At 34.8% G+C, this 72,089-nt stretch overlaps 3 protein-coding genes across 5 annotated transcripts; all 3 read right to left on the bottom strand.

The window, feature by feature from the left end:
- Positions 1-33,838: 33,838 nt before the first annotated feature.
- On the bottom strand, positions 33,839-43,173 carry LOC141707843 (LRR receptor-like serine/threonine-protein kinase ER1). Of its 3 annotated transcripts, XM_074511246.1 has the most exons (27): positions 42,808-43,173; positions 42,453-42,591; positions 42,281-42,352; positions 42,095-42,166; positions 41,879-41,950; positions 41,717-41,788; positions 41,557-41,628; positions 41,387-41,458; positions 41,225-41,296; positions 41,061-41,129; positions 40,897-40,968; positions 40,710-40,781; positions 40,357-40,428; positions 39,997-40,068; positions 39,836-39,907; positions 39,686-39,757; positions 39,273-39,344; positions 39,099-39,170; positions 38,897-38,968; positions 38,734-38,805; positions 37,804-37,872; positions 37,648-37,719; positions 37,459-37,532; positions 36,712-36,840; positions 36,273-36,620; positions 35,502-35,872; positions 33,839-34,678 (listed from the first exon to the last, which is right to left on the bottom strand). In XM_074511246.1, exons 1-27 carry the CDS (start codon positions 42,902-42,904, stop codon positions 34,307-34,309), a joined length of 2,964 nt encoding a protein of 987 aa, XP_074367347.1. In that variant the 5' UTR covers positions 42,905-43,173; the 3' UTR covers positions 33,839-34,306. The 3 variants fall into 3 exon arrangements, with proteins under 3 accessions (XP_074367347.1, XP_074367348.1, XP_074367349.1); XM_074511247.1 differs by lacking the exon at positions 38,897-38,968; XM_074511248.1 differs by lacking the exons at positions 38,734-38,805; positions 38,897-38,968.
- Positions 43,174-44,232: 1,059 nt separating this feature from the next.
- On the bottom strand, positions 44,233-44,748 carry LOC141693256 (uncharacterized). Its single transcript, XM_074498285.1, has one exon. The coding sequence runs from the start codon at positions 44,746-44,748 to the stop codon at positions 44,233-44,235; it is 516 nt and encodes a 171-aa protein (XP_074354386.1).
- Positions 44,749-46,917: 2,169 nt separating this feature from the next.
- On the bottom strand, positions 46,918-48,288 carry LOC141693242 (uncharacterized). Its single transcript, XM_074498262.1, has one exon. The coding sequence runs from the start codon at positions 48,286-48,288 to the stop codon at positions 46,918-46,920; it is 1,371 nt and encodes a 456-aa protein (XP_074354363.1).
- Between the last annotated feature and the right edge of the window lie 23,801 nt (positions 48,289-72,089).

Below are 72,089 nucleotides of genomic sequence, written 5' to 3'. Positions count from 1 at the left end.
AGTTCACCAGATACACATGGGTGTATTTCTTGCACACAAAAAGTGAAACTGCATCTATCTTGATTGATCATGTCAGGCAACTGGATAAATTGGTCAAAGATTCTGTGAAGATAATAAGAAGTGATAATGGTACTGAGTTCAAGAATTTGATAATGGAAGAGTTCTGCAAAAACCATGGAATCAAGCAGGAATTTTCTGCTCCTGGAACTCCACAGCAAAATGGAGTTGTTGAAAGAAAGAATAGAACTCTCATTGAAGCTGTATGTACAATGCTTGATGAAGCAAAGCTTCCAACCTATTTCTGGGCTGAAGTTGTGCAGACTGCTTGTTTTACTCAGAATGAAACACTCATTTACAAGCAAGGAAAGACACCATATGAGATGGTGAAGAAAAAGAAGCCAAATCTGAAGTATTTTCATATATTTGGATGCAAATGTTTTGTTCTTAAGACTCACCCTGAACAGCTATCCAAATTTGATCTAAAAGCTGATGAAGGAATCTTTGTTGGATATCCACTTTCCACAAAAGCCTTCAGAGTGTATAACTTGAGAACAAGAGTGGTCATGGAATCTATCAATGTCTCTTTTGATGATAAAATGATTACTGGACTTGAAGATTTCAATGATCAGATCAGCTGAGATTTGAAAATGAAGACTTAAATTTTGATACTGAAAATCCTGACAGTCTAAATCCTGATACTGCAAACTCTGATGGATTAAACTCTGATGTTATTGAAACTGTGGTGACTACGCCAAAGGAAGATGCACCTATGCACGGGGAGCATACTCAAGATACAACCACATCTCAAGAAGCATCAGAACATACAACTGGCTCTTCAAGTTCTGATTCGTCAAGTTCTGATAAGCCAAGTTCTGATAATTCTGAAAACTTAAATTTTGAAGGATCCAACTCAGAGAGCATAGTTTCAGGGGGAGCATCAGAAAATGTTGATGAAGATAGCATGGATCATGGGGGAGCATCTAGTTCTAGAGAAAACCTTCCATCTGCAAGGAAGTGGACTAAATCACATACACCTGACTTAATTATTGGAAATCCTAATGCAGGTGTCAGAACTAGAACAGCTACTTCGAGTGAATGTTTTTACAATTCTTTTATTTCTCAGACTGAACCAAAGAAAGTGGAAGAAGCTCTTCAAGATACTGATTGGGTGCAAGCAATGCAGGAAGAGTTAAATGAATTTGAATGAAACAAAGTCTAGACCCTAGTACCAAGACCAAAGAACAGATCTGTTGTTGGTACAAAGTGGGTATTCAGAAACAAAACTGATAGTGATGGCATAATTACAAGGAATAAGGCAAGGTTGGTTGCAAAAGGATATTCTCAGCAGGAGGGAATTGATTATGATGAAACATTTGCACCAGTTGCTAGATTGGAAGCTATAAGGATATTTTTGGCTTATGCTGCTCACAAAAAGTTTACTGTCTTTCAAATGGATGTGAAAAGTGCTTTTCTCAATGGAGAATTGGGGGAGGAAGTATATGTTGAACAACCTCTAGGCTTTGTAGATCCCAAATATCCTAATATGTCTACAAGCTTGAGAAAGCACTTTATGGCCTTAAGCAAGCTCCGAGAGCATGGTATGAGAATTTAGCTCAGTTTCTTCTGGAAAGTGGACTTAACAGAGGAACTATAGATAAAACATTGTTCTACCTCAACCATGAAAAGGACTTACTTCTGGTTCAGATATATGTTGATGATATCATCTTTGGTTCTACAAATGACAGACTTTGCAAGAAGTTTGCCAAACTGATACAGTCAAGATATCAAATGAGTATGATGGGGGAACTTAGCTATTTTCTGGGCCTTCAAGTCAAGCAGAATGAAGAAGGCACTTTTATTTGTCAAACCAAGTACACCAGAAATTTGCTGAAGAAATTTGGAATGCAAGATTGTTCAAGTGTATCCACTCCCATGGCCACTGCAACAAAACTGGATAAGGATATTGGTAAATCAGTAGATATTACTGATTACAGAGGTATGATTGGCTCTCTACTCTATCTAACTGCTAGTAGACCTGATATCATGTATGCTACCTGTCTTTGTGCAAGATTTCAAGAAGATCCAAGAGAACCTCACTTAACAGCTGTGAAAAGAATTTTCAAGTATCTTAAGGGAACAGCTGATCTGGGATTTTGGTATCCCAGAGAATCAGATTTTAAACTAATAGGTTACTCAGATGCAGATTTTGCAGGTTGCAAAATTGACAGGAAAAGCACAAGTGGAAGCTGCCAATTTCTTGGAGGCAGATTGGTTTCTTGGTTTAGCAAGAAACAAAAGTCAATTTCCACATCAACTGCAGAAGCAGAATACATTGCTGCAGGAAGCTGTTGTGCACAGATTCTTTGGATGAAGAATCAGTTACTGGATTATGGGTTAACATATTTTAAAATCCCTATTTACTGTGATAATCAAAGTGTTATTGCTATGACAGGTAATCCAGTTCAACACTCAATGACAAAGCACATCAGCATTAGGTACCACTTCATAAGGGAACATGTGGATGAAGGTACAGTGGAATTGCACTTTGTTCCAACAGATCAACAACTAGCAAATATCTTCACAAAACCATTGTGTGAAGCTACTTTTACAAGATTGGTAAATGAACTTGAAATGGTTTTAGGTTCTTTCTCTAAATCTGCTTAGCTTTTGTTCTGATGCATCAGACTTTATGATCAGTATTTACAGAAATTACTCTCTTTGTGTATTCTGTGCTTAATTGAAAATTGCTTAAGTACTGATTATTGTTTGATGTGAATTTCTAAACTCTGATAGTGAACTGACTGTTTCTGTGACTATTCAATCCTATGAGGATAACTGTGCTAGATGCTGACCTAGTAGTCTTTAACATACTAGAGATCACATGTTAGAAGTAATTATTTATGTGGAAATCTATTGACACAAGCAAATTCTGATATTGAGCTTAGTCACGTTTACTTTGTCTATCTTATTAATAAGTCAAAAACTAGAATAATGCTTCTCATCTGTTAAGTTCTGATGTCAGTAAATCTGATGGATGTACTAAGTGCTGATAAACCTCACTCATCAAAAGAAAAAGTAAAAGAAAAGGGAATAAAAATCAGGTACTCATTTGAGATCTAGAGTAAAAATGTGGAAGGGACGACCCAAGTGCATTGCTGGTATTTAGTAATATGCATCAGAAACGCAAATAATTATTTTTCTTGGTGACTTTTCACACTCTATGATTACTGGAGAAATACTCTGATAATAGCATAAATTCTGATAAGCATTCGTGACTCACTTACACTGAGAAGCCACTGTAAAATGGAATTTCAAAAGATGCATAAAATAAGCACAAAACAGTTGAGGTGGACTCGTGCATGAACTCATTCAAAAGTAAACTTCAGAATAATGACAGATTTTTAATAAAGTTCTTAGTTATGCCTTATTTCTAAGATGTACTAAAGTGAATCAGACTTTACTCTTTGTCTGATATTTTGCTTAATGCACACACTTACACTCCATATGAATGATGAAAATTACTGTGGAGTTCAATGTTGTTTTAGATGAACAGTTTATGTGTCAGATTGCATAAATTCTGAGGACAAGTTCTGATGGAAGTTCTGATAAATAAGTTCTGAAGAACCGAAATCAGAATTTGTGTGAAGAATCACAGAGATAGGCATTCATTTTTTGAGTTAAGAAATCATGTTCTGATGACTGTTAAGTTCTGATATAAGTCTAAGTGCTGATATTAAATTTTGATCCTCTATTTGACTTATTTGTGGTTAAAATCTGAAACAGTCTTATTTTAAATCAGAATATGTACGGGTGAGATATTAACAGTCAATACAATTAGGGTTAGTGGAACACGTACATGCACAGTAATATTTATTTGTTTCTTGTGCGCATTAAACCCTGTTTTACACTTCCAATGACTGTTTTTCTTCTTCCCAGTCTAGGTAGACGAGGTAGAATTATTTCTACCTGTCAGCATTAAATTTCCTTGCGTCTCCTAGAATTCTATTGCCTATATAAACCAACACCTCAAATCAGCCTACACATCATTTCTTTTCTCACATACTCATTCTCTTTTCCTTCTTACCAACACAATCATGGTCAACTACAATATGTTTTTAAACTATGAGACCTTCAACATGGAGTTGAGCTGTGAGGACTGGCAGCAGGAATGGCACGTAACTGTCATTCCTGATGAGATTTGGGACTCGGTCCCCAGGAGGTTCTCACACACCTCCTGTTCTTTTACATGGACTACCATCGCCATCTGGAGCGATTGGAAGAAGAAAGGCTGGAAGCTCTCTGCCAACAAGAGCGAATCATTCGACTCGCTATTCTTTTTGTAGAGAGTCGGAAGAAGAAATAATTTGTTTCCTTCTTCCTGTTTTTCTTCATTGTCAGCTTTGTCCAGCTTCTTAGCCAAGGACAAAAGCTGTTGATGTTGGAGTTTGTAGCTTAGGACGGTCTTGTAATGTTCTGATGTAAATTTCAATTTCATGAATGTATTCTCTTAATATATTAATGGAATTTTATATTTTTGCAAGATTTTATCTCTGAGATGTTTTAAATTCTGCTGCATTTTTAAATCCTGATATATCCATATTCTGATGACCATTTTAATTACTTATATAAATTAAGTTCTAATTTTAAAATATCAGTACTTGTTTACTTGATTTATTTTTTCAGTCATTCTCACACTTGAATATTTTTACTGAATATTGGTTTTGCAGTGAAAATGATTAAATAAGTGGGAATAGTTTAAATTTTGAATTAAAACTAACTTACCTCAATTAATGGGATTACTTGGTAAGTGGAACGGTTTTTCCTTGAAAAACTACATGTGATAAGTAATGATTACTGTTTTTCCCTGCCCATTAACTATTCATTATTGCTGTATGTCTGACAGGTGTCCAACGGTTATTTTTTTTAACCATATATAAGTAAGAGAGAGAGAAGATTATACAATCTTTTATTTATGTTTACACTTTATCTCTCTTTCTTTACTTTTACTCTCTCTCATCTCCTGACGTTGGTTTTCATACAGACATTTTATCAAATACCTTATAGGCAACCTTAATTCTCAATTTTTTTTCTCATGGCACCTAAGGATTTGATTATAGATGGAGCCAAGTTCATTCCCAACAACTATGCTGCAATCCTAAATCATGATGAAGCTCCATCTGAGTTGCACTTTGTGCAAGATCTTCTGGCACACAGTGAAATTGGGTATGCATTGACCCAGCCTCAAGTCATTTCCAGCCAACAAGTTCTGACGTTTTGGCGGACTGGGCATTTTGATAATGGTGGTGCTACTGGTACTCCCAGCATTGTTTTTGAAGTCAATAATGTTGAACATGTGGTAACTCCTGGAACAGTTCATAAAACTCTACATTTACCAGAAGGCTGCATTTTCTCAACACCGGAGGAACCAGTTCTACAGCAGCTCATGGCCAATTTAGGTATGAGAAGAATTTGGATAAGTTTGGACAGTTGAAACGAGCAAATATCAGAAAGGAATGGAGCTTTTTCTTCGAGTGCATCACTAAAGCCTTCGGGAATAAGTGTTCCAACTTTGATGCCATTCCAATAATGAGTCAGCACATCGGACCTTTACAGATTCCTCATTCTGTAAAACAGATCCTGGTAAATGTTGATCCTCAAACCTATAGATCTGTTTATCCTGATGTACAACCTACCACCACATCCCAAACACCACAACAACCATCAGAACATACCACTCATACATCTATACCCAAATCCTCTATCAGAACACATCTCAAACCTTCACAGATAGCTCAAACCTTCACAGATAGCTCAACCTTCATCATCAGCACATACTGTGAAGCCTTCATCTTCCAAGCCCAAGAGGACAAAGACTGTCCCTCAGACACCACAGAAGAGAAGGAGGATTGTTCTGAGAGATGAGTCTGATAGTGAGGAACAGGTTTCTGCATCAGAACCTGTTGTTAAAGAAGCTGAGAAGGTCCCTTCTCAGAAGGATTCTGGAATTGGGGGATCTAAGCTTCTCAAAAGGCTTAGAAGAATGACTTATGCTGAACCTCCCAAGGAATCCCCACCTTCAAAGAGATACAAGAAATAGAAAGCTAAAAGGCCAGCTTCAAATGATGAGGAAGCAGCAGCTAAGGAAGGAGATCAGGAATCTCTGATCTCAAAAGAACCAGAATTTGCTGAAGCTACTGCATCTCCCTCTCTATTGTCCCCAACTCAGGAAGCTGCTACCGATAAGGCAAACACACCATCTGTGTCTCCTGTACATGAAACTGTATCTCCTCTAGACCCAGGCACAAGTGCTGAAATTGATATTCACAACCTGGTTGTGCCTGAGCTTCTCTACTTAGAAGCTCCAACAGCAATTAATCCATCAACACCACCACTTACTGATGCTAATGAAACTCCGGAATTGTATACAACACCTTCTCTGCATCTAGATTTTGATGATCAGAATATAGATGAGCATCAGGATATGGCTGTTGATCAGAACTTGGAAACAGATCAGCACTTAGAGGATAATGTTGAAGCCTCAATTGCTTCTCATACTGTTGTTTTATCAGAAGATGTTGGTTCTGTCAGTTCTGATGCTTCAAATGCTGATACTACTGGTGATGCTGCTATAAATGAAGATGCTACTGCAGCTGGTCCATCAGGACATGCACCTCAACAAACTATTCACAAAAGTGAGTTAGTCAAGAAGTTTATTCGAAGAGAAGCACCAGTACCTTGGAGTGAAACTCCTAGAGGACAGGAGTGGACTAAGGAATGGAACTTAGTTACCTTTGTTCCATCTAAAAAATTTTTTGCTGAGCACTTGGCAAAAGCTGATGAGATGTTAATTAATGATGATTTGAAGACACAGCTTCGAGTCACTGCATTAAGTACTAGACATCTACAAGGTCTCCATTCAACAACTCATGCAGAGTTACATAAAATTCAGGAAGAATTGCTCAAGCAAGAAACGACTCAGAAAATTGATAAGAAAAAAATTCTTCCAACCTACCTTTGACAGAGTTGCTTACATTGAGAAGACCCAAGAGAAGCAGCAATCTCAGATTGATGATATTTTGAAAAATCAAGCTTCTCAGCAATCTCAACTCGATGAAATCCAAGCCTCAGTGGAATTGCTTGTCTCTCTTCTCTTCCCTGCTGATGCCAAAAAGGGGGAGAAGGTAATTAAGTCCAAATGCAAAACTGTTAAGACACTGAAGGGGAAGGATGATGAAAAAGATGATCAGGGAAACTCTGGAATGGGTGGAGGTCATGGTCAAGGTAGAAGTTTCTCATCAAGAAGAGCTGAAATTACAAGTCACAGGACAAGTTCTGATGCTGGAAAAAGAATTACTTCTGCTACTGGTAAAAGGATAAGTTCTGATGAACTTTTGGATCTTGATGAAGAAATATCAAGACAACTATTTCTGAAAGAAAATCCAGGAATGGACTTTGAGAGTCTGATGGAAGAAGAAGTTAGACTTAAGTCAGAAAAAGTCAAATCTAAATCTGAAGCTTCTGTTGGTAAAAAGAAACTTCCAAAGGCCAAAGGCATTGTGATAAAAGAAAGAACAAATCCTGAAGCAACCAAGGCTAAATCACAATTACAGATATATCCAAGGTCCAAGGGCAAAGAGAAAGTTGGTGAACCTATCAAGGTTTATGTGCCTCCTTTGGATGAAAAAATTACTATTGAAGATGCTGATCTTGCTCTAACTTCAAGAAAAATTTCTAAGACAACCTCTGACATGGCTCAAGTTGTTCAGAGTCAAGATATGGTTAGTTCTGATATCTCAAAGAAGCAAGTAACCTCTGACATAGCTCAAGTTAACTTGATATCAGAAGATAAATCAAAGGAAACTTCTGACATTGCTCATGTTAAATCTTCAAAGTTACTCCTACCAGGATTCACCAAAGCCAAACAGACTCAACCTTTGAAGACTACTGTAAGTGGTTTTGAAGCAAGAGTGGTTACTGGAAAGGAAGCAAGAGATAAATCTGGATTGGGTAGTGCTGATGAAAGAAGAATACAGAACACAACCAATGATCCAACTTCCTTAAGTGAACCAGGTATTGGAGCAACTCCTGAAAGATTGAATCAACTAGAATCTATACAGATGGTTTACCATACCTACTTGAGAAAACACATCTTGTTGTACTTCATGACAGATGGTAGGGTTAATCATATAAGGGAAAATGCCATTCCACTAATGTATTTTGAAGAATTGGAACATGTATTATTCTTACTTCAAGTGAATGACAAAATAAAAGAAATTGCTACAAACTATTTGAAGAGTCAAATTCAGAGACAGAAAAGGCTTTATTCTGTAAAGTCTGACAGCACATATCTTCCAAAGTACAGATATCACAAGGGTGATATTGTTGAGATGAAGCCTAACTCTGCTAAGATTATAACTACCTTTCTGGGTTACAAGGCTGTGGAATTCAATCTTGAGTCTGACAAGGCGTATTTGATCAGGCTGGATCAGGACATAAGGAAAGCTAAAATTAATGATCTCAGGGCTGCAATCTTTCAAACTGGTGAAGATTCTGCAGAACTTAAAGATTCTAAAAGGAGGATGATTGATGAACTCAGATATGCTGAGAGATGTTTATTAAAGAACTATCTCAGAACAACTCCTGACATCAAAGAGATCAGAAAGTGAAGCCAAGTCAAGATCTACAACTGCTCAAATTCTGATATGAATACAGACTGAAGTTGTTATTAGAAGTTAAAGTTGGCAAAGCTTTAAGGACTGTAAGTTGTAGTTATCTAGTCAAATTCTCATGCATTTGTACTTAATGTTTTAGACATCATTAAATATATTTTAACTCGTATATTATGCTAATTTACAAGTTGGGGGAGATTGTTAGATATATTTGATAATGTCATGTCTAATATGATTTATGTTTAGTTTTCAGATATTACTTAAACAGGACAAATCAGTATTTAACTGAAATCAGCACTTATACTGAAGTCAGAACTTAAGTCATATGTACTTAAGGTTCAGGAGATATTTATCAGAAGATAATATCAGGACTTAAAGGAAACGTTCAGATAAGGAAGGCGGTTGATTGAAAGGAAAAGAAGATCAAGACAAACGTAAGAAGAGATATGCATGAAGAAGGAATTCTATGAAGAATAGAATACTTGGAAGAAAAGATATCTGATTGATATATTTTAGGAAGCAGAATTATATTCCATATCAATTAGCGATTATCTTGTAACTGTGTAGTATATAAACACAGACATAGGATTTATAGTATAAGTATTATCATTATTGAGAAGATTATTCATTATAACCCTAGCAGCTCTCGTGATATTTGTTCATCACTGAGAGAGGATAGTTCCATACTGTAACAGAACTTATTGCTTTGAATAAAGTCTGTTTTCTGTTACTTGTGTTATTAGAATTCGATTTGATTGTGCTATACACTGTATTCACCCCCCTCTACAGTGTGTGTGACCTAACAAGTTCATTGAATAGTATTATTTGTGATAGATCCGCATAGTGTAAGACGTTCAAAGCCAAATAGAGATTATAGAAGTAAAGCCTGATTGCGTGTAATAATGAAACGAGCGGATTCAGAATAAAGATAAACCTAAGAGGGTAAATGATAAGAAAGGTCACGTAGCCTGTCAAAGGAAATACAGATGCAACAGGACTGAGTGATATGGCAGGTAGTTAAAGATCAGAGGATTATCAATTGAGGCAAGTATTCCTAACCTTTCTCCTAAAATACTGCAAATATTTATTCGCTCCTATTCTAAGTTCAGAATAGTTAACTGTTTTATATTTCACTACAATTACTCTTATTTATGCAAGTTCCTTTTTGATCTTGTTACTTGATTATCGATTGATCTCTTGAGCAAGTACCCATTCGTTCGGGTTATTTGCGAACCCTGATTTGGGATGTTTTGAAAATAAAATGATTTGATATCAAAATACTCTACGGGCTGGACGGTTATTATGAGGACCAGTGATGAGATGGATCCTATGGGCCGGGGATGGACCGGACTCTTAGGCCATAGTTGCCTGGGTACCCCATATGTTGGTTGGGTCTATGTAGTTGGGTATAGATCCGTACTATCTCCTGACTGATCAACAGGTTATAGTGTATATGTTGGTTTCTAGAGTCCAGTCTAATTTATTATTGATCACCATTAACGGTATTCCTTCCCGGATAGTTCATAATTACAAAATCAAACAAAGATTTGATTCAAAAGGGATGAAATATTGAAACATTCACTGTTCTTTTACAAAAAAATGTGATTTATGATTAAAGGCCAATGAGGGCCGACGTTTTGTTCGCTCAACTGTTTTAAAAATATAAAAATGTTTTGAAATCATTCAACAATCATTTCTAGGAGTTTCTTTTATCTGATACCTGGAAACCATTTATAATACTTGCCGGGCATTTTTGGCTCACTCTTGATTTGTGAACTCTTATTTCTTTCAGTATCAAATGAGGACAAAAGTGCATAGCTTTTAATAGACATCAAAAGTGGTGAGATTCCAGCTGAAGAAATTTGGAGGTGCCAGAGTGATCAATACAAGGAAATTAGTAATAAGGTAATAAAATTGTATTTAGACAGTGTAATTTTAGAAGGTTAGATTCTTATTTCATACCATAACCTGTAAGCGATCCTGAATAATGAGGGGTTGTATGTATATTTATTTTAATATACAGGTTTTTATTATTTAAAGTTGCATAGTAACACCCAATCCTGACCCCGGATTTGGGGGCATTACGTCTCAGATCTTAACTAACAGGAAATATCAGTTCTTACTGGAATCAGGACTTACTGGAAATCAGAACTTAAGGATATCAGAACTTAGATTATCAGAAGATAATATCAGAAGATGGATATCAGAACTTAAGTACTGGAGGACTTACAGTTAAGGAAGGAAGCTGATTTACAGGAAAGAAGATCGAGACTAATACAAAAAGAAGATATGCAAGGAAAGAGTTCGGGGACTTGAAGAATTATAAGATATCTGGTTGATATATTTTAGGAGACAAAATTATATTCCATATCAACTAGAAGTTATCTTGTAACTGTATGTCTATATAAACACAGACAAAGGTTTACTCTATAAGAGTTACGATCATCGAGAAGATCATATAATTGTAACCTAGCAGCTCTCGTGATATTTGTTCATCACTGAGAGAGAACAGTTCCATTGTAACAGAGTTTGTTATATTGAATACATCTGTTTTATGTTACTTGTGCTTTAAATCGATTTTAGTATTCTACACTGTATTTAACCCCCTTCTACAGTGTTGTGTGACCTAACAGGAACACAGTTCAACAATGAGGAATTGAAGAAGTATTGCGAGGAGAATGAGATTGAGTTGTGATTTACCTCTGTGGCTCACCCGCAAGCCAATGGGCAAGCGGAAGTAGCAAATCGAATAATCATGGATGGACTAAAGAAGAGGATCGAGAAGTCGAGGAATAACTGGGTGGATGAAATACTCCCAATACTATGGGCCTATAGAACTACTTGAAGAGTCACGATTGGAGCAACTCCCTTCATGTTAGCATATGGATCAATTGTTCCTATAGAGATATGACATTCGTCTCCCAGGATTGAAGCTTTTAATGCTGAGGAAAATGAGGAGGGGCAAAGATTAGCCCTGGATCTAATTGATGAAGTACGAGATGAGGCACATGCGAAGATAGTGGAATATCAGAAAAAGGCTTCGTTCTACTATAACCTAAGGGTTAAGGAAAGGTTCTTCAAGAAAGGTGACTTGGTTCTGAGGAAGGTGGAAGCTTCAGGTGTTGGGCAGAAAGGAAAACTTGCCCCAAATTGGGAAGGGCCATATAAGGTCAAAAGTGTTCAAGGAAGAGGAACCTGCAAGTTGGAGACTATGGATGGTTTTGAAGTCCCGAGAACTTGGAATGCACAAAACTTGAAGATTTACTATGTGTAAAATGGTTGGGTACGATTCTCACTTGTCAAGATGACAACTAGGTTGAAAAGCACCTTGAAGCATTGTTTGCTTAGGATTTCATGTTTTAGTTTTACTCTTTAAAAGTTTGAGGTTTATTAAGACTTGTGTAAGGGATGAATCCCAAAAGTTTATAAAATTTAAAAAGTTTCCGGAATATGTTTAAAAATCCCTATGTCATGACAAGTAAACTAAGTGCATGAGATAAAAGCATAAAGTTTGATAAATAAGACTGGTTCAAATAAATAATACAAAGTCTGATAAATAAAGTCTCAAAGATAAAGTAAAATAAATAAGCCACGCAGGGCTAGAAAAGCTCTAAGTGGAAGAGGTGCCCTCGGCATCCATGTCATCATCTTCGTCACTCTCGCTGGATGTCTCAGTGGTCCCGGAGGAAGAAGAGCTATGATCATCTGTAGAAGGCCGAGAAGATGACTCGGGAGGAGGAAGAAGTGGGTCTTGAGGGGTACGATCCGAGACGACCACTCGGGTACGAAACCTCTGTAGTAAAGCCTCGTCGTCAGGGCAGATATAGTCCGCTGGGTTAATATCGGGACAAGCCTCGTCACGGTTTCAAAGGTCGTGTCCCATCCAGTCCTAAAAAACCGAGGGAATACCGAGTCATCCCTCATCCTCATAGACTGAGTGAACTCCTCCGAAACCTAATAGTTATCGATCGCCCTGTCCTTCTCAGCCCTCAGCACAACCAGCTCAGCATTAGATTCTCCAAGCTCCTCCTCCTTACGCTTTAACTTCCTCTCTAAAGAAGCGTACTTCCTCTGCTGCTTCCTAAGGGCATTATCAGCCTTGTCTGAGGCCCTCTTCCATGATTCAGCTTGCCTCACAGCAGCTTGAAAATAAGCATTAGACTGAAACGAAATAATAAATAAACATATAAGGCAAGTGAATGCTACAAGTAAAAAGAGAATAAAATTTTAAGAAAGGGTCATACCGAGGCCAATGACTGAGCACCCATGAGCTTCACCTTCTCCAAGTCTGGGGCAGCCACAACATCAGTAAAGTCCTTGGGGGTCACACCAAGGTAGGACCTATCCCACGCATGCTTTGTGGATCCAACCACAGTGTCCCCGTGACGGAATCCCCAAAGAGGCTAGAAGGCACCTGTGGCAACAGGAGTGGGAGCATCAACAGAAACAGGAACATTCGGGGTTTCAGTTCCCCAGATGAAGCCTCCACCATTGGCTCTTTGTGCTTCCTTAAGAAGCTAGGCTCCGTAGCCTTCCCCCCGGGTGTCCAGTCCCGCAAGACGGGCCTTCTTCATCCTCGCGATTTCTTCAACGACAGGCACGTTATCCTCGTTGATTTCCTTGGCAGCTGCAAAAATAAGAGAAAAACAAAAATAAGTGGTGTTAATAATGCATGGAAAAAAATAAAAACAAGAAGGGAAGAAAAATACCCTGAGGAGAAATTGAGGAGAGCCCCACTTGGATAAGGGAAAACTCCTCTAAAAGAGTCCAGCTAGGAGTGGCACCATCATCCCGAATAAGCTCATTATAGATAATAGTCTTCTGGGGGGTTAGGTGAATGGATTTGAGGCTACCATTGCTAACCTTCCTGAAGGATGATCTGAAGAGGGTGCCCCAGTCCCCATTCTCCCACCTTAACCCGACAAAACTACTTCTCCGGTGTTGGTTATTGTCAGGAATGGAAGCACTATTAAATATATTTTTACACTTTGGCCTTTGTTTAATGTAGACCTAACCACAGATACTCTGAGAACTGTTATAACACTGAAATATTTTCCTAAAAAATGCTACTGACAAAGGAAAACCTCCCATAAGATACGAGACCATAAAGCATAAAATTTTTCTCCAAGCATTTGGAGGAAGCTAAAAGGGGTTAATTTGCAAGTCTGCTAGCAAGTGAGGAATGAAATAATGGAATAGGAAACCTAAGCCCAACATCAAGGGCGTCTGTATAATTGAAGAAGAGTGAAGTGTGAAGTGTGAGTGAAATCACACTCCACCTCCACGCTTATATAGCCTCTAGGATGGCAATTGGGCCTGTAAAAAGCCCATTTGGGCCCAAGAATAGAACATTCTGGAAGAATACAGAAAAATAAATAGGATTTAATAAGTTCTGGAAGAATCCAGAAAAATCTTCAGAAATTCCAGAATATTATGGAATTTGGGTTTGAAATAAAGGCCCAGCCCAAATCTTATTGGGCCTGGGAGTATAAAGCCTGGTGTAAGGGCCCAAGTCAGAAAATATATAATAAATATATGAATCTTATTGGGCCTGAGAATATAACAAGCCCATTAGAATTAAACCCATTAGAAGGGCCCAAATCTAGAATTTTCTAAAAAGAAAATAAGGGAAAGGCCCAAAGGAAAGCCCGGGGTTGAGGCCCAATTAGGGCAAAAACAAAAAGGGGAGCCCAATATACTAAAATGCTAAAAATCAGAAGTTAATCCTAACCTAAATTCGGTTAAAATTCTAACTAGGTTCCTGGTCGAAGCCGTGTGATCGAAAATCTCAACGACCAAACTTATCTAGCCTATAATTCGGTCAGAAATTTCTCAGACAAACCTTGAATCTTGACCGAATTCGATCAGAATTCCTGATTGAATACTCTTGGTCGAAAAAGACCACGACCAGGATCAAAAGGAAGGCTGAATTCGGTCAGAAAAACAAAAGAAATCCTGACCGAAAGGGTCAGTGTTAAAGCAGTTTAAATGGAACGGTAATCTTGGTATATTCGCAAAGATATAACCCCGCGAGAATAGAAATAAGGCCACTTCTGGTGAGTACAAATGAACTAAACTGGACACAAGTTCGCATCTATACCCTGCTGATCAGCCAGGATACAGTGCAGATCTATATCCCACTATATAGATCCAGTCGGGCACCTAGGCACTACGGCCCATCTCAAGGATCCGGTTATGTCCCGTTCCTTAGGATTAAGTAAACTTAATCCCTAAAAATATCACTATCCAGTCCATGGAGTAGCAACCGGAACAATCGGTATGCTTTGATATATTTTAATCACCAGAATATATCAATATATGTGAGTAACAATTGGAATATGAATAAGGAATTCAAAGAAAAGGAGATATCAAGAATCGAAATGAATATGAACAAAAGAATAATAAGTGTGTATCAGTGTTTATGAACAAGAATCAAAATAGTGCAAGCGTGATAAAAATCTGAAGAAATGTCACTATCCTGAAATTAGAATAGGGGAAAAACTTGCCTTATGCGCGACTCACTTCAATTATATCATCTTTGTCTATCACCGACTCAACCTGCCTTGCTGGCTTAGCTTCTGTTAGAGAAATAGACTGGTTTAGTCATTTCGTACTTCAATTGCGTCTTGAACCGACTTCACATCGTTCATATTGTCTACCCATACGCTTATGATTGACTCGTATATTATATATTAGCAAGTAAGACTCGATTAACCACATAATATACATAAGCACATAAGTCACATAATCATTTTTATAGTTAAAATAATTTTTAGAATCAAAATCGACTCGCTGATCACTTAACTGATCATTATCTAACTCGTTCCCTATTTTTCGAAATTTATCGGACTCGTCTTGGCATGCAACTCGGCTTATAATCAAATAAATGACAAGGTCAACTAATTTCTAGAAGAAATTAGGTTTTAATATTATTTCAAATGAAATTATTTCATTTTTTAAGTCAAAAGGGCTTTTATTTTGCTCAAATCGGACTAACGGTCTATTTAATATCAATTAAACACGGATAATTCAATTTATTATTCAATATAAATAATTATTACTGATTTTTAAACCCTAAAATAATTTTTAAATAACTATTTAAGAAAAATCAGAACTGAAAATGATTTTTCTATAATTTTTGGAATCAAAATGAAATTATTATGATTTATTAAAAATTATTTGATTAATTACAAAATAATTAATCATTTTAAATAATTAATAAATAATTAAGAAAATAATTAAATCTGATTTTTAGAAAATATTTTAGAATTATTTATAATATAAATCAAATTATTAAATAATTAATTAATCAATTTATAAAATAAATAAAACTGATTTTATAATTAAAATAAAATAAAAGTAAAAATAATTTCTAGAAACAATAGTGAGAAATCAATCCCTGACAATTTCAGATCAAAACCGGGTTCTGGAAACGGGTCAAACGGGTTGGATTTCGGGTCATGAAGAACATAACCGGAATTTTTCCAGAAACCGGCCACCGGAGCAGATTCCGGTGGGCCAATTTCAGGCCAAAAATGACTCGGTTTGGATCGTTTTTCACATGGTTTCAGTCCCACATCAACTGAACAATATAACTACGGCCAAAACGAACCAAAAGCATCACAGAATCTCCATCTCCGATCACAACCGACATCAACTCCGGTCAAGAATCGAAATCACAGAATCGTACATAAAATCAAGCGTTCTATAGTGTAAACTGAAGCTAAGAACACATATAATCGAAGCCCTAACATTTCAATAACCAAATATTCATAGAAATTACGGAGTTGTGATTTGAAAATTGGACATAAACCCTAATAATCGTGAATCACTATCCAGGAATTGTTTATGCAATTAAACACCATAAATCGACTGTAGATCATCTAACAAAGCTATTTCAATCATCAAAATATCATTATAACCCTAGAATCAAAAAGCCCTAATTCGAACATAAATCCTATAAATCAAAAATCAAAAACTACGGATTAAAACATGAAATTGATGCTAGAAACAGAAAGAAAGGATCAAAATCTTCGATTTGGGTACTTGAATCACACGATTTGTTGTTGTAATCAGTGAGAAATCACGGCTTGAATTCCTGACCCGTCCCTGTTCTTCCCAACCCAATTTCAGAGAATTTTGTGAATTTTTCTGATTTTTAATGATTAATTTTAATTAATTAAATAAAAATTAGGCTATTTATAGTAGTAAAATTAATACTCCTAATTAAAATTAAGGCCCTAATTCTACATCTTTTAAAATTAATAAGCCCCTAATTTTTATAATTTTAGATTATTAAAATTTAATTTATAAATATTTTATATATACAATATATATGCCAAAAATTTCCCAAAAATTGTGAATAATACAAAAATACAAAGAAATGGTATAAATGAAAGTCCTGTAATTTTATAAAAATAAAAATGTGATTTTTGTGGGGTTTTGAACACCCAATGGGGCCTGGAAAAGTCATTTTTCGCGAAACGAGAAAATTTGCAAAATACCTAAATGTTCAGAATAATGCGATGGTAAAAGCCGTTTGATGAAAAATAAGGCCCATTATTTTATTTTAAATACCTGCTTTAAAATCATGATTCGGGTCGTAAAACTTTTGAAGTGAAAGCTATGAATGCAAAAATAAAGTATCTGAAAAATATCTTAAAAATACTGGGACGACACAGAATGCACATAACACATAGCAATTAGGGTTTGACAGTTAATTCCACATAAATGACACATTAACACACATAATTTATTATAAATATGATATAATACAGACGTAAATTTTCCAGACGTTACATTGCATCTCATTTAACACAAGTTGCCAAAGAAATGAATGTCACATTCTTTATTAAAACTCAAAAGTTTTCAAAAATTAAATTCTTTGGAAAAAGGGACAACCTTTCTGCACTGATCTTTTCTCAAACACCGAACATTCTTAAATGCATTGTTTGTCACTTGCTAGGTCCTATGATATAGAGTGAGCTGCATTTCACCTTTATGTCACACATTCTCCCAAATCTGTGTACTTTCTGTACTTCTAACAGTACTAAAATAGTATTATTTTGTACTATTTGTCACTATTTGCATATGTCAGCTACCAAACATCATACTTTAGCTGCACTCTACTTATACCTAGAATTTGGAATCATGTAAACCATACCTCTGCATATCAAAATTCTACAAACTGCATTTAATGAAAAGCACTATTCATGAATAGTAAAAGTTATTTTACAGAAAATTATTTTCCTAAATAATATTGAATTATGTGCTATGTGTATGCATATATACTTATATTTACATTTGCTGCATTCACACACAAACACGGGACACTTGCATTACTCCACTTCACTTGCAACATGAACCCAAATGTCAATCCCTATTACCCCAAGCTCAGACCACTGATTGAAAATCCATACCTTCTTGAAGATATGGAGAAAAATCAGTTTCACCATCACAAAACCTTTGTCTTCAAAATTGTTCAATCTTCACATCCTAAACACTATCACAACAGACACTTTCCACCTAAACAACTCAGAAAGGGATACAAAAATCACACCATTCCTTTCTACCAAAGCAGAAAATTTCAGAACCCTCATTCCCCTAACCCTAGACCAACTAAACCTTTCCAACCAAGAGTCTATACCAGAAAAGCCAATCTCGGATAAGAACCAAACCCAAGCCCAAACATGAACAAACCAAAACCTCCACCACCAAAACTATCTAACCCATCAAACACCAAAAAGTTTCTTGAGCTCATAAAAATTGTCCAACCTGGCACTTGTGTGGATGTTAAAGGTGAAGTGGTGTTCATCATTAGAAGGGCTAAATGGGATGGTTTAATGTACAATCTAGGAAAATAGTATTTCATTCATCTCATGGGGGAATTTTATTGCAACATGAACATAATTAAAGGGGTAGAGGGCATCTTACATTTCACTACTACAGTGAATAAAAAAGTTATATGTGTAAATAACAAAAGCATCAATAGAGCACTGCATTTACCTCTTCATCTGTGTGAGTTACCATGTGAGGACATATTTTCTCTATTTGTGTTTAACAAGTCTGAATTTGAACTTATGGTAGGTATGTTTTGTAAGTCTGATGTGCATGATGGTCTCTGTGATGTTAATTGTGGTATTCACTTTAAACACTTTACTAGCACTTTCCAACTCCTTGCTCTCATTATTGGGTCTACTGTTCTGCCTAAACCTAATCAGATCAAGTATTTTGACTTCTTTGATATGAAAATCATGCATATACTTTTCAATAACAAAATCAATTTCAGTATCTCCTATGTCATTCTCTTGAACATGATAAATGCTCATCTTGTTGATTATTTGCCATATGGTATGTTAATTACTTCTTTCTTTGCAATCTGCAACATTCCAATGCCTGAATCTTTACAAATCTGGCTGATTCCCAAATCACTAATGACCACTTTAGGCCACAAGTGCCCCCGATGCACTGTGAACCTCAAGAGGTCACTCCTGTTGTCATTTCTCAGTTCATCAGAGAGGAAGATGTCTTTCTCTCTAAATTTGAGTCTGTCAAGGCCATGTTTAATGAACTAAAAATGGAACTTAAGAGAGTAAAATATGAAAATGATGAGGTTAAGCAAAAGGTAGGAGAACTAGAGGGTATCACTGCATCTTGCAAACATAGGATTGCATATTTAAAAAACCTAGTTGCATCTACACTAGGAATAAATTGCATGTCTGATCAAGAAATTGTCAATTCATATCATGTACCTTTGAGTGAGAACACTGCAATAATTCATGAGTTAGAAGAAGTATGTGTGGGAGCTATAGGTCAATTGATTGATATTCTGCCTGATTTAATCCATTTCTGTGATGCTGCTAGAAATGTGATTGGTTAAGTTGTTTGATTCTGCTATGTGATGAAGTCTGCTCTGTGATGTTGTGCTGGTACTTGCTGTTATGTACCTATTTTTCTATTGTCTGATATATTTGTAACTTAAAAGACTTTGTGTTGTTTGTTGGTTTATAATCTTGAATTATTGTTTAACTTTGGTTGGATTTGATGGAGTGTATGCACTCCTTATGCTTTGTAATCTCTTAACATAGTTGTACAACTTTATTCTATTTAATCAATGAACCACACTGATTAATATGAACATTTTTGTTCCATGTAATATAATATGCATTCTGTTACTTTTGGTGTTGTATACCCTATCATACTTATACTACAAGTTTGCTCTTAAACTGACTAACCAATCTATGCAGGAACAAAGTCAAATCTGACTTTAAAAATTTCTATGTTTTCTGGTATAAAAATATGAGTTTGTGAAATCCACTTCTTGTGCAGAATTTAGAATGGATATATAATTAACACTTGTATTTAACCAGTAAACTACACAAATTGAAAAGAACATTTTTGTTCTTAAAGATACTCCAGTACTTTATACACTACAGCTAACAGTTATATAAATTGATGGCAATTATTTTCTGTGTCCAACTGACTTGCAGGAAGTATACATCGCTGGGAATCTAACAATATAAAGAATATGACAAAGTCCAGTACAATACATTCCAGGAAGAGCTCATTTTAAAGGTATAAAAGGTGAGAAAAACATTATCCCTTATATATCTTATCTATACTATTCACACTACTCAATGCACAAACCATCCCAGTAAAAACACTAAAGGTATGTGCACTTTGTTCTCAGTTTCACTATTTGATTGACATTAGAATGTATTAGATTCTTCATGTATTCAACTATTATATTGTCCGGATTAAAAAGACTGTAGTTGAGTGTATTATATCCAGTGTCAAATGTTGCCTGATTTAGATAAATATGTTAAGTATAGTCTCTGTTCAGTAAATCAGTCACACTAGATTGTATTAGTTGTTCTGTTTAGTAAAAACTGTGCTTGACTGCTGTTATTAATTTGGATCCTTTCAAGACGGAATGTTAGTTTATATTAGACCTTGTTCAATGTAATGATATCAACTAGTCTGTATTAGTGTTGGACTTTGTAACAAGATAAACGATTGTATAAGTGACAGTCTGTGTAAATTGTGTTTGCCCATTTAGAATATATTAAAAACACTAAGGCTTTGTCTTCGTGTATCATGTTATATTATAAACTGAAATGGTACAAAAATGGCTTTACCCATAATCTAAAATCATTGACATGCAAACAAGCTTTCAAGATCAACTATTAAAAATACTTGTTAAATCACTAGAATTATTGTTTACTGTCGAATAAAACTCATAGTTAAACACAACTGTCTAGTATTTTCAGACAAAAGGAAAGTCAATTAATCTTATTTGTGCTATAAAATTGGACTTATACAACTGATTTGCTAAACTGCATGGATTATATCTCAAAAGTATTGCTTTACTGTTTAAAATTAAGTATTTGGTTACACAAGTTACACTTTTAAGACAAATACATGTAAAAACAGATTCAAAATACCATGCATACAATTTTGATTTCAATCTTATATGCTCAGTTTTTCCTCAAAGATACATGTACTTGACTAGATCCATGAACAAAAATGTCATGCTTTCTAAAGTTAATTTTTTTTGATAAAACTCTTCCTCAAATATATATACTATTTTTGGCATATACCAAACAAAAGGGGAAGAGAAATTAGACCCCTAATATTCAACTTGATCAAATATAAGAGAATTAGACCCCTAATGTTCAAATTAAATATAATTATCTTCTTGATATATAAGGATCTATCTTATGCTTCAATATGTTATTGTATGATACATCTAACAAAGTATTTTGCAGGATCTCAAGAAAGAGATTTAATGTCAAAGTAATTAAATGTTTTTATGTGCAAAATATTTTTCAAAAATTCATGCATACACCAAGGGGAAGCACACACTGTTAATTTTATGTTTGTTTGGCAAATATCAAAAAGGGGAAGATTGAAAGGATATCTTCGATATATTATTTATTTTATTATTTGTGTCATTAAACATAAAATTAAGAACACATAGATCTTCTCCATTAGGACATGAATTTAATTGATCCAAATCGGAGTCAAAAAGTCAAACTAGCAAAATCATTTCTTTTAAAGAGATATTCCATTTTTGCAAAATATAAAAATTATATCTTTAAGGAATATATCTCTATGGAAATATTATCAAAGAAGAAATATTAAGATATGATATTTCTTAGATCTGTGTTGCAACAGGAATATGGCAACATTCTCGAATAAGAAATATATTAGAAATATTCTTTAGAGGTCTCGTGTTATATCAAAAATATTTTAACTCTTCACTCTAAAATATATTCTCACATCAATCAAAAAGAGTTTTATTCAAAGTTTATTAATATTCATGGTTGGAATATTAATATCTAGTTCTACAACTCATTTATAAATACTTACAGTAATTTTCTCCCGTTTCGTAAAATCAGCACTTCTCGGAGAAAATTATTCAAAAATACTCAAACATATTTCCTATCATCCAAATATATTTTATATACTAGGAAATATATTTTAAGAATTTATCCAAGTCAAAACTTTGGTCAAAAGATCCATCTCCTTCATTTCAAGACCAATGATATTTTTACTCGAAAGAAAAGACTAACAGAACAGTTTTATTTTAGATAAAATACTTCCGCATGCTAGAATGACTTGAAATTTGGTATGGATCATTTAAATGGTATTTTCTAAGTATGGTAAAAATTTCGTAATATTCAGAGAATTTTTGCCCGGGCACAAAAATCGAGGCAGTTGGTCCTACAGTTGACCACGTTTGACCTAGTTACCATTGACCAAGGTTGACCAAAACTTTCAGGACATCATTTTATATTATTTAAGTAATTATCATATTTTTTATGGTATTTATTTAGGAGTTTTTAAGGTGGTCATAATTAATGTTGTTTAATCCTTAATTAAGTGATTAAACAATGATTAAAAGAAAAAGGAAAATATATATTTATTCAAATATATCATATGATTTTTTGAACCCATAAAGTTGTTTTCTCATATATTAAGTTACAAAGAAACACACTTTGCTTTCCATGTCATCAATCCAAGTGATATACACCATCCACCATCCATTTTCCTCAAATCTCCACCATTCAATCCACCCAACTCCTCCTATAAATAAACCCCCACCCCAACCCATTTTCTTCAATCTAAAGAGTCACAAAATTGCTGAGATTTTTTGAAGAAGTGCCTCTCTTCATCTCTTTCAAATTCTATACACATACTTCTTCTAAAAACCTTCTCTCTCTTCTATATACTTACAGATATACAAGATTTTTGAAACCCAAGCTTAGCTTCACCCAACCAAACTTTATCCCACCAAGTAAACTCATCCACTACCACTTCCCGGCCTCCCGAAGGGCTGCCCAAGTTCAACCAAAGTGCCAAAATCCGGCCGAACCTCTGGCGAATTTTTTTGGCGAACTTTTCCGACCGTTCTTCAAAAATTGGTAACTTTTAGCTTCTTATTTGAGTTCTTTTTATTTGAGCTTTGTACTTAAATTCTCTACTTCATCTTAAGCTCTAATACAAGATCTCTTATAAAGAAAGTTTTTAAGAAAAAAGAGAACTAAGATTCGAACTCGGAATTCGAATAAGTACTTGATCTTCAAAAAATCATTTCATCAAGAAGATCTATATAGATAAGTACTTAATCTCCAAGAGTGAGATTTAAATTTGATACAAGTTCACGAGTTAGCCAATTATTTTCACGCTCTTTAATTGGATCTTGACTAACAAATATTCGTGCACATAAAATAATTACGAAGCATAGTTTAATCCCTTCTAACATCTTTAGTGTCCCTGGGGATTATAACTCGATCTATAAACTCTTCGTAATTTGTCTAATATCAAAACGGATTAAGTTCACGAGTTAGCCAATTATTTTCATGCTATTTAATTGGATCTTAGCTAACAAATATCGTGCACATAAAATATTATGAAGCATAGTTTAATCCCTTCTAACATCTTTAGTGTTCCGGGGGATATAACTCGATCTATGAACACTTCGTAATCATCCGTTATTTGAAGACGAATCAAATCCACGAGTTAGCCAATTAATTTCACGCTCTTTAATTGGATCTTGGCTAACACATATCGTGTATATAAACAATTACGAGACATATCGTATAAGCCCTTTCTAACATCTTTCAGTGTTCCGTGGGGTTCTTATTCGATATATATAAACTACTCATAATTATTCGTCTAAACTTCAAAAGAACGATCTTACGCCAATTGCTTGCACTTCTCTTATTTGGATCTTGACTAAGACTCATAAAACTTATACTATTTCTTGAAGTTAAAAGTATACTTTGACTACATAATCGTCAAAACATAAGTATACTAAAATCCTTAAGCCTACGAGCGTAAAGGATAAGTTACAATTCCGAGATTGTAACTAAAGTATACTTCGATTTATAAATACGTAATCGAAAGAGCGTGAAGGTTCTACAACAACTTTGAAGAAATACCTGGGAGTTATTATCTAAGATAAGTTGTGTAGATATTACATTTATTTTGAGGTGGTGATCATTGTGTTACGCACCAAGACAAATACTTGTAAGGGTGTAAAGGCTTCTCCGCCTACTAAAGGAGCGAGTTTATTATAAGGGAAAATCCCGAGTCCGGGAGAGGAGCTCGGGGACTGGAGTAGGGGTGAGCGAATCTATTAGAGGTTGCGCCATCGCGAATCAGGATAAAATCACCGTGTGGTATTTTCTTTCCTTACACTTTATTTTCCACACATATAAACTGCATAACCACTCGGTAAAGATTTAAAAAAGGAATAAATCATTTTAAAATGCCATAACAATTTTTAAATTGGTAATTAAGCTATTCAATCCCCCTTCTAGCTTAATATAGCCCTCCTACAGGACCTTACAGTTTCAAAGACGGCACCGTAAATCATGATCCGGAATTTAAATTATGGAGGAAGTTTCATATAAAGTTCTACGTCAAGATTCTCCGGGTACGGTTGAATCTCGATTAGATAATAATAGATTAAAAATAACCTCAGTAATATAATATTTTCATATAATAATGAAAGTAGTTAAAAATATTTTTACTTGTCAAATTTATTTTTCCAGTGGTAAAAAGTTATGTTATTTAATAATTTGAATAAAAAGTTTAAATTTCTCTTACTGTAAAATTTATGAACTTCTGTAGTTAAAAATTTTGAATGTAACTTTTCGGCTCTATTTTCGACGACCCTTGATTTTTATATGATAATGGAAAAGTTAAATATAGTTAAGTTACTCGTTTCAAAAATATTTACAAAGAAATATTGCTAATGAAATTAATATTTTTCAGTGATAATTTTTCCTATATTATTATGTGAGTAAAAAGTTTAAGTCGGTAGCAAAACCAAAGTGAAATTTTCAAAAAAAATAAATCAAGGAAGACTTTAATCTTCCATGACTGCTAAAAATTTAGAATGTAACTTCTCGGCACTGCCTCGATTCTTATATGATAATTAAAAAGTTGAATATAGTAAAATTACTTGTTTCAAAAATATTTACAAAGAAATATTGCTTATGAAATTAAATTTTTCAGTGATAATTTTTTTAATATTAAAATGTGAGTAAAAAGTTTAAGTTAAAGTGAAATATTTGACCAAGAAGACTTTAATCTTCCATGACTGCTTAAAAAGTGTGGTAAATAAAATCTCAATAAATTAAAATACAATTGATATAAGTATATTGTAAAAATGCAAATTTTAAGGCTCCAAGTCAAAGGCATATCTATGTATACTAATTAGTAATTATAATAACCCAACATTAAATTTTATTGATAATTTGTATTCCATAATTATACAAAAAAAAAATATTTTTCCTTAATCATAGAGCTATACTTTTCACATGGTTACAAAATACCATGTACAACATTTGTAAAGATAACTAATTTCAATGCAGCTAATGCCAATTCTCGGTGTTCCATTATTGGGTTTAGTCCCAATACCATATCTACTGCAATGTTACATACCAAAGTCAGTAGTGGAGAAACTTCCTAAATTACTTAGAATTCAAAAGGTCTCTCAGGAAGGCCAAGCCTAAAACTTGGAATGATTAATAATTATAACACAAGCTATATCTTTTTCACCTAAATCTTATAGTCTTCATTATTTACTCCCTTAATACTGGAAGTTCAATGAGATCATTTATAACTGTAAAAGAGTTTTGATTGTAATATTACAATTTTTTGAGAAAAACTCACTATTAAAGCCTTTGATTCTGGCTAATAATACAAAATTATCAGTTAGTATATCAGCAAATGAAGTAATTAAGTACGTTATGTTCCCACTTCCAACTCCAGACTATATACCTAAGAAAAAAGTAACTTCATTAAGAAATAGGAAATGTGGTAGTCAAGAACTTCAAATTATTTAACTAATTATGAAGCCACTTTTACTTGGAAGCCATCTAAAATTGCAAAGTCTCGATTATTTGGAAGCCACTGTTACATAAAAAAAGTTCATTAAATAAGCTACCTAGATGAGTTTTTTATAGAGTGTCTAATATGTTTACATACTCATTCAAATCTATAGGCATCATTCTTGATGATGCTTATGTAGATGAACCAATATATTCTGCAATGTAGGATACTGCAATAACAAATAGAGATAAATTAGTAGTGAACTTAAGAACTCCCACATGTTACCATGCATTTTTCCTAAAAGTAACATCAAACATCAATATAATATAGAACATAGAAATTGTTACAGGTTTAAATATAAAGAAAATTGATAAAAATTGCTCAAAAATCTTTATCTGAACAGTTAGATTACAAACTTTTAAAACCATAAAATATTAATAATCAAAGAAGAGTTATCTTCTCTAACATTACAAACATCTAATAACTTTTAAAAATACTTATAGATCTTTACACAACGGATCTACAAAGTACTTTAAATGCATCAATCCTTAATCTTGATATAATTCTCATCCTAAAAAATGAAAAACGGGTACCTTCACTTTACGATAATTATTACAATTCTGATAAATAAAATTGTTAGTAAAAAATTAATAATAAAGATAAAGAAAATACCTAAGCAATGTCAAATTTATCAATCCTTTTCTTTCTTGGACAAACCATCAAGCACTTCATTGACGAAACTTAAACTGCAATAAGATATAAAAGGAAATCATTATATAAGTAATATCTTTTTAAAATTTGAAGAAATACTAATTAATATATATATATATGCTTTCAAAACTATCACTCGTTAATGGCTGAATCACCTACAATATGTAAGAAACCAACTCGTTGAGGCACTAAATCAAACACTATATAACATATAAATTCAAGTATAAGTATCTATGACTACCAATCATTTATTTGTGAACAAATCAATTAAAGCATTATGTCAAACACTTAATGACATTTAAATTTAAAATTTGGAATGAAACAACTAAATATATGAGACTGAAAGATAAGAGATGGAATATGAGAGTTGGAGATACCTGAAGATGAGAGTATGAGACTGGAGAGAGTATAAGATTTGGTCAGTTTCAAATTTTGAATAGTTATAAAGTTGAGAGCAAGCACAGCTGCATGTGAAAGCGGAGAGATCAGGTTTTGAAATGTTATGGGGAAATGAAACTTTTAGCATGTGGTGGATACCGGATATCATAAAAGTCTAGAACGAAATGAGATTTGAAAGCTGTTAAATTCAAAATTTAAATTTAAATTAGGTGAGTGATTGCAAGTTTAGCTTTTCTGTTATGTATAGGGTAGTGTGTTAGCTAGGCATACGTGCACAAAAGTAATGTGCATCAACAATCATTAACCTTTTTGGAGAGTAATGCACACCTACTGATCACATGAGTGTGGTAAATAGGAGCATGCTTACTTTTTTCGAGTACCACGTATGGATACGGAAGTAAATCAGAATTGTATGGCATTATTTGTAATTAAGTTCAAACTCTTGGGGTAGAGGGTGTAAAAATCCATGCATTTTTTGGATTCAAGATTTATAATATATATAAATGTATATGTTCAATGTTCTAAATCACCGTTTATTTCCAATTTGTATGCACATGTATTATTAGGTCGGGTTGGCGTGTTTGGACAAATCAGCAAAACATTTATACATTTTTTTAACATGTCATCAAGCCACATCAGCACACTGTTTGTCACGTTAAATACATTGATGGAAGAGAAATCGATGCAAGTTAATATTAGTTCAGTTAACTACAATTTTTTTGAGTTTAGTTATCATTGTAAGTCAGGGGTCATTTTAATAATGTTTTGGCCTATTAGCGCGTTTTTTACTGGTAGATGAATGTAAGTGTTGAGGTTAAACCCAATAGGTAGTATGAGTTTGGTGATAGAACACATAATTGGATTGGGTAATAATTGTATGGGTAAACAATTATTATCATAATTGAGTTAGGTAATAATTATATGGGTAGACAATTATTATTATAATGGGATTAGGTTATTAGTCTTGATGGTCAAGTTTGTGATAGCTATATATACATAGACATGTTATTATTTTGATGTATGCTTGAGTATTATTTGACTTAAGTATCGCGTGAGTGAATACCGTTTGGTTAGATTGATTGTATTATTGATAATTATTTAGATTAATAATACAAGTTGGGATGTGGGGTTTTCCGCGTCATATATTGTGTGTGTGTGTGTATGTTTTGTATTTTTTTGTTGTATATTTGTGTGTATTCCTCCTAACAAGTGGTATCAGAGCCAAGGTTCATGATGAAGAAGGTTGGGGGATTTGAGATTAAATTGTTTAATGGAAGAAACAATTTTACATTGTGGCAAAGCACAGTGAAAGATCTTTTAAATTCAGCGAGGGTTATATGCGACTCTCAGAGAGAAGATTCCCACTGAAGTTCATGATACAAAGTGGGGAGACATGAAGTTACTTGCAGCATCAACAATCCGGTTGTCCTTGCACCGAAAATCAAGTATGATGTTCTTGAAGAGGATAATCCCAAGAATTTATGGGAGAAGTTAACGAAGACTTATCACTCAAAGTCTTTGGCCAACAAGCCGTTTCTCAAGAAATATTTGTTCGAGCTCAAGATGGAAGAAGACAAAGATTTAAGAGATGATCTGAATCGTTTTAATGGCTTAATCAACCAGCTGAATAATTTAGATAAAAACTTGAAGGATGAGGACAAATCTGTTCTTCTACTAGTGTCTCTGCCAAAAAATTATAATATTGTGATGACTTCTTTATTGGTTGGGAAAACGAAGTTAGATTTGGATGAGACTATTGTTTTTTTATTAGAGGTCTAAAGATTGATGAAATAAGAACACATCTGGTGGAAGTGCATTCGTGGTACGTGCGCGTGACTCGGAAAAGAAATATGTTAAGCAACATAATTCTAATATCAGGTATTTTTATTGTCAAAAATTGGGTCATATATAATTTATATGTCCAAAGGCAAGAGAAGACTTGAGAGAGTTGAAGAAAAATCGGGGAGGGGATAGTGTTTCGCTTGTAGAAGCTGATGAAGATGTTCTTTTGGTTCAAGAAGAGAATGAATCGAAAAAAGAATGAGTGCTTGACTCGGAATGTTCTCATCACATATGTACTAGTAGGGAGTAGTTCTCGTCCTACAAAAAGTGTGAGAGAAAGATGGTAACTTTACAGAACTGTAAAAGGGTAAAGGTTGCTGGCATTGGTGAGGTAACAATGAAATGCCAAAATAGTCGTGTTCAGAAGTTAAATCAAGTAATATACATATCGTAGTTGAAACAAAATCTAATTTTATTGGGTAAATTAGTTGATTTGGGATATACTGTAACACCCCCAAATACGGGGTCGGGGATACGGGTCGTCACGGTCTTTCTTTTCATGAATATCACTTAACTTAATTAAAAATAAATAACCTTATATTGTGACCCCACAATAACACACACCGCAACACGTTATAGTCTCAAAGATGAAATTGAAATAAGTACAAATCATTTAATCCATAAATTAAAAGTTATTACAACCCAAAATGATTACTTTATAAGTTTACCGTTGTTGCCATCATCCAACATAAGTTATAATTATACATAGTTGATTCCCAAAAGTAGAATGCCTGGTCTATAGATAGATCTACCTCTGGAGATATGTCATCTATGATATCAACGGGAAGACGCGGGACGCTTCCCACGCTCTTGGGTTGGGTCTGCTTGAGTCTGGCCATCCTTCCTAACTATTGTTGTGTGATGAAGAAATGAAGCAAGAGTGAGCATTACAACTCGCAAGATAATATATAGTTTAATCAATAATGCAAGTATCTGAATTGATATTTTACTGAAAATCTTTATCAAGTGTAAGATAATTACTTACTGGATATAAGCTTAAAAGAAGATGAAGTTACAAAATACTTCAATATACTTATATCATTTTAGAAAACTACTTGAACTACCACTATTCAAAGTATAATAAGTTTTCAAAAGCTCATCATATAGAGGGAGCTACGAGATAAAACATGTATGGAATCAATCTTTGAGATATCATTTAAAAGAAATGAAGTTATGAGATGCTTCATTAAGTCCGGATATATATACACCTATATATATATATATCATACACTCCTCTGCTATGAAAAGTATAAACAGAGTTTTCATTCCCAAGAACTTTGAAAAACAAGAAGTTTTGGCATAAACCTGATATCTTGCTTATAAGGAGAGGATATCAATCAAGTCACCTTTTCTACTAGTAGATGGATGAATCCCCCACCGGTCATCACCATGGCTGTATTAAGACCATGTGTTGGACCGCCACTCGACCTCTTTCACGTTAATGGACTGCCATCCAGCCACTTACACGTTGTTAGACCGTACCCCGACCTGTCGCTTATGCCGACTCATTTTGATTGGGCTTACTTCCCGAATGTTAGGCAAGTAATCAAACTCTTTTATCAAATTAGCAACTTCGTTACGCCAAAAATACACCACGGAGCCAGATCCCTTAGGTTTTGAGCGAGTATTTAAGTCCCCTTCGAAAGGAAGATTTTAAATTTGAAATTGAGTTTTGGGATCCGCTCAAACTTTTAAAATCATTTTGAAGACTCGAAAACATTTTTAAGAATATTTGGAGTGATGGTGATTTAATAAAATAAATCAGTCCCGCTATGTTAGAAAATATCTGAATATTATTATTCAAATAATATTCCCATAAGGATAATCTTTATAAAATTAAATGAAGTAGAAGTTTTAAAACTCATACTTGAAACGAATAATAAATAACAAAAGATATACTTATACGAAAGTAAGATCTTTATCTGAATAATCGAAAATAAATTTGATTATTATTCAAAACTATCGAATATACCTTATTCGATTAATAGTTATAGAAAACTATATAAAATATACTCGGGACCTCGCCTCCCGATTTTAGGAAAATGTTCAACTTTGGTCCCCTATACTAAGGGTATACGCAAATGATGCCTATCTCTAGCATATATTATGCAGTTTATAAACAACTGAATCAACAATGAGATATCAATATTACGAAACAGGCATGCATATATATATCATATCAACATGCTTCAATATATCGCAAGACTTGCTAATAACAACCATGCACTATCTCAAGATAATGCATAAATATATTTACATCACAACAACAGTATAACGAGTAAAAAACTTGCCTGAATGACTGGGGGTGGTAAAAGGCATGGGGTGAGTCTGGTAACCTATAAATAACATATAAGTTGGAATTAAACCACGGTCGCTTAAAAAACTAGACTTTAACCAATTAGACCCTAACGTTCGTTTTTGCGCTTAGCGATTCACACAAGTCGCTCGAGTACTCTCAGCGCCACAATTTTTATAAAATTAACCGTTTAACTTTTGAAGGCGACTCATTCGCGAATACCCTGCCAACTGACTAATTAACCTTACATAATTGTTTCGTACTCCAATTAGTCATTTAATGGCTTTAATCAAGGTTTCAAAGTAAAGCAAGGGGTAATGGTTCGCTCGCGAAACGCCGTTACTTAAAAGGGTCGTTTCTCCTAAACCGTACATCGGATCTAAGTGAATCACATACCAAAACGAAGCTTACGACACGATCTAGATAAATATGGCAAAATTACAGATTGGTCAGTGAGTTTTCTATCCCGAATACTAAGTAAAAACAGTTAAATGAAAATGGGCATTACGAGAGCTATGTTTATGAGTTTTCCCAAATTTTAAACTACACTATCTCCTTACCAATTCACTCCAAACTACCAACCATCATCAATACATCAAACAAAACTTAGATCAAGGCAAAATCAGTCCATACCCCATGGTTTTCCAACTCATTCAACCACAAACACGATCTACTAACCATAACTTAAGATTCATTAACCATAAACCAAGATTCATATCCAAAATCACTACAAATCCAACCAAACTTCCAACAAACATGGATCATGCTTCTCATATACTAAATCAAGCATAACAACTCCTAAATATTCAAAAATAAAGCTAGGGTACGAGGGTTTACCTTCCTTGGTGAGTAGAAGTAACTAAGAAGCTTGAAATAACCCTTGAAAGTCCTTACAAAAGCTAGATCTAACCAAAAACATAAGATCAAACAATTAATTTTTAAAAACACTATTCACTCTATTCTTCAATGATCTATTGAAAAAGATTGTGAAGGAATTCGTGGCTTAGATTCCTAGGATAGCGGTAACTAAGTGCAAGGGACCTAGGATAATTACCTTATAAAATAACAATGTTTGGATCTTGAATTTTGATTTTTGTTCTTGCTTGGAAATGGAAGGGCCGAGAGCTTCTTGTTCTTGGACAAGAAGTGAACTTTAATTTGTGTGATCAATTATTTGGTTGCATCTCTTTTAATTTAATTAACCATAATTAGAATTAACCATGGTTAAAACACTTGGCTAATAATCCACAAAATCAAAATATCTACTAGGTCATGCTTAGGTCATCTTGATTATGTCATCCTTTTAACACATGTCTCCTCCTTGTGGTGTGATGACATCACCATCCACTAACATCTTTGATTAAATCTTAATTACTTGGCTAATGACCGCTTATCTGTTATACGGTTCGCTTAACTTTAGTCCTCGTTCGTCGTTTGAGGGATCATATCCGGGATCTTATTACTTGGTTTCCCCTAAACCTTTCTCAATATTTTATATTCCTTTAATGATCCTCTCTTATAATCCTTGATTTAACTCATTTTAATCATGTTACCTTATACTCAATTCTTTCGGTATTTAGTGGATTTTCGGAAAAAATCAAAGTGTTCGAATTTGAATTATGACGATCTTTACGTACACTCATATACTATATGGAGTACTAATAAAATCCCGGGATATCAATAAAAGAACTCCTAAATAGTGTGGCATGAAAAAATTTCTTAATCTGCATAATCAGCAAAATCACTATTCATAAGAATTACAAAAAGTCCAAAAATTTGGGGTTATTACATATATTGTTATGATGAAGAACAGTATGTTGGAAGTCACTAAAGGGGATTTAGAGATACTCAAAAGTCGAAAAGATAAGAGATATCTTTTTGTGCTAGAAGGAGGGGTTATTGTTCGAGGGGAGGTATTGGCGGATCGACGTCGATGGCTTGATAGTGACCGTTAATTCGATTGTGCATGAAACCATATTGTATTTAAGGGGAGGATTGTTGGGGTTAAACTCAATAGATAGTACATGTTTGATGATAGTAAATATAATTGGATTGTGTTATAATTATATAGGTAGATAATTATTAGCATAATTGAGTTGGGTAATAATTGTATGGATAGACAATTATTATTATAATGGGATTTGGTTATTATTTTTGATGATCAAGTTTGTGATGAATATATAAATATATACATGTTATTATTTTGATGTATGCTTAAATATTGTTTGACTTAAGTATCGCGTGAGTGAATACCGTTTGGTAAGATAGATTGTATTATTGATAATTGTTTGGATTAATAATACTAGTTGGGACGTTTTTTTGCATCGTATATTATGTTTATTTTGCATTATTTTTTTGGTTCTATAGTTGTCTGTATTTCCCTTATATGTAAGTTGGAATCTCATTTTAGTGTGTAAAATAAATTAATTTAAATAATTGCAAAATAAATTAATGGAATAAATGCTAATTAAATTGATGTAAATAAAAAAATAGAAAAGACTTGCATATGAGTAATTTGGTTCAAATCTGATTCAAGGATGTGCACTTGAATTTACAGGGCAGTGCACATGTCAGCTCATCTGAAACCAAGATTACGAGGGTGAAATAGATTTTACATTGCACATAGGGGACTTCCACAACAGTAAAGGTGGACTGTCTAATAAATATTAAATAGCAGGAGTATTATCTTTCAAAAGGCTGTGTTATATCATATGGCTCCACAATTGCATTATTTCTGAGCAGAAATTCAGTGCATGCTCCCACCTCAAATTTGTGCATCTAAGTTGATCAAAACCTCCCAGATGCAGGAGCAGAGCAGAGGTCCCATACCATATTCCAAAGCAACTACATGCTTTTTCAAACAGTACACCACAGATAATGCATAGTACAGATCAAAATTTGATACCAAAGCTGTCCATTTTTTGCAGACTACAATAATTAATGCTACTTACATGCATACATTCATACTTTTATACAATATATTCATATTTTAGATGATCTTAATACCCTAAGTCCCTAACCGAGGTACATTGATACCAAGTAGTTAGTGACTGTTCTGAGAGATCACCTCTCCAAATTTTAGGAACAGCTGAGCATCTGATGTACTCATGGATGAGCAATTTACCAAGTGAGAAGCCTTGAGATTTGCATACTCATCCTTGTAGCAGTGCACTTTAGCAGATGGATCTGTTAGCGACGGGACTAGGGCAGATTCTTTCGTTTGCATGGCAGACGGTAACATGCTACTGAGCATGCATACCACATCATGCATTGTTGGCCGGTCAGTTGGTTGACTTTTGCTGCAGAGAAGGGCAAGCTGGAACACTTTTTTAACATCACTGAGATCCTTGCACGTGGTTGTTATGTCCGGATCAACAATTTCCATTACTGTGTTGTTCTCCGTCTTGGACAAGATCTGATAAAACATATGATGCTTTGCGATTAGAAAATGTAGGATTATACAATTGTGATGGGAACTAATGTTATGTTTTGTTGGGGAGAATGGAACGGAATGGAATGAATAAAATTAACGAGATACAGTAGAAGTTGGAGGGATGATCTGAGAAAAAAAATGAGTGCAAATTAGTTATGATAGAAATGGTGAAGAAAAGGAGTAGGATAAGGAATGGAGCAGTCCTCAAAATAGGGTGTTTGAACTTTAGTTTAGGGTTAGTAATGGAATGGAGGAAAGAATGATAAAATTAAACAATCATATATGTAAAATTTAATTTCATTCCCTCCATTTTTATTCATCCCAACCAAACACAACATAAGAACCCGAAAAATACATTGGAATGGTTTATCAAGTGAGGGGGTTGGAGGGTTACATCTAGACATCTTACACTTGCACAAAATTAATCATTTCTCTATTGCCAGCCAAAATTAAAGATCAAAGATAAATAATAAAATGTGATACTCTTTAATGTTTCTCCTGGAAATCCAGAATCACAAGTGCGGGTACTAGAGATTCTTCATAGTGAAAATAGGGAGAGGATTTAGTATAGCTCTCTTTGCCACAAAAAAATATAGGAGACCAGTAGTTGCTATATAGCCTTGTAAATACCTGTAAAATCATTGTGTTTTAAAGTAACACGAACATGAACATGATATGGAAGGTAAAGTGTAAAAAGTCTTGCACTGTCTATTTTAAGCAGAGAGTAACTAAAATAGTGGACCATATATAGAAAACTAAATGCAGGGTGTAAAAGGATATGTAAACTTGAAGATTAAATGCTTACCAGATGATGGAGGTTGGATTCATTATCCACTGCTTTTCTTCCTGTGAGCAACTCAAGTAGCACAATCCCATAGCTATAAACATCAGACTTTTCGGTAAGACGCGAAGTGCGAGCATACTCGGGATCTATATAACCAATGGTGCCCAAAATGTAAGTGGAGGTGTAAGATTTGGATGTGCATAAACTCTTGGCAATGCCAAAGTCTGTTAGGTGAGCCTCTAAATCCTGGTCCAGAAGTATGTTGGATGACTTCACATCCCTATGAATTATCCGGGGGCTGCAATCGTGGTGAAGATATGCAAGGCCTTGGGCAGCACCAAGTGCTATTCGAAGACGAGTGTCCCAATCGAGCTTTTTCTTCTTGGTAGGGCCTGAAGTACAGATTCAGAAATTTAGCAAGCAAACACACAAAAAAAATGGTTTTAAGCATATTGATCATATTTTGTTCTAAGATCAAAGATACTTTATAGCTTTGATGTTCATGTCGATAACAAGAGGCGAGTTAAAACTCCCTGATCCAGCCAAGTGAGCACAGAACAGAAAGGTAGGAATCAACAACAATTAAGCAACCTAGCTTGTGTCATGATTAAACAAAGCCCTTTCCATGCCAGGTATAGTCCTAATACTCCCTTTATCCTTTTTACGGTGAAGATAGATATTGATACTTTTTGGTTCGTAGGGGGTAACAATAAAAGTTTAGGATTTTTCTTAGACACCTAATAATATCATATAAACATGCAACTTTCAGAATGCAAAAATTTGTACACTCACCGTGAAGGAGATCCCAAAGGCTACCATTTTCCATGTAGTCATAGAAAAGCAGGTTTCCAGATTGAGACAGTGAATACCCTTGGAGGCTGACTAGGTTCCGATGCTTGACGCTCCCAACCGTCTCAAGCTCCGTCTCAAATTCCTTAAGGTATTGTGGACAATGAGTATATAGTTTTTTCACTGCCACTGGTCTGCAATTCTTAAGGACACATTTGTAAACAGTGCTAGATGCACCGTAACCAATTATACACTTCTCACTCAAGTTCTCGGTCATTCTCATGATATCCTCGTATACATGAAGTGCCATGTTCATGTTAAGGATTACAAGCTTTGGAGCTGAGTAATTAACTGTGTTCAGTTATCACAAAAGAGTTAGTAACTTATAAACCAACAGAGGTATCAGATTATCAGATAGGGACAGTATCATAAACAACGGTACCTGGTTTGTCGAATGAGCCATTAATGAAAGGTGTTGGATTTTGTGGCCGACATGCTGCTACTAAGATCATGAGCAAAATCAGCAGTGCACCCACAGCAATCCCCAAAATAGCTGCTTTAGGTATTGTTGCTGCGTCCAAAATAAAAATGGTAAAGATAGTGTATACTTATTTTGATTCTCAATAAACGCTGGTTCTTCGATCAAGTTTAAGGAGATCTAAGATGCTTTTTAACTTGACAATTACGATATCATTATATGCTGCACTACTTGATCAGAAATAGAAGAGTCTACATGCAATGTACAAGTAGCACTATGTTTGCAACAAGACTGTATCCAGGACGCCACTCCAAATAATATAAAGGAGTAATTATCATAAAGACAAGAAGATACTAAAGATCCTATACTTTATAAAGTTAAAAAAAAATTGCTACATAATAAATATAGTACTTTCAACATTTCAAACTTGTTATTCAATTTGTAAGTGTCAGCATATATTCTGAATACAACAATAATTAGAACTTCTATAATCTTGAAAACAAATCACTCTAGATTGCACTAGTTGAATAACACAGTAAAAGACCAAGACACATAACTACTGCTGTCAAATGGAGATCTCAATATTTAATTAATTGCTATATTTGCATAGCTCAAATGAACACAGTACGTAATACTTTTTCACAAGGCATTAGCCTTTTGTTCAAAATAACCTAGGAAATGAGCTTGCTGTGAGATGGAAAACATGCTGACCTCGTCCTGTTTCCCGAGGGGCATGACACGGAGTCCCGAGTCTATAGCCGCAAAGACCTGGATTTCCTAGGAAGCTGTGAATTAATATAGTTAATACTCTTTAAAGCACACAAAAAAGCCACAATTACTCTAAAGGATGTTGATATCTACGTAAAAGTGAAGTGGACAGCTTTAAAAAGATTATCTAACCTCTCTGGTGAGAACCTAGAGAAGTTATTACCAACAGGAATATTCCCAGCTAGGTTGTTATAGGAAACATTTCTGCAAATTTAGAATATGATTAATTCTACCGCAGCATTGCATATCCACTCACAAACTAGTATGAAGACATGACGGTGAACCTACAAATTAGTAAGACTGATACAATTGGCTAGTGACATCACATCCCCAGATAATTTGTTGTTCTCCACTTTCCTGTCATTGGTACAAAGAAAAAATTGATCAGACAAATTTTTTTGTCAAAGTTCCTGATAACACTAATGAGAAAGATGTAGCACATTGTATTGTCATTTAAATTTTGCTAATCACATATATAATAAAGGATAAAGAAAACAAACATTCATGCAAGCATACAAATGTAAGCAGGCTATGGATGTATATTATGAAGACATGAAATCCTCTCAGACTCAGTGTTGTGGGATTATATAATTTGAACACAACTTAACAACAGAGTGAGTTCGAACATTACCTTAAAGTGATTCCCACTTGTTACACAACGGAGTTCCATTCAACGGTGAATAAAAAAGTTATCTCGGGCACATAGGAATTACCTTAAACCACTACAACTCGCTTCCGAAAAGCATGGTGATAGATATTGCATTAAAGCGAGCCCTAACTCGGATGTGGGAGTCAAACAAGGATAGGCATCCAAGCGTTGGATCCCAGATTTTTCAAATATAAAGAGTCTTTGATATGGTACAGGAACTGGGTACAGATGTAGACTCAGCATGCAAGCTTCATACAGCATACAAGTGAAGTTTTATAAAATCTTAATTTATCGTACATAATTAAAATTAGTGTTTACTACTAGTATGTCGTATTCAATAAATTTTTACTACTAGTAAGTCGTATTCAATAATTTTTTTATGGTAAATTATATCATAAAAACAAAAGGACAACATAGAAACAAATCTTTGAGGGACCTCGTTCTTAATACGAAATATCAAATTCACATCCTATACCCATGTCATGTCCCCCCATCAACACAAGTACGAGGACAAAATAGGAGAGTCCGGGAAATGAAGCATGAAGGACAGAAGGTTTATAGAAACTTACAGCATGAAGATATTCTGAAGCTGACCCAGTTCGTCAGGAATTGGACCAGAAAGGTTGTTATAGGATAGATCTCTGGGATGCAAAGTAACAAGGTTGGAATCTAATTTAGTCTATTATTTTTAAGGAAAAATTATATCAAAACAATACATTATGAACCACTCACATCTCCATGACACTTCTTAGATTACCAAACTCTACTGGTATCATGCCAGTTAAATAGTTTTTGCTTAGATTCCTAGCACAATGCACGAAAGAGTCATACTAAAGGTGTATTGAAGGACAAAATTCTTGCTTTTGTTTATAATACAAGAAGAATTTATTTTGGTTTCTTATTTACAATATTCAAGTTAATGTTTTTGACTCACAATTTTAAAAGATGTTCCAAATCACCAATTGGTGAAGGAATGGCCCCGGTTATCCTATTATCAGAGAGATCCCTGGTAGAAGAAAAAAATAAATCGATCAAAACCAAACTTAAATAACAGCTATGGTTGTCAATATGTAATTGTCTAAGCTTTAGTATAAGGATCAATACTCACAGTGTATCCAGATTACCGATTTTGGACAGCTCAATTGGAATTGGGCCCTTGAGATTGTTGGAAGAGAGATTCCTAGAGATTAAAGATTACCAATAAACAATGAAAAAATTCGTAAATGTTCTCATCCAGACATTACCATTCAAATTCAGGAAACGATTACAAAATCTCAACTTAAACAAAATAAAACCAATTGACATGGACTAAATGAACACATAAATATCCATTTCTTACACAGTAAGAAGCTAATAACGTATATTGAATATATATCACTGTAAGTGATGATCAGAGATTTATATAGTCAGCCACTTCGGAACATAATGTGATCAGTGCAAAGAAAAAAATTTGACCTTAACTGCGAAGAAATATGTAGAAGAGACATTAAGCAAAGTTGAGGAGTAGCCAGCAGAACTCACATGTATGTCATGCTTTCAAGCCTTTGAAATGCAGGAGGGATTGTTCCATTCAGCTTGTTTCCATGGACGTTTCTGCAACCCATTTTCAACATTAGGTAAACACCAAAAATGTTAAACGGATAATAAATTTAGTGTAATATACAGACTAACAAGCTGTTGAGATTAGTGCAAGAGCTAATGGTGTCTGGTAAAGGTCCATCAAGATTGTTGTTGGCAACATTCCTACAGGCATACAGTGCAACACAGAGTATCAGCAAGTAAACCTTATAAATTGAACTTCATAAAAAAGTACCAAGTAAACAAGGACTTACAAGTCAAACAAATTTGTGAGCTGTCCCAGTGCTGGTGGTATATGTCCGGTGAGCTTATTATCATTTAGTTCCCTACAATCACAATTAAGAGGATATCACATACAAATATATTTGAAAGATTAATAACATTCAGTCCTGCAATATGTCTATGACATCACTTCACAACCAGTTAAGTGATGTATACTACAAAAGTACTTATTCCATAAGAAGAGACGCTTCACAACCAGTTAAGTGATGTATACTACAAAAGTACTTATTCCATAAGAAGAGACGACATAAATAACTGTTGAAAGATCAGGCTGTAGCAAATTAATTAAATCTATTAAACTAACAGACAAATAAGACTTGAAGTGGTCATACAGATAGTGAAGCTTGGTCATATTTCCAAGCTCTGGGGGAATGGTGCCAGATAAATTGTTGCCATGCAGATACCTGGTTCAAATCAATATTTTTAGACACTTAGATAATGTAAAAATGGTAAATATTAATAGCTAAAGGTTTATACAATCAACGATACATAACATACTGCATAAATTGTGCAACACTAATATCTTATTGTGAAGATTCTAGTGGTGAACGTGCAGTATGCATAAAAAGTAGTGACACATCTTCTACCATACAAGAAACTAATAGAGCAAAAGCTACTTAGACTTGCCGCAATTTCACAACAATCTTAATTCTTTACAAATGTACACACTACAGTTAGTACTTACAATTTCTCTGTATAAGTCAAGTTTCCCAAAATGGGAGGAATTGTTCCCGTCAAATTGTTGCAGCTTAAATCCCTAGGAGGAAGAACACGACATTCTCACATCATTGGTTAGTATTTTAAAGTACAAATAATACAACGATTTACTGTTGAAGTTTTTATGGGTAGATCAATAAAGGATAAACACTTACAGAACTGCAAGTGCCTGCATCAGGCCAATCACTGATGGAATTTTCCCAGATAATTGATTTCCTTGTAAAGATCTGAAATGTGCCATATAAATGTGTTTGTCAAAATCTATAAGATCTCTAAAAATAAGTTCAACATTAAAAATGGATCAGGAGCCTGCACTCACAAGGTAGCTATTTGCAAGAACCCAATGTTAAAAGGTATATTTCCGGTTAGATTGTTGTAAGACAAGTCCCTGAAATTGATCAACAGAACAAACTCATTAGTTGAACAAGTAGTACATCGAATATGGCTCGAAATAGCTTATTAGTTTAAAGATGTAGAACATACAAGACTTGAAAGGCAGTACAATTGCCTATGTTCGCAGGAATTGCACCAGTCAAACTATTGTTTCTGACATCACTATCAACATAGAGTATCAGAAGATATATTCATTGTAAAAGAATCACAATATTTAACACCAAATTACCAAGGGGGCCGTAAATTACTTACAAATACCACAAGCCTGTAAGCTGACACATATCAGTAGATAACAATCCAACCAAGTTGTTACCTCTCAGACCTCTACATGCATTTTACAGTTTAATTATGATCACACACAAATTCAAAACTGAAAAATTAATAGCATAAAACAACTCCAAGAAGATCTAAAATTTACTTACAGATATTGTAAAACTTCATTCCAGTAGAGAAGTCTTGGTATTTCCCCACTAAGCTTATTTTGTGCAAGGTCTCTACACATAATGCCGCAGAACATATAAATGTATTAACTTCAGACATAACAAACTTTGACCAGAATACAGGGGACATGGGCTAACTTACAATATTTTCAGGTTTGGAATTTGCGAAAGCGTTGAGGGTATTGGTCCAATCAATTGATTGTCCTTCAAAATGCTGGAAAATTAGCTTATTTAGGAAAATTTTAAGTAATAGAAATTTGCAATCACAAAAAATGGAAGAGAAATGCTAGCTAGTTAAACTCACAGGTTTTCTAGTTGCTTCAACTTTGAAATTGAAAATGGTATATCACCATTCAACTCATTAAAAGACAAATCCCTACAAAACAAAAAACATTTAAGTTAAAGTTGACAACCAACTAATCATACAAAATTTCACATGACCAATAAAAGATTTCTAGATTGCATTTAATTAAACATTCAATTCAAGAACTTCCAAAAGTGGGAAAAATATTCAACTTACAAGCTCTTCAAACTAACACAATCCCCAATCTCATCAGGTATTTGACCAGAGAGAAGATTTCCTTTCAGATCTCTGTTCACAAGATAAACATATAAAGCTTACATTTTTAAAAATAATTCAAAATATAAAAGTAGACATTTAAGCAAAACAAAAAATATGGCTTGAGAGAGTGATATAAAACTGTACAGAGAGAGTAGGCCTTTAAGATCTCCAACAGAAGTTGATATCTCTCCACCAAGATTCAAGCTAGAAAGATTACTTCACATACAAAACAAATAAACAACCAAAAATCAAAAAAAAATATCAAAAACTAATCACGACATAAAAAGAAAGGTAAACAACAATTGCGAAGACATACAGTGCAACTACATTGAAGGTGACATTGTCACAAGTTACTCCTCTCCAAACACAGTAGTCTGAAGAAGGTGAATCTGTCCAGTCATACAACACATTATCCACATCTCTAAATGACTTCTTTATCTCCAACAATGTTACCCCTTTTCATATCAACACAAAAAACATAAGTACAATGTTCCTCGAATCATTACAGCGCATAGATACAAGTTATTTATCTAGTTAATGAGATAAACGTGTTGTTTAAGGAATATAATAAGTTAAATAAAAAAGTCAAGACATAGAAAAACAAGAACTTGTGTAAAAGTAATAGAATAATAAATATAACAAGGTTGTGTAAGACATAAATATAAGCTCACCATCATTTGAGTCCACAAAGCAGAAGCTCAAAGAAAATGTGAAAAGCACAACTAGAAGCTGAAATATCACAGATGGGCTAGTTCTTGAAAATGCCATTTTGATAAAGATGAGATTTTTAGAACAAACATTCAACTTCAATGCACATTTGAGGGTTCGTGTTTAAATATGTGTTGTGTATGTGTATAATCTTGAAATCATTTTTTTTTTTGCTCTGGAAGGAGAGAGACGAGGAATCTAATGTTATGGGTTTGTAGAGAGTATGGTAAAAGTAGTACTGTAAGAAAGAAGTGTGTGTATAGTGTAAGTATGGATATCTAGAGAGAGAATTATGGGAAGAAAAAGTTAAAAGATGGTTCTGGCAATGTAGCAGAACAAGGGCCTGCAAGAAAGCTCAGTACTCTTTAATTTCTCTCTTTCTCTCTCCAATGCTATCAATATACTCTCTCCGTCTCTTTCAATGGTTTACATTTTTTAGAGAGTGTTCGACACGTATTTTAAGGTGCATATAAAGTATAGTTTTGTAATTTTTTTTACAATTTTCTTTTTCTAAATAAAAATTAAAACATTCAATTTTTATTCAGAAAAAGAAAATTGTAAAAATAAGTTACATAACTATACTTTTATGCACCTTAAAATGCGTGCCGGACACTTACTCAGAAATGTAAATAATTAGAAGGGACTGAGGGAGTATAATTAAGGGTAGTACGGTAATACTATATTTATATTACCCGACATTTAGTGGTACCTACCTCTCTTCCTTTGCTCCATGTCAGGTGTTCGAATCTCTCGACGTCTATTAAGTGTAGCAAGAGAAATATACATGAAATTTAACAAGTCCAGCAGAAAAACACAAAAGAAATCATCAGATGTTATAAATTGTAACGATAATAAATACGCTACAACACTCGTCTGTCACGTATTCGAACCTTCGGTATAATGCTGCATTGCTATGATGTAGCCTGCAGGTATAAGTAGAGGAATATATAGTTATGATAATTTTCTTTTTGCTGCAAAGAAGGGTATGGTAATGTAAGTAGCTGGAGGTAGAAGCTTTTCAAAAGTCCCATTACATAATTATAACGAGCGGCAAGTGTTTATATTTACATAAATTTGTGCGTATAAATGAGATACTGGGCTGTTGTTATAATAAACATTGAAAGTAGTCTCTCTGATCCCTACTTCTCACAAGTCACTATCATTTTCCGTATAGGAGGAAGTGAGAAATGGGGGAGAGAGAATACCAAACAGTTAGTGAGAGAAAATGACAGAAAATGTATTTATGTAATAGGGTTTGGATGGAGGGTCAGGTCCACATTATATTACATTTTTTATTAAATTTGTTCAAATTCATAAGTATATTGTCATGATGATGATACAGGGACTATTGTACTATTTTTTTTTGACATAAAAGTACTTGCTTCTTATTAAATAGAATCAATAATCACTACATCAGATATAAATTCTGGAGCAACACCTATCCACTCCTGAGAGCCTGACATAGAACGTGATGCCCTAGCTAATGTATGAGCAACACCGTTCGCAGACCTATGAATAAAATCAACTTGCACATTATCAAAGTGCTTTAAAAGTTCAACACAATCTGATACGATTGTATGAAAATAAGAACACCCCTTGATCGCCTTAATCGCTTCCACCACTGTCTTTGCATCTGTCTCAAATATGCAGCTTCTGAATCCCAATCTCTTTGTCCATAATAAAGCCTCCTTTAGTCCTAGAGCCTCTGCTTCTCGCGGAGATAATTGAGCTTCAAACTTGCAATGTCTAGCACCAACAAAGGTTCCATTTGCATCTCGAATCACACTCCCTACGCCGACACTACCAACTTCCTCAAAAATAGCAGCGTCAACATTAATCTTTACCCATCCCTGGGGTGGGGAAGTCCAATTCCTTCTGCTTTCCGTATTCCCTGGTTTTTGCATTTTTTTCTCTTGTTGGCAGTTCCTCTACTCTGTAAGCATGCTTGCGGCCATCGATCTTACTCCAAAGTCAGATACGATAATTCTCTCCCATAACCATTTATTTCTTCGGTTCCAGATATTCCAGCAGACTATGGCAAACCACACTAGCTTCTCCCTTGTGTACATACTAAAAATATGCTGCATTTTCACAACTATACTTCCTTCCTGGTCATCCGGAATAAGCTCCTGCATCCCCAAGTTAGTCCAAACTGTTCTGGCAAAGGAGCAGTCAAACAGTACATGCACCGCATCTTCACATCTACTTAAACACCATGAGCACATAGGGCTGATGTCTACCATTTTTGATATTAAATCTTTCGCCGTAGGTAAACAGACTCGACATACACGCCATAAAAAGCTAGTAATTTTCCCCGGCAAGTCCAGTGTCCATAGCTTCCTCCAAAATTCCACCTGTGTCCAGGTCTGATCACCTTGTAGGCTCCTGTAACAACTTTTCACCGTAAATTTTCCAGTATCATCCAGCAACCAGAACCACGAATCAGCTCTCTTAATCATAGGTACTGGGATCCGTTTTACCAAACTAGCATCTCGCTCATTCAAAATATCATTAAGTACATCTACATCCCATGTGTTTCCATCTGTATACATCAAATTTTCAACATGTATATCTTCTAGTTCATGACAAACTGGTGTTGTCAAGTACCCATTTCTTTTACACGGCAACCACGGTACTTTCCAAATGTTCGTACTTTGTCCGTCCCCAATTCTTCTACGACTCCCTTGCTTCACTACGTCTTGAGCTTCCATAATGCTTCTCCACATATAACTTGGATTTGCTCCGAGCTTAGCATGTAAGAAGTCTGTATTCGAGAAATACCTGGCCTTCATCAGATTTGTCACCAGTGGGTTCTCATTATTTAATAAGCGCCACCCTTGCTTTGCGAGCATTGCTATGTTGAATTTCCTTAAATCTTTAAACCCCAATCCTCCATCCTCTTTCGCATTGCACAATCTGTCCCATGCTAACCATTTTATTCCGCGGTTTCCCTCCCCTCCACCCCACCAGAATGAATTCATCTGTCGTTGAATACTAGTCGTAATCTCTGCTGGGACTAAGAACAAGTTCATCCAGAAATTTGGTATCGTTTGAGCTGCAGTCTTTAACAACACAAGCTTACCCCCTTTTGAAATTGATTTGTGCTTCCACCCTTGCAGTTTTTTGCTAACACGATCCGCCAGGAACTTGAAAGCATTGTTCTTTCTCCTCCCTATCAATATTGGTAATCCCAAATAATTACCAGGAGTAGACGCCTCCGGCACCTGTAATGCTGCACATACCCGAGCACGACTCTCTTCCGTAGTATTCGGGCTAAAAATCACAGTCGACTTCCCAAGATTTATAGCTTGGCCTGAAATCCTTTCATATCGCATTAAAATATTCCTCATATTCGTGGCTTCCACCTCTGTTGCCTTAAAGAAAAAGTAACAGTCATCCGCGAAAAGCAGATGAGAAATAACTGGAGCACCTCTAGCTATTACACATCCATGGATGAGCTTTGCTTCTTCATGTCTTCTGATGATACTACTCAATCCTTCTGCACAAAGAATGTAAAGATAAGGGGAGATTGGATCCCCTTGTCGAATTCCTCGTTGAGGAACAACCTCTCCAAACACCTCACCGTCCTGCATAAAACTATATGAAACCGTGCTAACACAGGTCATCACTCTATCCACCCATACTTCATCAAATCCAAACTTCTTTAACATACCCTTCAAATAGCTCCACTCAAGCCTATCATAAGCCTTTGATATATCTATTTTTAAGCCAGCCACTCCATTTACACCTTGTGTCTTCCGTTTAATATAATGATTAATTTCAAACGCAATTAAAGCGTTGTCTGTTAACAGCCTCCCTTCAACAAAAGCACTTTGCTTGTCCGAAATTAACATTGGCAGACACTCCTTTAAACGATTAGCCATTACTTTTGACAAAATTCGGAACAGAACATTGCACAACGAAATTGGCCTTAACTCAGACATAGATTGCGGTTGACTGACCTTTGGTATAAGACATACCAACGTGCAATTAATTCCTTCCGGCAATTCCCCTGTATCGAAGAAGTGTTGACAGAATTTAATGACATCCATTCCCACCACATGCCAGTATGCTTAAAAGAACCCAGGGTTTAAACCATTGTGGCCTGGTGACTTGTCTGGATGCATACCAAACACTGCATTCTTCACCTCCACATCTGTTATTGGCATCCTCAATTTTTGATTCTGCTCAATTGTGACTTGGTTTACTTCCTCTCTGTCCGTTAAACTATCCCCCATGCTCGCTGTTGTAAATAATTCCATGAAATATTCGGTAACGACTTGTTGGATACCCTCCTTACTATCCGTCCAGACCCCATTCTTGTCCTTAAGCTTCTTTATCTGATTATTCTTCCTTCGACCTGTTGCATACTTATGGAAGAATTTTGTGTTTTTGTCTCCTTCTCGAAGCCAAAACTGCTTAGATCTTTGCTTCCAATATACTTCCTGCTGCTCCAAAAGCTTTAAGAACTCCCACCTAGCCTCATCGTACTTACGCACCCCGCTACTGTCTCTTCTCGAACGAAATTGTCTCATAATTCTTCTACATTCCTGTATTTGCTTGCGAACCTCCTGCATTCTTCCTCCTCCCCATTCCTCAAGTTTCAAGCAGCAATACTCTACTTTATCAACAATACTCTTTCCCTCCGTTTGATTCCAGCTTTCTTGAACCACCTTTAGGCATTGTTCTTCTCTTATCCATGCATTTTCAAAGCGAAATTTCTTTACTTTGGGGACATAAACTAATCTGTTAGGTTCTAAAAAAAGTGGCATATGATCAGAAGTTGACACTTCAAGTACTTTGATTGTTGCTCGTGGGAAAATATTCCGCCACTCCTGATTTGAAAAACCTCTATCCAACCGTTCTTGAATCCACGCACTAGTTCCTCTAAACCGTTCCCATGTGAATTCATTGCCCATATATCCCATATCTTTCAAATGACACCCTGCTATAGTCTCCTTAAAACCTTCCATTAGCAATCTCGGCTGCGGTCTTCCCCCCTGTTTTTCATGGCTGTGCATAATATCATTAAAGTCTCCAAGTATACACCATGGCAAATCTGACTCATCAGCTAGACTACGGAGCAAATTCCATGATTCTCTTCGCCTCTGTCTTTTCGGACATCCATAAAAACCAGTGTATCTCCATCTCCCCACCTCAGCACAATTCACTTCGAAATCTATATAATGATTGCAACTCCCTTTAATGTCTATCTTCGTTTCATTCTTCCATAACAAAGCCAATCCTCCCTCGTGACTCTGTGTATCGACAACAAAACAACCAGCATAATTAATAAGTTTACATACTTTCTCAACTCTTTCTCTTCTAACCAAAGTCTCCGACAAAAAAATTAAGTTTGGCCTAATTTGAGTTGTGATTTCTTTCAGAAATCGAACTACTCGTGGTTTGGCCAACCCACGGCAGTTCCACACCAAGAAACTCATAATACTCGGCGGGCCTGGTGACCAGAGCCCGCCCCATGCAAGTTTTTTGACTCATGCGATTCATTCCCCTCAATTCCAGTATTTACTGTCGGCCCATCCAAGTGCATTTTTTTCGGGTCCTGGCCCAAAGGTTGTTGCCTTATTTCTACTCTTTGACGTTTATTCTCCAAGATCATTCTTATCTCCTCCGGATCCCCGTTCAAATTCAAATCACTTTCCATATCCATTTGTTCCTGATTTCTCGTTGTGATCACAACCGCTCCCCTGTCTCCACCTTTCTCGCGCACAATTCCCGCACTTTCCGTGAATCTCGCATTACCATCTTTGCTGTCATTCGCCGATGCGTTCGTTCCGCCACCACTCCCCATCCCCGTCCACCTAGCTCCTCCGTCCACATTTCGTAACCATCTAGCCCCCACATTGTTTCTAGTACCACGATTTGGTGCTCTCAACCACACTCCATAGGCTTTCTCAATTACTTTATCAGGATTTGCATACACCACACTACAATCTCGTTCAACATGACCAAGAATTCCACAAACGAAACAGAAGTTCCCCAACCTTTCATACTTAAAATTAATCCAACTCCAGCTTCCCCCTGCCCTTTTGATTTTCATTCTTCTCTTCAGTGGTTTTCCGGTATCTATTGTACTATTTTAGCAAAGCAATACTGTTAAAAGAGCTTCTAAACATAATCGAACCGTAAAATTTAGCAATGACAGGCGTTGATGATACTGGGGTTGATCTCCTTGGAGTAGTTTGGTTGGAGAAGTGTTATTAGATTGGAATCGGGAATCGGGTTAAGCTGGTATGGGGTTGAAGTATTATTTATAATATCATGTGTTTGCCGTTTGGTTAGTGCTGTAATGCATATTTTAGATTTAAAATATTTTTAAGTGATTAATTTTAATTAATTTAAATATTGTTTTAATTATCATTTTAATAAATTTTAGTTAATTAAATTATTTTTGCATTAAACATTTATATTTTATTGATTAAATAAAATTGATTCCCCCCATACCCTTCCTAATACCCACCTCTCTCTTTGGGTATCAAAAACTCATACCTTGGGGGTACGAGGAATGGATCTGGAGAAAAAAAAATATGAACCTAATATTATGTATGGGTTGGAATGAACGAAACTCATACCTGATACCGGAATGCCTCCAACCAAACGACCCCTTATAACTCTCTGAGGCATATCAGTATTTCGACCCTTGTGTGTGTCCATTTTATCTATTAGAAAAAAAAAGGAACATGTTGTAAATTGATTCTTGTTGTCAAATTTTAAATAGTAAGGCGAGATTTACACTTGAAAATATTTGCATTACATTAAATTCTATGTTCTTTTTTTGGCTATAAATAGCCTTCTTCGGAATGATACAAAACACACCAAGCAGCTTTCATTTTCTCTCTAGTCTGCTCTTTTTCTCCCTTTCTGCTATATTTATTTTACAGAGGTTCAATATAATACTGTTATAGCTAGTATTTTACAACACGTTATCGGCACGAAACCATGCTGAAACTAAGAAGGTATAATTTTAATTTAAATATACATATATATATGAGTAGACGTGGTTACAACCTCTACATATTTATATATATGTGACCGAAGTAGACGTGGTTACACCCTCTACTAATAATTTAAATATATATGGCCGGAGCACCGCCTATTAAAATTATTTTACGGTACCATTTAATTTTGGGTAATACCGAAATATAGTGGGAATCTTAATTTATAAATTGCATACTTATCGGATAATAACTTTGCCCATAACTAACTTATGCAGGATTGTCCACTTTAATTTATTATTGGTCGGAGATAACCTGCATACGCAGACGTCCGTATGGCGGGTGAAAATCCATTTATCATTTTATATATAGATATGTTTATATTATCAATGATAAGAATGATATATACATTGATTTCAGAATCAAAGCCACGCCTGAAGCGTGGTAGACCGGTCGGTGCAAAAGATGTTGCACCACGAAAAAGAAAAATAAAGAAAATTGCCCCTGAAGTGGCACATGCTCCAGAAGAAGCAAATACCCCTGAAGTGGTATTATCTCCTGAAGAGATTCCAGTCCCTGAAGATACGGTATTATACAATCATGAAATTTCAATAAATTATGTGCATGATATGAAATTATGGGATTGAAGTAAAACCATAATTAATGATGTATTTGTGTATTTTGCAGCATTGGATGTAGACATAAATTCTGATCCTGAACCACAAAGTGTGGATGAATGTCGTCGAAGAAAAGAATGGCCAAAATGGAAAGACTTAATCCAAACAAAATTAAATTCACTGCGTAAAAGAAAAGTATTTGGACATGTTGTCCAAACACCTATCGGTGTGAACCCTGTTGGAAATAAATGGGTATTTATAAGAAAACGAAATGAAAAGAATGAAAATATGAGATATAAAACCCGACTTGAAGCACAGGGGTTTTCTCAAAGGCCTGGCATTGATTATCAAGAGACATACTTGCCAGTGATGGATGGAATTACTTTTTATTTTATAATAGGTATGGCATCTAAAGAAAAATTAGAAACACGTCGTATGGACGTCGTTACTGCATACCTGTACGGTTCACTTGATAGTGAAATTTTTATGAAAATCCCAGAAAGGTTAAAAATGGACGAGTTCAAGAAATCTCGTCATATATACTCCATTAAACTTCAACAATCATTGTATGGACTGAAATAGTCTGGTCGTATGTGGTATAACAGACTTAGTCGTTATTTACAAAAGAAAGGGTATATTAGTAACCAAATTTCTCCATGTGTTTTTATCAAAAAATTACAATCTGGTTTTGTGATTATTGATGTATATGTGGATGATTTAAACCTTGTAGGAACAGCTACAGAGGTTGATGAAGTTGTCATATACCTAAAGACAGATTTTGAAATGAAAGATCTTGAAAGGACAAAATATTGCCTTGGTATACAAGTCGAGCAATTGTCATCGGGAATTTTCCTCCACCAATCTACATATACAGAAAAGGTTTTGAACATATTTTACATGGATAAATCTCATCCATTGACTACTCAAATGGTGGTTAGATCTTTAGAGTTTGATAAAGATCTATTTCGACCACGAGAAGATGATGAAGAAGTTCTCAGCCCTGAAATCCCATATCTTGGAGCAATTGGTGCACTTATGTATCTTGCAAATAATACAAGGCCAGATATTACATTTGCTGTGAATTTATTGGCTAGATTTAGCTCTACTCCGATGTACAACCATTGGAATGGGATCAAGCATATATTTCGTTATCTTCGTGGAACAATTGATTTTGGGTTATTCTTCCCGAAAAACTCAACATCTCAGCTGATTGGATATGCAGACGCTGGATATTTATCAGATCCTCATTTTGGCAAATCACAAACTGGATATGTGTTTATATATTGCGGTACAACCATTTCCTGGAAATCTACGAAGCAAACTACAGTGACAACCTCAACAAAACACTCAGAACTCATTGTGATTCATGAAGCCAGTAGATAATGTGTTTGGTTGCGGTCTATCATCAAGAATATTCGGGAATCATGTGGATTACCAGACATCACTAGAAGTCCAACCGTTATGTATGAGAATAACACTGCATGCATTGATCAACTCAAGGAAGGATATATCGAAGGAGACAGAACGAAGCACATTTCACCAAAATTCTTCTACACTCATTAACTTCAAAAGAATGGTGAAATTGATATACAACAAATTCGGTCATGTGACAACCTTGCTGATTTATTCACGAAATCATTACCGAATTCAATATTTGGGAAGTTACGGCATAACATTGGAATGCGTCGACTCAAGAATTTGTTACAACAAAACTTCAGAGAATGATTAGTTTTTTTTCCGAGGGGATATTGTACTCTTTATCCTTCGTCAAGTTTTTATCACATGGGGTTTTTCTTTGACAAGGTTGTTAGGTCCCAATATGTTTGTATAAGGGGGGGTTGAATACAAACTTTACCGTTTAATCGAATTTAATGCGGAATAAAAGAGTGAAACAAAATTCAAGTTAAATAAAACTATTATTAAACTTGAAAGGTGTTACAACAACGGTATTGTTTACAAGGGATTAATCTCAAATAAATTATCAAAAATCTAGAATAAATTTGACATGAACTTTTTCTATTTTTATAATAAAAAGATCACATGCTAGAAGAAATTTAAGATTAAGTTCTAGGGATTTTGATCCGCTAGATAGTTACACAAGAACAAGAGAATGATTTCTAGTGATTTGGATTTAACTTTAATTACTAGAAATTAATGAACTTGAAATGCAGTTGAGAGATGAAATGCTTCTGCGGCTGCTTTTGTTTCTATGTTCTTTAGTTGTATTCAATTCTCTGATCAATAATTAAATGTCTGCTGCTCCATGTCTTTTATAATTCATTCAATAGAACTCAATTGAACTGGCAAGACAATCTAAGAATCGGCATGTCTTTCGGTGAGACAATCTGTTGAACTAGCAAGACAATCGGCATGACAATCGATTGAACTGGCAAGACAATCGGCATGACAATTGATTGAACTGACATGACTTTTGGTATGACAATTGATTATCATACCGGTTCAAATGATTATCTTGCTGAATTAATATTGAATATATCAATCCTGAAAATTCATAATATTAATTCAGAATTAATTAATCAATTAATTCAATTAATCAATAAATTAATCTTTGCAGATATAATTTATTTTCTTAATTAAATAATATGACTTAATTAATTAATAGAGAATTAATACTAATCTTGAACAACAACCATTCTTCTGAAAATCTTCTGAAAATGATGAATCAATTCCACCACTTTAATGTTGACACTCTATGTCCTGTCTGGTTCATGAGTGACTAACTTCTGTGACGTTTCTTCATCTCTTGACTTTGATAACTTGATTTTCTTCAGAATAAATCCCTGTAATTATTTGATACCCTGACAAGATCTTTGTCACTTGATTAAATCCACAATCTTGATTTATATCACTGAGGCTTGATCAATTTCTTGAACTTCTTCCAGTGAATTAATTCCTCAAGTCTGTAGATGAACATTGTTTCTGAATCCTTTGACAGATGTTACTTTGTGAGATCTCTTTGACGGTAGATCCACTATTTACTTGTTATATTCATATTTGAGTTGAGTTAAATCCTCGAATAAACAAATAGACTATGACATATGCCTTTCAATCTCCCCCTATTTGTTTGTTAGACAATAACAACAAATACCTAGAGTATAACTCAACTAACAAATAAGAAAAAGATGTAAACAGAAATGCAAAGTAAATAGCAGAAAAGTTCTGGATTATATTTAACATTTTCCCGATTCCAAAAGAAATTTACAAGTGAATACAAGATAGATGTTCCTCTAGACTGGACATATGAATACATTTGTCTATCTTGATTCATTAAGCTCTAAGCATATTACATTAAGTTTTGAGCTATTTGAATTCAACTGTCTTCACTTCCGAATTCACCTTCTTCCAAATCTTGCAACAGCTCTTTGTCATAGACACGATCCCTTTATGAAGAGAAACTGACTGGTCTAACTGGTTGAACCCTAACTAACTTTAGCTTGTATTTTTCCGATAATTCTTGTAGATTATTGTTTCTACTTATTATCAAGTTGTTTATACTTAATGTGTTTATAGGCATTATTCTTTTTAATATTATCCATTTATTACAAGGTGTTTGCAAACTTAACGTATTAGAAGTTACAACTTGTGTTTTAAAATGATCTAAAAAATTATTTCTTAATAATATTGGTTGCTTCATTTTATTTTCTTGATAAATTAAAGGTAATTTAAATATTGTTTTATTTAATACTATTCTCATGTTTTCAGCTATTGTATCTAATTCTTTTCTTTGTTCATTAAATCCTGTTACTTTAGGAGTAGCCCTATTAGCAAACTCTTTTAGCCTTTCACGAAGGACTTCATTCAATTATGAGCTTCTTTTGACTTTGTTGAGAAGAACCCAAATCTCATATAAAGAACGATTCTCAAACAGGTGAAGTGATACCTTGAAAGATCCTTCACTCTGACAATATACAAAGATGCTCATTTCATTTAATGTTCTGTCAAAAGCAACTGAGATCCTTGAGATTTCAGTCTTGATAACATTCATGTACACGTCATTGTTTGGATTAGAAATTTCCAGCCTGTCGAGAAGATGTAGAAACTCCCTATCATTGTTTGTGCTCAGCTGAGGTATATCAAATACTCTTCTTGCTTCATCCCATTTTACACCAATCTTCAGATTGACATCTCTTCTTCTTTCTTCAGCTTTAATGTCATGCAGACGTTGTTTTTCAAGAGTTTCTGTTTTTTGGATTTCTTTCTTCATGTCAATGATCTGAGATATCTTTTTAAGTTCAGCTTCTTTTCTCATCAACTCTGACTGCTGCTTCTGGAACTTTTTCTCAAAAACAGGATCCACTGGAGCTTCCTCTTCCCAGTCTTCAAAATTACTTTCCTCTTCAGCTTCAAAGATACCAGCTTTATCTTCCAAGACTGGTTCAGTGGGAACATCAAGAATATCGAAGTCATCTTGCTCTCCACTATAGTAGACATCATCAGTCTTCCTTATCTCTCCAGCAGAAGAATCTTTTTATTTTCCTTTTCCAATTCTCCCTTGCTTCTCCCCCTTAGTCGAGGAATCCTCTACAGATTTCCCTTTAGACCCTTCATAACCTCCATTACCTCCAGAGCCCGAGCCTCCATCAGACGACCCTTCAAAGAAGGTCATTTGCTCTTCAGTAGGACAGTGAGAATTTTTTATCATGAAATACAAGTGCTTCATCCATTCATTGAGATGTTCCATACCTTTTTCTATCTTCAAGAATCTGGAAGAGTCCAGTGAATGGTTCATTTCAATCAGGTCTTCAAGAGAATTCATTCTAGTATGGATAAAGCAAAAGTTTGAAATGTCTTCGGCTGATAAAGTTGGAGAGTCCTGAATGGAGTTAAGCTTTGGTATCACAGTGGTCTTTAAATCTGAGATATCAATCCTGATGAATGCCAGCTGATTGTTGACAGAGGTGGAAGAAGAAGACTGTTCAACGACTTGTGCTTTGAATGTATGAGCCTCAACCTGACTATTAGCAAGTTGTTCTTTCAGAGTAGCAATCTAAGCTAACAGGTTTTCAGTGTTTGTGTCTGTGTGTGTGCTCACCTGAATATCTCTCATTCCTGGTTCGCTCAACTCACGTGCTTGTGTTTCTCTCAGTATAATTGCTCGTGAGGAGCCATCCTATTGCTGGTCTTCTGTACCTGCAATTGAAATCACCCTAGCCTCTTCAAGAGAGGTCAGTGGTGGTGCAATGGGAATTCGTGAGTCTCGATCCTCAGCCAAATCTATCTTTTCATGGGAAATAGATGTCTGAATTGCTTCAGGGATAGACTGACCGAGTTGCCCTCCACTTTTTCCAGATAAATCTGCGAGTGGAGAATCCCGTGAGGGAGCCATAGGTGTTGGATCTGGGAGGGGAGAAAATGACTCTATTAGAGGTGGCTGAGAGTCAGATTTTCCCTCTGAAGCATGTGACTGCTCTTCTGCCGTAACTATGACAGGCACTGTAACAGACTCAATGTGCACTCCTCTCTCTGTGTCCTGAGTGTCATCTATTGGTATATTTACTTCCATTGTGAGTAATGGAAGGGTGCTTGACTCAGTACAAGATGCCATGGCCCGATGGCGAATTTCAATAGATTCATCCTGTTGAGAGGATATCTCTAGTAACTGTTCAATGGCCATTTCAAAGTCCATGTCCTGTTGGGAGGACAAAGATGGGCTATCAGATGCCTCAGTATATGTTCTTCTCTTATTGGGAGGAGGCAGAGCTGAGGGTTCATCCACATCTAAAAACACACTACTTCCAACTATCCTTCTCGGTAACATTTTTGACAGTGGGGGAGAGTTTGAGATAGGTTGTGACTCTGTGTTCGGCACTATGACCTAGGATTGAAGTTGTGGTTCTACAACTTCATGGCCAGCCCTATCAACCACTGGGGGTCTGACAGCAGAAGTAGGAATAGTTTGAGATTCAGGAAGTATTATGTTGGATATATTTGAGATGTCATGTCCAATATATTTCATGTTTAGTTTTCAGATCTTAACTAACAGGAAATATCGGTACTTACTGGAATCAGGACTTACTGGAAGTCAGGACTTAAGGATATCAGGACTTAGATTATCAGAAGATAATATCAGAAGATGGATATCAGAACTTAAGTACTGGAGGACTAACAGTTAAGGAAGGAAGCTGATTCACAGGAAAGAAGATCAAGACTAATACAAGAAGAAGATATGTATGGAAAGAGTTAGAGGACTAGAAGAATTATATAAGATATCTGGTTGATATATTTTAGGAGACAGAATTATATTTCATATCAACTAGAAGTTATCTTGTAACTGTGTGTCTATATAAACACAGACATAGGTTTACTATATAAGAGTTACGATCATCGAGAAGATCATATAATTTTAACCTAGCAGCTCTCGTGATATTTGTTCATCACTGAGAGAGAACAGTTCCATTGTAACAGAGTTTGTTATATCGAATACATATGTTTTATGTTACTTGTGCTTTAAATCGATTTGATTGTATTCTATACTGTATTCAACCCCCTTCTACAGTGTTATGTGACCTAACAAGTGGTATCAGAGCACATCTGTTAACACACATACAGTAAAAATCCAAAACAATAATGTCTGAAGAAGCAGAAAATCCAACCAAGCCCGCCAAAACTGAAGAAACTCCAAAAAATCAAACCCATAGTCGATATGAGACTATCAGGGTTCCCATGTTGAGACCTTCTGAGTATCCATATGGAAAGTGAAGATGGCTATGTTTCTGGAAGCTACAAATCCAGAGTACCTTGATAGAATTTATGAAGGACCACATAAGCCAACCAAGCTCTCTATTGTAGTTGCAGATCAGCCAGCAAAGACCATACCAAAGGAGAAAAGTGAATACACAGCTGAAGATATCTCATCTATTGCCAAGGATGCAAAGGTAAGGCATTTGCTGCATAGTGCCATTGATAATGTCATGTCAAATAGGGTAATTCAATGCAAGACTGCAAAGGAGATATGGGATGCTTTGGAGACAAGGTGTCAGGGAACTGATGCAATCAAGAAAAACAGGAGGACTATACTCACTCAAGAGTATGAGCACTTTGACTCGAAAAGTGATGAGTCATTAACTGACTTATATGACAGATTTGTCAAACTCTTGAATGATCTGTCACTGGTGGACAAGGAATATGACATTGAAGATTTAAATCTAAAATTCCTTTTAGCTCTTCCTGAAAGTTGGGATTTGAAAGCTACTATTATAAGAGATAACTATGCTCTTGATGAAACTACTCTTGATGAAATTTATGGAATGCTCAAGACTTATGAACTTGAGATGGATCAAAGAAGCAAGAGACATGGGAGAAAGTCAAGAACAGTTGCTCTTAATGCTGAGGAGGAATCCCCCAAAGTGGATGTCTCAAAGAAAGGAAAAGGAAAGGCTCTCATCATAAAGTCTGATTCAGAATCATCAAGTTCTGATGATGATGATTCAGAAATTGAAAGTCTACCTGAAGTAGATGCTGATGAAGAGATGATGAAGCTGTGTGCTCTTATGGTGAAGGGTATCACAAAGATACCCTACAGGAAATTCAGAAGAGGAAAGAAGTTTTCCAGGAAAGGTAGAAGTTCTGATAAGAAGGGCTTCTGAAAATCTGAAGGCAAAGGAGGAAAGTCTGGTAGAGGAGATTACTCAAATGTCAAATGCTACAACTGTGATGAGAAAGGCCACATATCTCCTGACTGCAAGAAAGGAAAGAGTGATAAAGGCAATGCTCTTGTCACAAAGAAGAAAAGCTGGACAGACACCTCAGATTCTGAAGATGGGGAGAACTATGCCTTGATGGTAAATGCTAATAGCAGTTTTGATGTTGCTGAGTTTAAGGTACCTCAAACAACTTATGCCTTTCATACTGATGATATTACTGAGTTGAGATTATAGTTGAGATTATATCTTAAAACCATGTTTATTAGCTATAGAGATCAAACTTTAACATGCGAAATATTAACTTCTGAAAATCTTGCTTTTAAAAAGAGGAATGATTATTTAGAAAAAGAGTTAGTTATGTTCCATCAAACTCAGAAGGATAGAGATGATGCTTTCTATGTTAGAGATGAAGTGCTAAAAATGAATAAATCTCTAAAAACTGAGTTAGAAAAGGAAAGAGAGATTATCAGGACTAGGACTAACTCTGGCAGAGCAACTCAGGATATACTAAGTAGTGGAAACTGGAAAGAGGGCTTCGGTTATAGAGATGAGAAAAGTGAGAAAGGAACTGAACAAGTTAAGCCAATTATTGTTAAACAGTCTATTAAGCCAAAGGTAAATCCTGTTAAATTTGTAGCTAAAACTGTAAAGTCTGATTCTGAAAAGATGAAAGATATTGAGACAGAAGTGATAGCAAAGTCAACTTCTGACAAATTAGAACAGGATAAACCAACTGAAGTTAACATAGGCTTAATGACAAAGAAGCAGCTTAAATATAAGCCGAAAGAGATTACCAGTATAAACAAGGTAAAAGTAGCTAGGAAAAATAGGAATGGAAAGGAAGGTGTGAATATAAGTAACAATTATATGCCTGTTCCTAATGCTCCGAGAAAGAAATGCTATAACTGTGGAAATTCTAACCATCTGGCTTCTTTTTGCAGGAAGAATAAAAATATAAACTCCTTACCTTCTAAGTCAGGAGTTAAGAGTCAGTATGTTAGATTTAAGCCATAAAATCCTTGTTTTCATTGTGGTAGTATATGGCATTAAATTTATACTTGTAAGGAATATCATAGTTTGTACTATGACTATTATCAGATAAAACCTTCTTTAAAGAAAGTTGCTTTAATTCCTTATAGTGTAAAGTATGATGCAAAATTTGATACTGTTAATACTAAATTGTTAGCATAAACTCTGATGTTAAATCCGCTGCAAATGTTAACAAACTTAAAAAGACCAAAGGATCCAAGCAAGTATGGGTCCTTAAAACTAACCATTAGTGGTCTTTGTGATTGCAGGGCAACATGAAGAACATCCTAGTTCTGGACAGTGGATGTTCAGGGTATATGACTGGAAATAAAGCCCTGCGATCAGATTTTGTGGAGAAAGCTGGCCCGGAAGTTTTTTATGGAGATGGCAACATTGTAAAAACTCTGGGATATGGCAAGATCAAACTTGGGAATGTCATTATTGAACAAGTAGCTCTTGTCTCAGGACTTAAATACAATCTGTTGAGTATAAGTCAAATTTGTGACAGAGGTTATCATGTGGATTTCTTTGAAGAACACTGTGAAGTTATAAGTAATTCAACAGGCAAAGTGGTTCTGAAAGGATATAGGCATGGTAACATTTATGAAGCTAGACTTTCAACAAGTACTGATGGTTCTGTAATCTGTCTGTTGAGTAGAGCATCAATAATTGGCACAAAAAACTCTCTCATTTAAATTTCAACAATATAAATGAGCTTGTAAAGAAAGATCTTGTGAGAGGACTGCCAAAAATAGTATTTGCTCCTGATGGCCTTTGTGATTCATGTCAGAAGGCAAAATAAAGAAAATCTTCTTTCAAGAGCAAAACTGAGTCATCAATTCTTGAGCCTTATCACCTACTACATGTTGATCTATTTGGTCCAGTCAATGTCATGTCTATTACAAAGAAGAAATATGCTATGGTTATAGTGGATGAGTTCACAAGGTACACTTGGGTGTACTTCTTGCACAAGAAGACTGAAATTGCATCTACCCTAACTGATCATGTCAGACAGCTCGATAAACTGATCAAAGATTCTGTTAAAATCATAAGGAGTGATAATGACACTGAGTTCAAGAATTCAGTCATGGAAGAGTTATGCAAAGATCATGGAATCAAACTAGAATTTTCTGCACCTGGAACTCCACAGCAAAATGGAGTTGTAGAAAGAAAGAACAGGACTCTCATTGAAGCTGCACGAACAATGCTTGATGAAGCAAAGCTACCAACCTATTTTTGGGCTGAAGCTGTATAGACTGCTTGTTTTACATAAAATGCTACACTTATAAACAAGCATGGAAAAACACCATATGAGATGGTGAAGAAGAAGAAGCCAAATCTGAAATATTTTCATGTATTTGGTTGCAAGTGTTTTGTTCTTAAGACTCATCCTGAACAGCTGTCCAAATTTGATCTAAAAGCTGATGAAGGAATTTTTATTGGATATCCACTTTCCATAAAAGCCTTCAGAGTCTACAATTTGAGAACAAGAGTTGTCATGGAATCTATCAATGTCTCTTTTGATGATAAGAAGATTACTGGACTTGAAGATTTCGATGATCAAGATCAGCTGAGATTTGAGAATGAAGATTTAAATTCTGATTCTGGAAATTCTGATGACTTAAATCCTGATCCTGTAAGTTCTGATGGATTAAGTTCTGATGTCGTTGAAACTGTGGTAACAACTCCAAAGGAAAATGCACCTGTCCAGGGGGGAGCAAGTTGAAGAAACTACCACATCTCAAGACTCTCAAGAAGCATCAGAACCTGCCACTGGCTCTTCAAGTTCTGATGAGCTAAATTCTGATAATTCTGGAAGCTCTGATTCTTCAACTCCTGAAAAATCAAATTCAATTTCTGAAGTCTCAGAGAGCATAACTACAGGGGGAGCATTAGATAATGCTGATGGAGACATCATGGATCATGGGGGAGGATCCAGTTCTAGATATCAATTTCCATCTGCAAGGAAATGGACTAAAGCACGTACACCTGATCTAATCATTAGAGATCCTGAAGCAGGTATCAGAACTAGAACTGCAACTTCAAATGAATGTCTCTATCATTCTTTTCTATCTCAGACTAAACCAAAGAAAGTGGAAGAAGCTCTTCAAGATGCTGATTGGGTGCAAGCAATGCAGGAAGAGTTAAATGAATTTGAAAGAAATAAAGTATGGACCCTAGTGCCAAGACCAAAGAATAGATCAGTTGTTGGTACAAAATGGGTGTTCAGAAATAAAACTGATAGTGATGGCATAATTACAAGGAATAAAGCAAGACTGGTTTCTAAAGGCTACTCTTAACAGGAGGGTATTGATTATGATGAAACATTTGCACCAGTTGCTAGATTAGAAGCCATAAGGATCTTTTTGGCTTATGCTGCTCACAAGAAGTTTAAAGTCTTTCAAATGGATATAAAAAGTGCTTTTCTCAATGAAGAATTGGATGAAGAGGTATATGTTGAACAACCTCCAGGATTTGTAGATCCTAAATTTCCCAATCATGTCTACAGGCTTGACAAAGCACTTTATGGTCTTAAGCAAGCTCCAAGATCATGGTATGAGACTTTAGCTCAATTCCTTCTGGAAAGTGGATTTCACAGAGGCACAATTGACAAGACTTTATTCTACCTCAACCATGGAAAGGACTTACTTTTGGTACAGATATATGTTGATGATATCATATTTGGATTTACTAATTCCAAACTGTGTGAGAAGTTTGCAAAGCTAATGCAGTCAAGATATCAAATGAGTATGATGGGAGAACTCAACTATTTTCTGGGCCTTTAAGTCAAGCAAACTGCCGAAGGCTCTTTTATTTGTCAATCCAAGTATACCAGAAATTTACTAAAGAAATTTGGAATACAAGATTATTCAACTGCATCCACTCCCATGGCCACTGCAACCAAGTTAGATAAGGATACTGGTAAATCAGTAGATATTATTAACTACAGAGGTATGATTGGCTCCTTACTCTATCTAACTGCAAGTAGACCTGATATCATGTATGCTACCTGTCTTTGTGCAAGATTCCAGGCTGAACCAAGAGAACCTCACTTATTAGTTGTGAAAAGAATTTTCAAGTACCTTAAGGGTACAGGTGATCTAGGATTGTGGTATCCTAGGGAATCAGATTTTAAGCTAATTGGTTACTCGGATGCAGATTTTGCAGGATGCAAAATAGACAGGAAAAGCACTAGTGAAAGCTGCCAATTTCTTGAAGGCAGATTGGTTTCTTACTTTAGCAAGAAATAAAAGTCAATTTCCACATCAACTGCAGAAGCAGAATATATTGCTGTAGTGAGCTGTTGTGTACAGATTCTTTGGATGAAGAATCAGTTACTGGATTATGGGTTAGAATTTTCTAAAATCCCTATTTACCGTGATAATCAAAGTGCTATTGCTATGACAGGTAATCCAGTTCAACACTCAATGACAAAGCACATCAGCATAAGGTACCATTGCATAAGGGAACATGTGGATGAAGGTACAATGGAATTGCATTTTGTTCCAACAGATCAACAGCTAGCAGATATCTTCACAAAACCACTATGTGAAGCTACTTTTATAAGATTGGTAAATTAACTTGGAATGGTTTCAGGTTCTTTCTCTAAATTCTGCTTGGTTTTTGTTCTCATGCATCATACTTTATGATATGTGTTTATAAATTGTATTATCTATATGTAATTTGTGCTTAATTTGAAAATTCATTAAATGTTGATTGTTATATGATGTGGATTTATATACTCTGATAAGTGTTTTGAATATCCTGTGACTATTCAATCCAATGAGGATAAATGTGCTAGATGTTGACCCAGTAGTCTTTAATATACTAGAAAACCCATGTTTGAACTAGTTGTTTATGTGGAAACTCATTAACACAAGGAGATTCTGATATTAAGCTTAGTCAAGTTTACTTTGTGTATCTTATTACTAAGTCACAAACTAGATTCTTGTTTCTTATCTGTCAAATTCTGTTGTCTGTAAATCTTAAGAATGAACTAAGTGCTGATAAGCCTCACTTATCAAAAGAAAAGAAAAGAAAAGAAAAGAAAAAAATAAAAGTCAGGTACTCCTTTGAGATCTAGAGTAAAAATCTGGAAGGGAAGGCCCAAGTGCATTGCTGGTATTAAGTACTCCCTCCGTCCCTTTTAATTGTTTACATATTTTAGAGAGTGTCCGACACGCATTTTAAGGTGCATATAAAATATAGTTCTGTAATTTTTTTTTTACAATTTTGTTTTTCTGAATAAAAATTAAAACATTCAACTTTTATTCAGAAAAAGAAAATTGTAAAAATAAGTTACATAACTATACTTTTTATGCACCTTAAAATGCGTGCCGGACACTTCCTCATAAATATAAACAATTAGAAGGGACTGAGGGAGTAATATGCATTAGAAAAGCAATTTTTTTTCTTGGTGACTTTTCACACTCTATGATTACTGGAGAAATACTCTGATTACAGCATAAATTCTAATAAGCAGTCGTGACTCACTTACATTGAAAAGTCACTGTAAAAAGGAATTTCAAAAGATACATAAAATGAGCACAAATAGTTGAGGTGGACTCATGCATAAAGTTGTTCTATAGTAGACATCATGACTGATGACAGATTTTAAGCATTTTTCTGAGTTATGCCTTATTTCTAAGATGTAATGAAGTTGATCAGACTTTAATCTCTATCTGATATTTTGCTGAATGCACACACTTTCACTCCATATGAATGATGAAAATTACTGTGGTGATTAAGTTGTTTTTGACAAACAGTTAAGTGTCATTTGCATAATTTCCGAGGACAAGTTCTGATGGAAGTTCTGATGATTAATCTCTGAAGAAAACAAGTCAGTATTTGTATGAAAAATCACAGAAAAAGATATTCACTTTTTGAGTACAGAAGCCATGTTCTGATGACTTTTAAAATCTGATATAAGTTAAGTTCTGATATTAAATCCTGATGGAATCTTTGATGCTTACGTGGCATTTTTCTTTACTTGACTTATTTGTGGTAAAATCTGAAACAGTCATATTTACATCAGAATAAATTTGGGTGAGATAAAAACAGTTATAATCATTATGGGTTAGTGGTTAACGTGTATGTCTTGAAAAACTGCATGTGCACAATAATTGTTAATTATTTCCCGTTCCCATTAACTCTTGCCCTAGATCTTTTTCTGATTGTTATTATTACACATCAGTTTAGGGAGTCGAGGGATCATTATTTTTACTTGTAATTGTTAACTATTCCTCGCGTCCCTTGGTATTCTATTGGTTATTTAAACTAACTATTCATTCCAACCAAAACATCTTTCATTTTCTCACGAACTCACTCTCTTTTTATTCTCATCAACAAAAATGGTTTGTTTCAACTTGTTCCTGAACTATGAAACTTTCAACATCGAGTTGAGTTGTGATGATTGGCAACAGGAGTGGCATGTCACCACCATTCCTGAAGAGCTCTGGAACTCAGTTCTACAAGAGGTTCATACATACCTCTTGTTCTTTTTGATGGAATACCATCTCCATCTTGATCGGTTGGAAGAGGAAAGGAGAGAAGCTCTCCGTCAGTAAGAACGGATCATCCGTCTTGCAGTGCTCTTCGTCAGCAGCCGAATGAGCTAGTCGATATGTCTTCTTAGACTAGGACTAAGGCTGTTGATGTTAAGAATCTTAGAATATGACTATCTTGTAATTTTTGCATGTAATTGATAAATTTCATGAAATGTACTCATTTGATATATTAATGAAATTTACTTTAAATTGCAAGATTTGGTCTTTGTTTCTAAAATTATGTGACTGTGCATGTCTTAATTGCAATTTGTTAATCTTTACTTCATCGTTTTTTTAACTTTATCATGTGATGAATGTTTTGATTCAATAATGGTCAATAATAAATTTTGATGATTTGAGGAAATAATTGAAGCACGAGTTCATGCATCTGAACCTGTGATAGTTGAAGCTGAGAATGTTACTTCTCAGAAAGAGAAAGCAGCTCATAAGTTTGATACTTTGAAAAGGAAATCTATAAATTCTGATGCTGCTGAAGCAACTCCTTTATTGGCAAGGAGATTGAAGAAAATAAAGGCAAGGAGGTATTTGACTAAGGCTATATCAGAAGATACTGAAGAAGCTGAGGAAGGGGATCAGGAATCTCTGATCTCACAAGAACCAATTATCATTGAAGCCCTTCCAGCTCAAGCCAAAGACACTGCTAATGACACAATTGTTACCCCTCATGTCTCTCATATTAAAGCTACAGATGATGCTAAAGAACAAACTGATAATTCTGAAATAGATATTCATAACTTGAATATACCTAAGGTTCTTTATCTGGAAGCTCCATCTACATTAAAGACACCAGCTCTGGAGATAAATTCTGCTGATCAAAATTTAGATGATGTTATTCCTGAATCTCCGGTTGCTTCACACATTGTTGAGCTATCAGAACAGAATGAGTCTTCCTCAAGTTCTTATGACAGTGTTTCTGTTGAGACTCCAGTACCTACTCTGGGCAAGGAAGAATTGGTGAAGAAATTTGTTGAAAAGGAATCACCTATTCCTTGGGAGGATACTCACAGAGGTGTTGAGTGGACCAAGAAGTGGAATGAATCAGATTTTATTCCATGTTCTAAAATTATGAGAGAGCATATTGTAAAAGCTGATGAGTTGCTTACAAATGCTTATTTCAAGATACAACTCAAGATCACAACTCTGTCTACAAAACATCTTCAAGGTCTACATACTTCTACTCATGAAAAGGTTGATACACTCAGGGAACAAGCTGATAAGTTCAATCTATAGATCAAGCTTGACAAGAACAGGTATATCAGACCTATTTCTGAAAAAGTTGCAGCCATTGAGAAAACTCAAGAGAAGCAACAGGCCCATATTGCTGAGGTTCTGGCTAATCAAGCTTCTCAGAAAGCTCAATTGGATGAAATCCAATCTTCAGTTGAAATTCTTATTTCTCTCTTACTTCCTGATGATGCCAAAAAGGGGGAGAAGGTGGTTAAGTCCAAATGCTCACGTACTTAAGAACTGAAGAAAAAGGATGATAAAGGTGATGACCAGGGAAACTCTGAAAAGAGTAGAGGTCAAAGAAAAGTTCAAGAAAAATCTTCTATTCAGAACAAGTCAAGTTCTGATGCTGTGAATGCTCAAAGATTGAAGTCAAGCGGTGATAAGCAAAGTCTGATGTCAAGTTCTGTTATTCTGATTCAGTCAGGATCTGAAGACTCTCAGAAGTTCTTGCAAACTCCACAGTTAAAGGGGAAGCAGACTACTGTTTATTATAAAGATCCTAAAATCCAGACACTTGATGAGGATATAGCAAGAAGATTATTTCTGAAACACAATCCATGAATGGATTTAGAAACTCTCAAGGAGGAAGAAGCTAGATTTGCTGCTGAGAAGACAAATCCTAAGTCTAAAGATTCTGATGCAAAGAAACCTCCAAGGCCTAAGGAAAAAGGCATTGTGATCAAGGAAAATTCCTATGCTGAAGAATCCTGCTAAGGTGGAAGTTATTCTGAAAGGAAGATGCTTATGTTATAATGAAAACTCTTCACATCCTAAGGTTATCAGACTTGGTGATGGACTTGAAAGAACATCCATTCAAGCTCTCAGAACAACCATTTATCAAATTGGTGATTGTAATGAAGAAGAACTGATGCAGGTCAAAGCACAGTTAGCTGAAGTTCTGAAGAAAGCTAAAGATAATCTGATAAATGATTTTGTTAAGAATCATTATGGATTCAGATTGATTCAGTGATGTTGGTAAAGCTGAATGTTTTGTAAATTGTAATTAATAGTCTTATTAAACTCGTATTGCATTTGAACTTAAATGTTTTTGACATCATCAAATCTATCAACTTGTATATTCTTGCACAATTTACAAGTTGAGGGAGATTGTTGGATATATTTGAGATGTCATGTCTAATATGTTTCATGTTTAGTTTTCAGATCTTAACTAACATGAAATATCAGTTCTTACTGAAATCAGGACTTATTGGAAGTCAGGACTTAAGGATATCAGGACTTAGATTATCAGAAGATAATATTAGAAGATGGATATTAGAACTTAAGTACTGGAGGACTAATAGTTAAGGAAGGAAGCTGATTTACAGGAAAGAAGATCGAGACTAATACAAGAAGAAGATATGCATGAAAAGAGTTAGAGGACTAGAAGAATTATATAAGATATCTAGTTGATATATTTTAGGAGACAGAATTATATTCCATATCAATTAGAAGTTATCTTGTAACTGTGTGTCTATATAAACACAGACATAGGTTTACTCTGAAAGAGTTACGATCATCGAGAAGATCATATAATTGTAACCTAGCAGCTCTCGTGATATTTATTCATCATTGAGAGAGAACAGTTCCATTGTAACAGATTTTATTATATCGAATACATCTGTTTTCTGTTACTTATGCTTTAAATCGATTTGATTGTATTCTACACTGTATTCAACCCCCTTCTACAGTGTTGTGTGACCTAACAGTAGTATGGTGATGGTGAAGGTAGTTGTGTTTATTTGTGATAACTGTTGTTGTTGTTGTTGTTGTTGTTGTTGTTGTTGTTCAGCTACTAGAGCAGTAGACGTGCTGACCACTCTACCTTTCCCGTAGACTTCCTTCTGCTAAATCTGATCCAACTCATAGGTTTTTAACACGCCATAGAGCTTTTCCAAAGAAATCTCACTCAAATCTCTCACTTCTCTTATGACAGTGATTCTATGTTCAAGATGAGTTGGCAGTGTTAATAGGAACTTTTCGTTGACCTCCCTGATTGAATAATATTTTCCATTTATGTTTAGGTTGTTGATCAATGCATTGTACCTCTCAAACACTCCAGTAATTCCTTCTCCTGGATTGGATTTAAAAAGTTCATACTCAGAGGTTAGGATCTCTAACTTGTTCTCCCTAACTTCCTATGTGCCTTCATTAATCACCTCAATAGTTTCCCAGATGTGTTTGGAATTTTTATAGTTCATCACATGTGTTTTCATCAAGGGATCAAGGGAATCAACTAAAATTAATTGAAGGCTGGCATCCAAGGAGGATTCTTCCTTTTCAGCAGGAGAAAAATCATCAGGATCTTTTACATAGGTTCTAACTTTGGTAATTACAACATCATCTTCTATAACCTCTGGTTCAATAACCATCGGAATTTTTGGACCCTTCTTTAACACGTCCAGATATTTGGGATTTGCAACTTGTAAGAACAAGAACATCTTCTTCTTCCACATAATATAATTTTCTTTGTCGAACAGTGGAATTTTAACGGTTCCAACTTTTTGTGAAGTCATTATGAATTTTTGAATAAATAAAAATTCAAGGAGTTGAAAAATCACAAAAGTCTAGGATCTTGATTTGTTCGTTAATTAGAAGGCTCTGATACAAATTGTTAGGTCCCAATATGTTTGTAGAAGGGGGGGGGGTTGAATACAAACTTTACCGTTTAATCGAATTTAATGCGGAATAAAAGAGTGAAACAAAAATTTAAGTTAAAACTATTATTAAACTTGAAAGGTGTTACAACAACGGTATCGTTTATAAGGGATTAATCTCAAATAAATTATCACAAATCTAGAATAAATTCGACATGAACTTTTTCTATTTTTACAATAAAAAGATCAAATGCTAGAAGCAATTTGAGATTAAGTTCTAGGGATTTTGATCCGCTAGATAGTTACACAAGAACAAGAGAATGATTTCTAGTGGTTTGGATTTAACTTTAATTACTAGAAATTAATGAACTTGAAATGCAGTTGAGAGATGAAATGCTTTTGCGGCTGCTTTTATTTCTATGTTCTTTAGTTGTATTCAATTCTCTGATCAATAATTGAATGTCTGCTACTCCATGTATTTTATAATTCATTCAACAGAACTCAATTGAACTGGCAAGACAATCTGAGAATTGGCATAACTTTCGGTGAGACAATCTGTTGAACTAGCAAGACAATCGGCATGACAATCGATTGAACTGGCAAGACAATCGGCATGACAATTGATTGAACTTGCATGACTTTCGGTATGACAATTGATTGTCATACCAGTTCAAATGATTGTCTTGCTGAATTAATATTGAATATAAATTCAAAATCAATTCTGAAAATTCATAATATTAATTCAGAATTAATTAATCAATTAATTCAATTAATCAATAAATTAATCTTTGCAGATATAATTTATTTTCTTAATTAAATTATATGACTTAATTAATTAATAGAGAATAAATACTACTCTTGAACCACAACCATTCTTCTGAAAATCTTCTCAAAATTATGAATCAATTCTACCACTTCAATGTTGACACTCGATGTACTGTCTGGTTCATGAGTGACTAACTTCCGCGATGTTTGTTCATGTCTTGACTTTGATACCTTTATTTTCTTCAGATTAAATCCCTGTAATTATTTGATACCCTGACAAGATCTCTGTCACTTGATTAAATCCACAATCTTGATTTATATCACCGAGGCTTGATCAATTTCTTGAACTTCTTCCAGTGAATTAATTCCTCAAGTCTGTAGATGAACATTGTTTCTGAATCCTTTGACAGTTGTTACTTTGTGAGATCTCTTTGAAGGTAGATCCACTATTTACTTGTTACATTCTTATTTGAGTTGCGTTAAATCCTCGAATAAATAAATAGGCTATGACATATGCCTTTCAAAGGTTTAACGAGGCAGTCTATGATCCATTTTAAAATAATAATCAAAGGGGAGTGTTGTAAATTTATTATTATTGTCAAATATTAAATAGTAAGGCTAGTCTTAGACTTGGAAATATTTGCATTGCATTAAATTCTATGTTCCTTGTTTTGGCTATAATAAATAGCCTTCTTCGGAATGATGCAAAACACACCAAGCAGCTTTCATTTTCTCTCTAGTCTGCTCTCTTTCTCCCTTTCTGCTATATTTACTTTTATAGATGTTCGATATAATACTGTTATAGCTAGTATTTTATAACAAAACATAAATTTTAGACTCAATCTATCTCCCAACGGCCTTCAACTTTTTTCATCATTTCTTAAGGTAGCCGGGGTGCTTTGATTGATTTTTTCCTGTAAAAAGCCCTAATCTCTTTATTTTTATTTCATTTTTGTTGATTTTTATTTGATAAAATTCAATTTTTTTGGATGTTTTTGTGTCTCTCTTTTTGGAGTGTATGTTTGTAAGATTCGGGAATTTCGCGACTCTTTTAAGATATATTAATTGAAGTATTATGGGTTAATTTCAGCTTGAGATGTTTCTAGTCATGAATATCATGTGTTATACTCCCTCCGTCCCATATTGAATGAACCACTTTGACTTGCACGGTTTTTAAGAAATTAACGTAGACTTAAATCTGAACCACATAAAAGAGGTAGTGGAGTGATAAAGTAAGTGTATTATATGAATGTGTGGTTGAGATAATCTTAAATAGATACTATAAATGGTAAGTTCATTTTTTTGGGACATCCAAAAAAGGAAAGTGGTTCATATAAAATGGGACAAAGGGAGTATCTTTTATATATCCGGTATAATTTAGGATATTTTTCGACTATTTTATTACTCCCCATGTCCCATTCATTTCTATACACTTTCCTTCTTTGGATGTCCGATTCAATTTTATACATTTCAAACTTACCAAAAATAGTAAGAATTTAATAATATAAAAATCAACCACATCCACTACTTTCTCCCAATACACTCACTTTATTCATTAATTATTGATTGGTTCCACCACTTTACCCAACTTTATACTTTTTCTCACTAAATTATACTTTTTATTTCTCTCTCATCCCACTATCTTACCAAAACTACTATTATTTTAATGAATTTCTTGTCCTCTGTGCCCCAACCATTTGTATAGAAATGGTTGGGACGGAGGGAGTACATGTTAAACGTGATTATACGTAATGATATGTCACCCAGATTCATATATTACACGTATTTTATTACTAGGACGTTAAAGTCCAAAATATTTGTATTTTGTTTTTTATAAAATCAAGGGTTTTTCAAATATTTTATATTTTCGTATTTTTGTAAAATTCACAAGTTTTGGGGAATTTTGAAATGATTATTGTAATTATTTAAAAATAAAAATTTAAGGATTATTCCCCATAAATCATTACTTTTGGGCTAATTATTTTTACTAGATATATATAACGAAGACCCTAAATAAAATTAGGGGTTATTTTGTGTAACTATAAATAATTTTCTGAGTATTAATAATTTATAAAAAAATATTTTAATTACTAAAAATAGTAGAAAAATATGGAGAATTCTCCGAAATTAGGGTTTGGTGTTCTTGAAGGTTCAATCGGATCGAATCATATTTGGTCGTGATTTTATTGTCCAAATCAGTCATATAGGTAATTAAATTGACTTACGAACTGTATTTTTATGTGCTGGATAATTAGTTTATAAAATTCAAATTTTCAGATTTTAATTAGTATTGGGGGTTTATAAATCGTTGACTATTGATGTGTTTGGTGTACATAGAGTTATAGATCATTGAAAATAGAATACATACATGCGTATTTCGTCAGTTTTGATTTACGTTTTGAGGTTGCCAGATTCTTGCGCCACCACCGTTGTTCTTCAGTTTTCGGCATGATTTTGAGTTGTTTAATGGCTGTAGTTTGTTTATAAGGTTACCAGAGGCCAATAGTTGATTTGTATGAAGTGTTACTGAGTTTTGGTCGCCGGTGTTAATGGAGTTCGCCGAAATTATTCAAGTTTTTTGTCGGCGTTTACGATCCCAACATCGTTTGGTCATGATTTCGTTGTGTTTAAACGGCTGGATGAATTTGGGACGTGTTAGGCTAAAGACCCGGGAGCTTCTTCATGACCCATTTCCCTGATTACACTGACCCAGTTTTGATCCAAAAATCCCCAACTGATTTTCTTAAAACCTGTTTTTGGATTTTGTTTATAAAAACAAATAAATAATTTCTAAAATATGTTTATTTACTAAAATAAATTGAT

The sequence above is a fragment of the Apium graveolens genome, chromosome 2 (assembly GCF_009905375.1).
Source record: "Apium graveolens cultivar Ventura chromosome 2, ASM990537v1, whole genome shotgun sequence".
Taxonomy (NCBI): domain Eukaryota; kingdom Viridiplantae; phylum Streptophyta; class Magnoliopsida; order Apiales; family Apiaceae; genus Apium; species Apium graveolens.
The sequence above is the reverse complement of the archived record's forward strand: the minus strand, read 5'-3'. Positions and strand labels throughout refer to the sequence as shown.

Coding starts and splice junctions, on each gene's coding strand:
- LOC141693242 (XM_074498262.1), bottom strand. CDS start 48,288: ATGAGTTTCTTGGTGTGGAACTGCCGTGGGTTGGCCAAACCACGAGTA.
- LOC141707843 (XM_074511246.1), bottom strand. CDS start 42,904: ATGGCATTTTCAAGAACTAGCCCATCTGTGATATTTCAGCTTCTAGTT. Junction 37,720..37,803: donor TGTATCAGTCTTACTAATTT/GTAGGTTCACCG, acceptor CTAAATTTGCAG/AAATGTTTCCTATAACAACC. Junction 37,533..37,647: donor TCTAGGTTCTCACCAGAGAG/GTTAGATAATCT, acceptor ATTAATTCACAG/CTTCCTAGGAAATCCAGGTC.
- LOC141693256 (XM_074498285.1), bottom strand. CDS start 44,748: ATGCAAAAACCAGGGAATACGGAAAGCAGAAGGAATTGGACTTCCCCA.